Here is a 60948-nt window from a genome sequence, read left to right as displayed (position 1 = left end):
ATGACACAGAAAAGTAGAGCTCTAGATCGTGCACAACCTTATTGAGCTCAAAGAAACTTCCAAGAAAAGACCTTAATGAAAAGTGATCCATAAAATGGATTTAGAAAGAAGTTCTATGCAGAGAAGCAAGACAAAATATCATGCAACTTCGCACTACAAACATGGCATGTCAAAGACATCAAGTGATGAGAATCCAATGTCAATCACACTCAAATAAACTATGGGACTTAAGGAGAAGCATGATAATACACTGGGACTTACTTCGCTAACACTAACAGCACTAGATACTACACAAACCCCTACTAACACCTTCTTCTTAAAAACTCACATCTTATGTGTTTCTTTTTCTTCTTGTTTCTTTGAAAGGCAACAAGCACTAAGCTCCAATCCATCCACCCAATGTCTAGCCATTGCAATTGCTCATGCCATGTAATGCTAATTATAGCAGAATCCAGGGCTAGAACCAACACACTACCAAACAAAATATCCATCCTACCAACAACAGTTCCACAACAAAGGATCCATTGAAGCCGTATGAAGCAATGCAACCAAGGAAGGTTCACACAAGGGCACAAAAGGAATCATCTTCACTAACATCCCTCTAACAACCATGACTTTTTCACGATCCATGGGACTAGATTGAGAGTAGAATGGGGGCACATTAACCACATTGGTTGGCAATGTCATTTGTTGGACAATGGCAAATTTGTAGAGCTAGAATTGTGACTTGGAGCTACATGGGCCCAAGATGATTGTAAAAGAATGAGGAAAGAAAGTGGTAGAGAGGATAGGGTTGCCCTCCCTTCAAAAGGTTGCATGTATAAAAGTCCAAGTAGTTGAGTTTGGTGTTCACTTATTATGTGCTTACATTGGAATAGAAGCCTTGAAGTTTGCTCTTATTTCCTCTTCATGCCTTTCGTGAATGCCATGTTCTCTTTCCCCCTTTCCCTTCTCCTTGCATACTCCCTCTCTGTTCTTCATTCCCCTCTACTGTCCTTCTTCTCTTAAGGATTTACGATTGCAACACGCCAAGAGTCACTAGAGTGACACTAATGAACAATATTTGCATGCATTTCTCTTCATCCAGAGTTGATTGGAGGGAGTACTAAAGATGCGTCATTAGGGATTTCCAAAACATATATGTATGGTCAAAAACATTTGTTTGTGCTAAGCATGCTTCATTCTTCATTACATCTACACCATTTTTAATGGAGTTTTCCATTCTTACTTCTATTTCCTTAGCCACGAAATTATTTGAAAGTGTTATTTATCTACATCCGTCATGCAATGTCCTATCACACCATGAAATGTGTGAATTTTTTTCGGTTTAAGTACTCTGTGCATTACAAACCCTCCAACAAGCTGGTCTTTGTCCCAAATGCATGTGAAGTAGTGTACATCCTCACTCAACTGAACATTTTCCTACAATACATTATTTTTGCAAGAACTCATCCACCTTAGGTACAATGCTTAACTTGATATCACAGCTGCCTATTCCAATAGTGATGCTAACATCTTGTACTTTAACATTAGAAACTTCAATAGGCTATTTTTCATTTTTTTGGCTGCCCGCACCCTCTCTTGGGTTAAGTATCATTTTCATTAACTTGGGATAGTCTTGTTTGCTTTTCATTTAAGCCTAAAGCTATAATACAAAACCAATAGTGAAATTAGAAAGCACAAGAAGATGTTGTAATAAAATAAATTAAATTACTATGATGTTGCAACTTTGAGGGGAATTGCTCAAGAAATAAACGAGCAGCAGGATTGCAAACCTATAGGCTACTAGATGAGGGATATAGCATAGAATAAGGCAACAAGCAAAGATCCATGGGAAAGCTAGATGCGAGCCAAGATCTATGGGGTAGCTTGTGCACAGAATTGTTTTTTGGATAAGCAACACAGCAATAAATCCAATTGAGATCAACAACAAAGCATGACTAATACAACCTTGAAGCTAGGAAACTACAACGATGATGAAAGCCCACCATGGGTGATGAATCCAACTAAGATTAGCAATAGGATGTGACAAATTTGAACCTAAAGTGGGGGACCCATAGTAAGGAAGAAGGTCCATTGTCCCATCACCCACACGATGAATGGTGTACTGATGAAAATGTAGACTAATGTGTATCAATTTTGCAATTTCACTAGATCTTGCCATTGGATGATGGACTGGTGAACTCTTGAACTTGTTTGGCTTTAAAGATGGAATTCGGGTGGAAGATGAAGAGAAATGGACATGATGAGGAAATTGTAAAGTCCAAATAAAGACCCCCTTAAAATTTATTTGACATCACCCTTCCCCTCCTCCCTTTCAACTAATTATAATATACACTTTAAGAAATTTTATGTTGGTGGGACCTATGTGGAAGGATACGAGTCGAAATATTAAAAAAAAAGGAGTTGTTAGTAGTGGGAATGCTACTTTTTTAAGGATTTTGTTAAAATTTTTTGAGGCTAATGCTGCATTCTAGGATTCTAGCTTCACGAAAATAAAATAATTAATCTCTCTCTGGATCAGTCCCCTTCAATCGATTAACTTAAGCCCCGCCATACAATAAATCGATTAATCATCGCATTGCCTCCCTTCTGCGCTACCTCTCCCCTCCTCGATCCCTCTCCTTGCTCACTCTCTCCCTCTTAGCACTCCTCTCTACCCTCCACTCAGCCATCTCTCTCTCTCTCTCTCTCTCTCTCTCCCCCCCCGCCCCCCTCTTTCATATTTTTGTAGAGGGCGGTGGAGGGGAACCGACCTCTTGGAACTCTCTCTCGACGAACCGCCTCAAATCTGTTAATTTGCCATCAACCTTACCTTAATTCACTACCTAGTTTTCCTTAACTAGTACTAATGCGATTTTTTTCATCATCGTGGTGACACACTGGGTACTCGCTTGAAAGCCCTCGAAGAATGGAATCATTGTCTAAAGATATACCACTCTCTCTGAAAAAGGATGTACTTTATGCATAATATAACGGGGTACCAATGGAAAATAACTTCATTGTTTATGTTATTTTTAATGTAACTAAAGTAGTTAAATTTACTAACATAACACAAACCAAAAACTGCACAAAGTGAAACAACAATTTTGCCAAGTGGCTTCATAAAGGGGAAATTGCCAATTGATTGATCATCATATTCATTATGGTAGGTAGCCTAGAAGGAAGTTTTCATTTTCTAAGCCCTTGTTAAGCCATGTGGCGTGATTATAGGCGTTGATCTTTATGAAGATCCGAGGGTTTGAAACGTGTTTTCTAGAAAAACAAAACTTTTGTGAGCTCTCGTTAAGCCACTTATACAATTTTAGGCCCTTGATTTTAGATTGATAAAGGACTAAAACACTAAAAGCATACTTTTTTATTCATTCTTCCCATAAATCTATTATATAAGGAGGGAGATAATTGCATATTTTCATTATTGCCATCACTTGATTGTGTAATTGTTGGACAAAGCTCAAGACCTTGCTACTGAAACTCCAATTGGATTCAGGCCAATTTGGAGTTAGAGCCGTACGGAAAGGCTTCCTAGTGTTAAAAAGCAAGAAAAAGCACAAGATTGCTTTGGCCACGTGGCTTCATCATTAGAGATCAAAGGCAAAGATTAGGAGGACATGATAAAAGTACCTCGAAGGTCCAAGCCATTAGGGTAAGTCCAGCATCTTCTCTGGAGCACAAAGCTTCTGATTGTCGATCGGTAAGTGGAAGGTTGAGAGCATGGGAGACTTCGGAGATGTCTACATGCGCAAGGACATGGCTGGGCCTCCGGGACGAACCAAGGCCCAGAATCGCGCGACCGTCCAGCAGCTTAAGCTGGTGCGCAAACTCATGAAGATCATACGTCCAGTTTCCTAGAGTTTGATGAAATTTTTGCGCTGCTTCTTGTCGGGAACGAGGAAAATGCGCTTTTCCATAAGTTTTTGAGTCTTGATCTTTGGCGGAGGTGTCTTGTCCCGACACATTTGGTTGGATGTTGCGCAGATTGGTCAGAGTCATCCTACGGGTTTGACCGCAAATCTTTTGAAACTATTCGAGCCGCGGCCACCACTGGAGCACAAAACACCTCCGGAGAAGCGGAAATGCCCTTCATATACAGGCGGGTCTCGAGATGAAACCTTTATTCTGGTGTTTCGACGCATGACTTTTTAGTCTCATCCGTGTCCTGTCTTGACGTGATATTTTAAGGGGTTCATTTTTTACGTTGAATCTTATATGTTGCGCAAATTGGTTGGGTAGAGCTCAATAAGATTTAGGGTTTTTACATTTGTTATGCACTATACGTGTCTAACTGAACAAAGCATTCGTGTATTGCCTTTGACTTATCGAGCGTTTGTCTATTTTCTGAAAACGTCCAAGACCTTTGTTAAGTGAAGAAAGATTAGTAGATAAAATAGAGCCTCTCACTGTCTTACTCGTGTCTTGAATCCAGAGGCTTTTGATATGTTAAGGGGTTCTTTTTTACGTTGAAGCTTATATGTTGCGCAAATTGGTTTGGTAGAGCTCAGGGTTTTACATTGTTATTGACTGTACCTGTCTAACTGAACAAAGCATACGACCTTGCATCTGCATCCGTGTTTTGTTTGTCCTGTTGTGATGACGTCCAAGACAAGCGTGTCCCTGCTATCGTGAGATTGAAACTGCAGTATGTTGTGTTTTTAGAGGATGAGTTTGGGCATGTTTCTGGATTCAGCTAGATATCTAAAGATGGTCGAGCTGGGAGTCTTCGTTTAGTAAAGAAATGGTCCTCCTATGGGGTTTGTGTGCTCCGTACTTTTTGTGTGCGCTTTTCTCCAATGCTTGTAAAAGTTCCATTGAACATGCCCCCACAACATCTTCATAAGTGGACTATTAACTTGTGCTTGTATTGCTATCCTTTGTCATGGCGTAGTCTTCCCTTCACCTTTGGAGTGTTGATAGAAACTTGATACGAAGAACTCTGTAACTTTATGTATGTCGATGCATGGATATTTTTGCGTGAGAGCATATGTTTATATTTTGGTCTTCGGCGGTAGTAGTGAGTCCTTGCTATCTTCCATAGAGGTTATGGTTTTTTACCTTGTTTATGATTCTCATAAGTTTGAAAGAGCATTTTTTGTTTTGTTATAGAAGATGAGCTTGTGCACGTTTTTGGATTAATCTAGATACATCTCTAAGAGTTTGTGGTCTCAAATTCCAATATTTGCCTTTCTCCATCCAGTGTGATACCAAGCCTTGGAACCATCTTTTAGCTTTACGTTAGCTCATTGACAAGCAAGTCCTCTAGAGAACTTGTACATCTCAATTTCCCTCTCTATCCGAAGAAACTCTGGAGGCGAATCTAGGACAATAGAGTATAGAGTAGGGCGGCAGTTGCGTGTCAAGTGTGTCAAGCAAGTGTTTCAAAACATATGCTATACGTTTTCCAATTTGCATGTGTTCAAGAAGCATAATTTGCTATATGTTTTCCAATTTGCATGATTTAGATGCTCGTTTGGGAGAGACTAAAATGAAATCGTTTAGACTTCACAAGCAGCTGTAGCTTGAATGAAGAGATTTGGACTACTTTTTGATTAGCCTTCGCCTTTAGTGCTAGCCTTCGTCATGGCTGAGTTTGCCCTTCACCTCCGGAGTGCCGACAGAAACTCAGTAAGAAGACTTTGTATAAATGGATGCTCAAGTATGTGTGGGGGTGTGGATTTGTATGTGTGAGAGCATATTTTTATACTATGGTCTACACCCATTGTTGGGCGCTGATGACGTCAGTGGGGATGTCATAGTAGCTAGTCCTTGCTATGCATGATGGAGTTTATGGTTTTCAATCTTATGAGTGACTATCGTGAGATTGAAACTGCGCTATGTTGTGTTTTTAGAGGATGAGTTTGGGAATGTTCTTGAATTCATCTAGGTATATGTTCAAGAAGCATAATACTCATGGTACTTCGTTGTGCACTTGTCTATACATTTGTGCTATTTGTGAATGGACAAGACCACCGTCCTTAGAAGTTTGTCACTCTTTGCCTTCATTACCCTTATAGAAGAGCATTAAGGAGGGGAGTCTTTGCAATTATGAACTTTGTCTCACCTACGCATATAGAAAGTGCATTGTGGCGGCAAAAATGCTAACAAGATGAAATAGCATTGTCTTCTATGCCCTATCTTGAAAAGAAACACATCATTTGTATAGAGCAAGAGCATGATGGTCGTATGGCCAATCATGGGTTTTGAGTGTGTTCTTTGTTAATATTTGTTACCATTGGTCTATGCATGATGGTCGTATGGCCAATCATGGGTTTTGAGTGTGTTCTTTGTTAATATTTGTTTACCATTGGTCTATGCATAGACCAAACAAATTGGGAGAGGAGGTAGACTCCATGACTCCAATCTTGAAAAGACTCTACCTTTGACTAGAACATGAAGTGCATAAGATAGACATGCAAACTAAAGAGAACACTAAGAGTCTTACAATTAACACTTTTGTAATGCTTAAATGGCTTAAAATTATAGGTCTACAAAATTTTGAGGTAGAAATAACAGAGATACTTGTCCATTTTAGATAGTGGCATAATTAGTCATAAGATTGGCAATTTTGGGGAAATAGACCAAAATTTCGGAGATTCAAAGGAAGAGTGAAACCTGATGATGTAATCATATTATGCACTAGACATTTAAAGAGAGGTGAACAAAATGAAGAAATGCACAAATGACTCGTGTTTTGTTCATGATGTAGTGAAAGATAAACTCACAACTGCGATTTTTGCGGTATCCGTTTGGGGTATGGTTTTTGCCAAGTGTTGAATGATCACCTTTGGCATGGCAGCATTCAGCCAAATATCACTTGGGATGGCTAAGGGTGGGACGAGCAGAAGCGAAAAAATGGTTAAATTACCTATATCCAAGAACTAATAGGAAAAAGAAAAGAGAGTTTCTTGAATTTATGAAGGCTAGGGAGGAGGGGGCTCTAATAAGGCTCTATATAATAACAAAGCTGGTACTTTCTCTAAAAAAAACAAACTAACTTCGTGAGTTCTTCTATAAGTTTGTGCGTCTTTGAGTCACTTTGGAAAAAGAGACTTGGGGTCTTCGGGACAAGGCATCTGCCACTCTGTTCCGAATTCCTGGGGTATGGACAATCTGAAAATGATACATTGACAGCATATTTGCCCATTTCATATGCTTCTCAGAAAGTATTGTCCAGACTTTGGTGATCTGTTTTAACAGTAAATCTGCACCCAAAAGATAGTGCTTCCATGTGTTCATAGCATGAACTACAGCCCACAATTCTTTTTCATAGATTCCCAGATATCTTTCAGCATCACGCAATCTTCGGCTCTCGTATGCTACTACATGTCCATTCTGATGTAATGCAGCCCCAACACACTCTCCACAAGCATCGCAATCAACATTAAAAGGTTGATAAAGATCCGGGACTACAAGAATAGGCTTTGTAGTCAACTTCTCCTCCAGTGTATTGAATGCTTTCTTCTGTGATATTCCCAATGTAAAGGCTGCATTTTTCTTAGTAAGGTCATGTAATGGAGCTGCGATATCAGCAAAATGCCTGATGAATCTCCTGTAATAGGAGCAAAGTCCCAAAAAACTACGGACTTCATGCACAATTTTCAACTTAGGCCATTCTTGGTTGGGCTCGGATCTTTGCAGGATCCATTTGTATCCCATTCTTGGTTATTATATGCCCCAGACAATGGATCTCTTCCAAAAAGAATTCACTTTTCTTGCTATTGGCAAAAAGCTGATGATTTCAAAGTTCTTGAAATACCAAGCAAGATGTTCTTTGTGCTCTTCTTTTATCTTTGAAAAGACTAGGATATCATCAAAGAAAGTACCTGTGAAATGCCTGTACTTTCTAAAGATGCGATCCATCATTCTATTGAATGTAGCTAGAGCATTGGTCAACCCAAAAGGCATCACTAAGTATTCATACAACCCGAATGTAGTGCGAAAAGCTGTCTTATGCACATCTTGTGGTTGTATTCTGACTTGATGATAGCCACTTTTCAAGTCTATCCTGCTGAAAACTGTTGCTCCTCTGAGTTGGTCGAGCACATCGTCTATGTGTGGTATCAGAAATCTATTTTTGATGGTCATCTTATTCAATGCACGATAATCAATGCCCATTCGAAAAGAACCATCTTTCTTTTGTACTAGAAGTACTCCTGATCAAAAAGGAGATGAGCTGGGCTGAATCAACCCTTTGGACAGCAAGTCTTGTACCTGAGCCATAATCTCCTCTCTCTGAGTCGCACTGGCTCTATAAGGTGGTCTATTTGGTGGCTCACTACCAGGCATTAACTCTATCTGATGATCCTTTGGTCTCTCTGGGGGTAACTCCCTTGGCAAAGTATCGAAAAAGCAATCTTTAAAGTTTACAAGAAACTGAAATTTATCTTTGTCTGCATCATTCATTTCAGCATGCATATCATTCTCTTTTTCTTTTACAAAAACCATGTATGTACGCGGAAATTGCAGACTTTTTTGCTTTACCACATGTAACATCAGATACAATGGGGATAGTCTCCTCTTTATTCCTGGCAACTAAACGCTGGTTTTCCCCCTATGGATAAAACTCAGCACCTTCTCAGGGTATTCTATTGTTACTTCCTTTCGATGGAACCACGGTGTACCAAGTACAACATCATGCTGCTTGAGAGGAGAGATTAAGAAGTCCTCCTGATCTACATAGCTTTGCACATGGACACAAAGCTTTCCAATCAAAGGAGTAACTTGCACTGGATTCCCTTGGAACATTTGATCAGCATCAAGAGCTCTGCCTAGTTCTTCAGTTTTTATTCCTAATCTCAGGGCTAAATCTTCAGATATGAAATTGTCTGTAGACCCTGGATCAAATAGGATTGATGCTTGTTGATCTCTTATCTTTCCCCACGATAGCAAAAGCTCTTTTTCCTTTGGGTCTGAGGTACTCCCCAAAACATGTCGGACTGCTCCCACCATTGGCCTCGGTGGTACTTTTGGCTTTTTCTGCTCCTTAGAACCCGAAGGCTTCTCAAGGCACTGGGCAGCTATATGCCCCTCTTTCCCACATCTAAAGCATTTCCCATCTCTGCGGAATTCAGCTATCTATTCAGGAGTGAATGGGGATTTGCCTTTATATGATTTTGAAAATTGAGTACCCCTCGGCTTCTGAGGTTGAAACCCTTTCTTTTCAACCTTGGGATACTCTTTCTTTTCTGATTTTGAAAAATCAGTTTTCTTTCTTTTAGCACGTCCTGCATGCAAGGATAGTACTGTGGATGGATCTTGTAACGGCACAAGACTAGCTTCTGAAGCTGAATGCATAAGGTCTTGAATGTTCTTTGCCCCCAAAGCATTCACTACTGCCTGAATTCTTGGACTGAGACCTGCTCTATACTTTCTCATTTGGGTTCCTTTGGAGATCTTTTTGAAAGGTGCAACGTGCAAATAAGCATCCCAAAACTTTTGGTTGGACACGTCCACTGTATCTCTTGCATCCATATGCAAATTGTCCCAATCTTGAAGAACATGGTCTCTAAACTGTTTAGGCATAAACTGCTGGTAGAAGGCTTTCTTGAAGTCCTTCCACCTCTTTGGGGCTGACCCATCTGTGGTCTGTGCACTCCACCATGCACTAGTTGTCGCTGTCAAGTGCAAACTGACCATTCTTAACTTGGAGGATTCTGAAAACTTTTCTGTACCGAATGCAGCATCAAACTGCTTGATGAACTGCAATGCTTTGTCTGTATGACCATATTGTCCATTATAGGTCATAAACTTGACAGATTTATCTCCCTCTTTGAATTCCTTGGTCTTTCTGGAAGACTTACTCTTCCTAGACTTTTTGTGTTTCCTTCTTTTCTTGGATGGTTTATCTGATAAAGAAGAAGATACAGAAGTCGAGTTCGAGGAAGACGGTGAAGGAATGGGAGATCGGTGATGATGCCTCGATCTCTTCCTGTTATGAGACCGTCCCCTATGAGATCTCTCTCTCTCTCTCTCTTTGGCTGTACACGAGAGTGTGCCTTTGGCATTGGCACATCATACACTGCATTAGGCATAGTTTTTGCTTGAAACAAATGCTGAGCTCTTGGATCCCTTCTGAAAATTTCCATCTCCTACATACGAGTGCGTACCATCTGCTCAAATTCTTGCTGATTTTGCTGCACACTTCTCTGTCTTGGATGTGCATCCCTATCTTATGAATCCCACTGGATAGGTGATTGAGCCATTTTCTTACTACTCGTCTGAGATCTGCAAGTTTCTCACAAACACTGTGTATGCAACTGATGCACGCAACCTTTGCTTTTCAAATTACCTCAAGAAGAGGTGTCTTGCATTCACAACTTGTGCCAGTAATGGGCTGTCAACTCAAGGCATATACCCACAAGGATGCCAAGGCATCAATGAATGTGTTGCCCCTTTTCTGGCTGCTGCAAAAAGCACTGGGCATGCATCTGATTCGTGTTTTTCTGAGCACAAAGGCATACATTTTCTCTTTTCTGCAAATCTCTGATTTCTCTATTTCTCTGCTGCTTTTTTGACAGTAAAAGTATGACAGATAAGTGAAAATTGATGGCTAGAACTGGCTCTGCAACTTGTTTTTGTTTTTTTTTGACAGTAACTAGATGAAGTAATTGGTTGGTTACTCTAACCAGACTAATTGGCTCTGGTCTGGTTGGCTCTTAACTGGACCTCAACCATCTGTAGTTTGGTTAACTAAAACTAAGGTTAGTTGGTCAGACCTGGTTTGACTAACCAGTCTAGTTTGGTTAGACCAACTAATTGAACCTCTAACCAGGGTTAACTAACCAGAGTTAGTCTAGTCACGAGTTTGCCACCTCAGCAGTCCAGCTGGTTGCCACGAGTCAATACCATGTCAGCTGTCTGTCAGGCCTGCCACATCAGCACTTGCCACGTGTCCTGCCTACGTGGACTGCCACGTGTCTCGCAAGCACGTCATTCATCTGTCAGGTCAGCATCTGCAATGTATGCCACCTGGCTGCCACATCAGCTCTGGCTGCTTGCCTGTGTGCCACGTGTCAACTGTGAGACTCCTGCATGGAAATGGAACGATGGCGCGACTTGCACTTTCTCCAGGCCTAGCCAGCAATAGCGCCTTAGCGCCAATTGATCATCTACACTCGTGGCTAGCGCACAACATCAAAAACTCCTTACGACACACATGAATTCCCATTAGAAAGTCTTCTGTCAGACGTCACACGCCCATGTCTCTATCTTTCGCCTTTGCAGACAACAAGTAAGAATCTACAGAGCTTTGGCATCGGGATCAGGTAGGAGCTGTGACTGCGTGTGCCCTTGCCTAGCGTTCCGTCTAGATTCTCTGATGCCTTGTATAATGCCTATGCACGATACGCCCAAGTCCCAATAATCACTGACGGAAGTGTAATCGCAGACCCGTCACTGCTCTACCGCCATGATTAAACACCATGGAACGTTTTTTTCCAATTAAGATTTGCAAGGCCGTTTCTCCTCGATACCCGTCGAATTGTTCATTCCAACAAGGTCAGGTCGCCCAACAACCCCTCAGCACTTGTCGACACCTTACTACTCGATCGTCACAGCCTAAGAAGGCCATGAGCCTTGCTCTGATACCAATGTAATCCTCCTCTTAAAAGACAGCAGAGACGCACTCATTCTCTCTCTCTCTCTCTCTCTCTCCCTCTCTCAACAGAGACACGGGCCCAGGACAACAGTCAGGTTGGACCTTCCCGCATGATTTTATTACTTGAGAGAAGAAAGGATACATAGTTCAGCGTGAAAGCTGTTCATACATAAATCCAAATGTGAATGAATCATTACATGAGCTCTAAGGCTCCCCTTCTTGGCAACAAGCCACTTGTCAATTTCTACCTTACTTTCCTACTTACATGCCACTAAGGGCAACTCTGGAGTCTTCGAAGCACTCGGTCACACGAACCGCCTCCTAGACTCTTGTTAGGCTCTTGTAGCGCTTAGGAAAATAACTCTTTCTAGTACTTGCAACAATTAATTAAAGCGCACCACCATGGTATCCATTAATTGTTAGCGCTTTGCATGCAAATAACACACTGTGGACTAATTCTAGTCACGGTGGGCGTCCCCATTGAACACATGTGCACACATAACAAATATAAAAAATATATATTTATTCTTTGGTTGACCGAAGTCAACGCTCTTGATCATAATTAAGGGGCTTTGACCAAGGGTTGAGGCGCCTTAATTATAGTCAAGTCTCTCCAACCGAAGTTGGCACATCTCTCCAACGGAAGTTAGCACATCTTGGTTAACCGTAGTTAACCCTCTTGGCGCATGCCAAGTCTTGTTGACTGAAGTCAACACTCTCTGACCATAGTCAGCTCTGTGGTTCTCTGGTTAACCGCAGTTAACCCTCTTGGTAATAAACCAAGTCTCCCTAGCCGAAGTCATGTTTACTTGACCAGAGTCAAGTATCTTTGACCGTAGTCTATTCTTTGACCATTAAAAGAACTTTTTGATCATAATTAACACAAATGGAAACTCTTTAATTATGATCAGATAAATGGCCAACTGTACTTTGACTTAGGATATTTACATTGTGGTGACATGATGAATCTCCTGTAATAGGAGTAGAGTCCCAAAAAACTACGGACTTCATGCACAGTTTTCAGCTCAGGCCATTCTTGGATGGCTCGGATCTTTGTAGGATCCATCTGTATCCCATTCTTGGATATTATATGCCCCAGATAATGGATCTCTTCCAAAAAGAATTCACTTTTCTTGCTATTGGCAAAAAGCTGATGATTTCGAAGTTCTTGAAATACCAAAGCAAGATGTTTCCTGTGCTCTTCTTCTGTCTTTGAAAAGACTAGGATATCATCAAAGAACGTACCCATGAAGTGCCTGTACTTTCGGAAGATGGGATCCATCATTCTATTGAATGTAGCTGGAGCATTTGTCAACCCAAAAGGCATCACTAAGTATTCATACAACCCGAATGTAGTGCGAATAGCTGTCTTATGCACATCTTGTGGTTGTATTCTAACTTGATGATAGCCACTCTTGAAGTCTATCCTGCTGAAAACTGTTGCTCCTCTGAGCTGGTCAAGCACATCATCTATGCGTGGTATCGAAAATCTATTTTTGATGGTCATCTTATTCAATGCACGATAATCAATGCACACTCGAAAAGAACCATCTTTCTTCTGTACTAAAAGTACTGGTGAGCACAAAGGAGATGAACTGGGCTGAATCAACCTTTGAACAGCAAGTCCTGCACCTGAGCCATAATCTTCTCTCTCCGAGTCGCACTGACTCTATAAGGTGGTCTATTTGGTGGCTCACTACTAGGCATTAACTCTTATTTGATGATCTTCTGGTCTCTCTCGGGGTAACTCCCTTGGCAAAGCATCGGAAAAGCAATCTTTAAAGTTTACAAGAAACTGAAATTTATCTTTGTTTGCATCATTCATTTCAGCATGCATATCATTCTCTTTTTTTTTCACAAAAACCATGTACGCGGAAATTGCAGACTTTATTGCTTTACCACATGTAACATCAGATACAATGGGGATAGTTTCCCCTTTATTATTGGCAACTAAACGCTGGTTTTTTCCCCTATGGATAAAACTCAGCACCCTCTCAGGGTACTCTATCGTTACTTACTTTCGATGGAACCACGGTGTACCAAGTACAACATCATACTGCTTGAGAGGAGAAATTAAGTCCTCCTGATCTACATAGCTCTGCACATGGACACGAAGCTTTCCAATCAAAGGAGTAACTTGCACTGGATTTCCTTGGAACATTTGATCAGCATCAAGAGCTCTGCCTAGCTCTTCAGTTTTTATCCCTAATCTCAGGGCTAAATCTTCAGATATGAAATTGTCTGCAGACCGTGGATCAAATAGGATTAATGCTTGCTGATCTCTTATCTTTCCCCATGATAACAAAAGTTCTTTCTCCTTTGGGTCTGAGGTACAACCCGAAACATATGGGACAGCTCCCACCATTGGCCTTGGTGGTACTTATGGCTTTTTCTGCTCCTTAGAACCCGAAGGCTTCTCAGGGCATTGGACAGCCATATGCCCCTCTTCCCCACATCTAAAGCATTTCCCATCTCTACGAAATTCAGCTATCTGTTTAGGAGTGAATGGGGATTTGCCTTTATATGACTTTGTCAGCTGAGTACCCCTTGGCTTCTGAGGCTGAAACCTTTTCTTTTCAACCTTGAGATACTCTTTCTTTTCTGATTTTGAAAAATCAGCTTTCTTCCTTTCAACACCTCTTGCATGCAAGGATAGCACTGTGGATGGATCTTGTAACGGCACGAGACTAGCTGCTGAAGCTGAATGCATAATGTCCTAGATGTTCTTTGCCCCCCAAGCATTCACCACTGCCTGAATTTTTGGACTGAGACCTGCGCTGTACTTTCTCATTTGGGTTCTTTTGGAGATCTTTTTGAAAGGTGCAACGTGCAAATAAGCATCCCAAAACTTTTGGTTGTACACATCCACTAGTTAGAAATCAAGAGGGAATGAATCACTCAAACCTCCACCCAAGATCTCTCCAACTCTTACACACACTCAACTCACATAGATGATCACAGATGCAACAAACACTCTCTCAGAAATAAATATGGACGGAGAGAGAAAGAGAGTATATTCATCCACCAGATGGTGGGCAGAAAAATAGCTCCAAGGGAGGAGTACAAAACACAAAAAGTGCTGGAGAATATTGATGGACTCTCTCTCTCACCAACTGCTCCAGATCTGAGTGCTGAACACAGCCTTGAAGAGGGGCTTTCAGTGTTGCACTAGACGCTGGAATGAATGGAGGAGTAGGCCTTTTATAGGCACTGCCCAGGCCCCTTGAGTTGACCGACCAGCAGGGTCGGTACCCTGTCTGGTGGCCGACCACATGGGCCCTAGAAAACCGACCAGGGTTGGCCCTGGTCGGTGGCCCTGGTTGGGCCGACTTGGCCAGCCATAGGCCCTTATTTAAGGGCGCCCTGGGCAGCCAGTCAATGCTGCTCCTGGTGCCTTTGTGTGAGGCCTAGAGCCCCTTTATTCCTGCTGTTGCAGACTGCAACCAGCCCGTGTGCTGGTTGCCTATGATGCCGGCTTGAGTCTCTTTCTCTCCCCAGCCCTCCTACCTCTCACTGCCCCTTGTCCCCTCAAATCGGGGGCTCACAGGTGGGCACAGTGAGTTTCTAACACCCCCCCCCTCAATGTCACAACTGTGGGCCAATCCCCATTCGTTTGATGAGGTGCTCCATCTGTTCTCGAGGAAGTGTCTTCGTGAAGAGGTCGGATAAGTTGTCGGCGGTCGGGCAGGACATAAGCTCGATCACGTCGTCGATGATGAGCTCTTGAACAAAGTGGTAATGAACTTCGTTGTGCTTGGTCCGCGCATGGTACACTGGATTCTTGGCAATGGCTATGCAACTTTGATTGTTGCACATCAGCACTGTTGCATCCTCCCGACACACGTCCATGTCCTCCAGAATCCACCTCAACCATAGTGTCTCACAAGTTGCTGTACACGCGGCTCTGTACTCTGCCTTTGTAGATGAAAGGGCCACTGTGGGTTGCTTCTTACTCAGCCAAGAGATGGCACCAGATGCAAGTAAAAAACAATACCCTGTTGTTGATCTCTTGGTGTCAGCATCACCCGCCCAATCACTGTCACAGAACCCGCCTAGTTCGATGCCTTTGGTATAGGTGATCCCGTAGGTGCAAGTACCCTTTAGATACCTTAGCACCCATAAACCTGCATCCCAATGACTCTTCCTGGGAGAAGCAGAGAACTTGCATAATAGCCTTACTGCATAACAAATATAAGGTCGAGTATTGGTATGGTAAAGCAAACTTCCTACCAATCGTTGGTACAAAGGAGTATCGATTGGCTGAGATGTGTCATGAACACTTAGCTTGAGCCCGACCTCCATGGGAGTTACTATTGTCCTGCAATCCTTTATCTGAAATCTCTTCAGAAGTTCTCTGTAATATTTCTCCTGTGAAATGAAGATCCTGTCTTTGGCCTGCTTTACTTCTATCCCAAGGAAGTAGTGTAATAACCCAAGGTCAGTCATCTCAAACTTAGACATGAGTAGCTCCTTGACCTGAGAAATCTTCTTGACATGGTCACCTATCAAGATAAGATATTAACATAGAGGATGAGTACCAATTGCAACCCCTTCTCAATGAACAAGTAGAGGTTTGTCTCAGAAGGGCTCCGACTTAGCCCTATCTTCTGAAAGAATACATCAATGCTTTGGTACCAAGCTTTGGGGACCTGTTTCAGCCCGTATAGCGCCTTCTTCAACCTGTAGACCTTTAATGGGGACCTTGGATCTTGAAAGCCCGGTGGCTGCTCTACGTATACCTCCTCCTCCATGGTTCCATTAAGGAATGCGGACTTCACGTCCATTTGAAAAATAGGCACTGGAATTGGGCAGCAAGGGCAATCATTGTCCGGATAGTAACCATGCAAGCTGTGGGAGCAAAAGTTTCATCAAAATCCATGCCTTCAGTTTGAGCAAAACCTTTGACCACTAGCCTTGCTTTATACTTGTCCAAGCTGCCGTCTGATTTGTATTTAAGTTTGTATACCCACTTAGTGCCGATGACTTTCCGTCGCGGGGGCGTGGCCACTAAGTCCCAGGTATTGTTCTTCAGGATAGCATCCATCTCTGCTTGCATGGCAGCCTGCCATTCTGGATGGTCCTTCGCCTCCTACCAACGCAAAATTCACGGATGGGGTCTTCTGAAGACGTTGGGACCGTCGCAATCTGGAATTGCTACTCTCAGGTATTTGGTGACCCGAGAGTCTTCCAATGTCCGTAGGTACCATTGGGGTAACCTCTTCTGCTTCTCAGTGGGAGGAGGAACTGGAATTGCTTTTGGAACATCCTGCTCTTCCTCAGTACCTTGTGGAACATTAGCTTCCGATTTCGCCACCTCTTGGATGGTCAACCTGGGGCGGGGTGGGTTCGGGGGTTGAACAATCTCCTCCTCCTCAATCTGAGGCTCCTCCTAGGGTTTAGGTTCCTTTTCCTCGAAGACAACATCCCGACTGATAAGGATCTGCTTCTTTACTGGATCGAAGAGTCGATAGGCCTTGGATTCTTCGCTATACCCAACAAAGATACATTTTCTGCTCCGGGAATCAAGCTTGGTCCTGTCTTCCTTGTGCACATGCACCTATGCGTTAGAACCAAAAATGCGAAGATGAGTGATAGAGGGCTTCTTACCATAAAATGCCTCATATGGAGTCTTGTCCTTGACGGCCTTCAACTTGGTCCTGTTGAGAATGTGTATGGCTGTATTGATAGCTTCACTCCAATAGGCTTTAGAAAGGTTCCTACCTCGGAGCATAGCAAGCCCTGTCTCTGTGGTGGTTCTATGCTTCCTCTCGGCTATCCCGTTTTGTTGAGAAGTATGTGCTGTGGTGAGTTGTCGCTTGATCCCATGCTTGCAACAAAATGTGTTGAACTCATTTGAGGTGAATTCTCCCCCCCTGTCTGTACGGAACGTCTTGACATCCTCCCTTGTCTCCTTTTCAACTGTGGCCTTCCAGTCCTTGAACTTCTCGAAAGCTTGTGACTTTTTGGCCAAGCAATACATCCAGGTTCTACTGAAATCATCCACAAAGAGAAGTGAGTACCTGGATCCTGTCCACGATGCTGTAGACATTGCGCCACAAATGTTGGCATGAACCAACTCAAGTGGTTTGCTGGCCCGAAACGAGGCCTCTTGTGGGAACTTGTCCCTGTGCTGCTTGCCTTCTAGACAAGCCCTACAGACACCATCCTTGCTTGTAATTGGTGGAAGTTCATCCACCATCTTCGACTTTGACATTTCAGCCAAGGTTCCATAGCTGACGTGACCGAAGCGCTCATGCCAAAGTTTGGACTTTCCGTTGTGTTCATGAACCAACATTGCACTGAGGCAGTACAGTCCGTTCTCTTCAACTCCTTGACTCCAGAGATATCCTTCTCCTCACCCGCGGTTGTAATGAAAGAAATGCTACCGATGCCCTTCACAGGACACGTTCGGCTATCCCGGACAGAAACTTTGGAATCCGGGTGTGTACTTTCCATGGTTTTGAACCAAGTCTTTTTGTTATACATGTGCTTTGAAGCACCACTGTCAACATACCAACCCTCTTTTCCTTCACTGATTGCATACGTTGAACAATGTTCACTGATTAAAAAAAACTGTCCAGGCGTCACATTGGCAGAATCATTCTTAGGCTCTTCTTTGTTCCTGGCTTCTCTCTTTCGCTTTTGATCTGCCTTCTTCTTTCGGCATTCTTTGGCGGAGTGCCCAAGCTTTTCACAGTAAAAGCACTTCATTTTCTTCTTTCGGTCAGCGTCCTCTGACTTCTTGAACTCCTTTGGCTTGCCTTTTCCAGGCTTGTCTTTGGCCACTAATGCCTTCTCGTCGGTTTGCGTAAAGAGTTTCTCTCAAGGCTCCTCTTGAAGCAGGAGTGGGCCAAGCTCCTCAAAGGTGATTGGCTTAGTCCGTTGACACCCGCAGTGACCGTAGTCACAAAACTTTTGAAACTCCGTGGCAACTTGTGGAGTGTGAGCAACACCAATTGACTCGAGTTCACCTTCTGACCAACTGTTGCGAGCTGGTCCCGCACGACTTTCACCTTTGTCAGATGGTCATGCACACTATCACCCTCATTCATATCAAGGTTATAAAGCTGATGCAGAAGAGTAATGATACGGGCTGTATTATCGGTTTCATACAGCTTCAGTATGGCCCACGCCTCTGAAGACGTCTTTGCCAATTGGATATGAGGAATCACAGCATCTGCTGTCGTGTCAATTAGCATTGCTAAGGCTTGAGCATCCCTCTCCTCCCATGCACTGAGTTCATCCGCATCTGCTTCAAATAGAACTTCACCTCTTTTGTCCACAATGTCCTCCGGCTTCTCCTCGGTCCCAATCACTATCTTCCACAGCTTCGATGCCAACAGATGGCTTCGGATCTTGACTTTCCAGCTTGGATAGTTCGTCCCATCGAGCTTTCCAGCTTCACGAAAATTGGGAATAAATGAAGAAGGAAGATGACTAGAGGAGGATGAAGGACGAGCAGTGGGTGTAGAGGCTTCTGAACGCTGATCCATTTCGGTGAAAAAACTGAAGCAAAAAAGATGTACTGACCTCCCGTGCTAGCCTGAGCTGAACACAGAATCACCTTTCTGCCAAGGGACTCCTTCGTTCAAAGAGTGCTTTGATGAAGAAGAGTTGAGAGCCTATGGCTCTGATACCATGTTAGAAATCAAGAGGGAATGAATCACTCAAACCTCCACCTAAGATCTCTCCAACTCTTACACACACTCAACTCAGATAGATGATCACAGATGCAACAAACACTCTCTCAGAAATAAATATGGACGGAGAGAGAAAGAGAGTATATTCATCCACCAAATGGTGGGCAGAAAAATAGCTCCAAGGGAGCAGTACAAAACACAGCAAAGTGCTGGAGAATATTGATGGACTCTCTCTCTCACCCACTGCTCCAGATCTGAGTGCTGAACACAGCCTTGGAGAGGGGCTTTCAGTCTTGCACTGGATGCTGGAATGAATGGAGGAGTAGGCCTTTTATAGGCACTGCCCAGGCCCCTTGAGTTGATGGACCAGCAGGGTTGGTACCCTGTTTGGTGGCCGACCACATGGGCCCTAGAAAACCGACTAGGGTTGGCCCTGGTTGGGCCGACTTGGCCAGCCACATGCCCTTATTTAAGGGCGCCTTGGGCGGCCGGTCAATGGTGCTCCTGGTGCCTCTGTGTGAGGCCTAGAGCCCCTTTATTCCTGCTGTTGCAGACTGCAACCAGCCCGTGTGCTGGTTACCTATGATGCCGGCCTGAGTCTCTCTCTGTCCCCAGCCCTCCTACCTCTCACTGCCCCTTGTCCCCTTAAATTGGGGGCTCACAGGTGGGCACAGTGAGTTTCTAACACCACTATATCTCTTGCATCCATATGCAAACTGTCCCAATCTTGAAGAACATGATCTCTAAACTGTTTAGGCATGAACTGCTGATAGAAGGCTTTCTTGAAGCCCTTCCACCTCTTTGGGGCTGACCCATCTGTGGTCTGTGCACTCCACCATGCACTAGCTGTCGTTGTCAAGTGCAAACTGACCATTCTCAACTTGGAGGATCTAAAAACTTTTTCGTACCGAATGCAGCATCAAACTGCCTGATGAACTGCAATGCTTTGTCTGTATGACCATATTGTCCATTATAGGTCATAAACTTGACAGATTTACCTCCATCTTTGAATTCCTTGGTCTCTCCGGAAGACTTGCTCTTCCTAGACTAAACAAATACCAAAACGTGAATCAATGTTACAAGAGCTTCAAGCTCATTTCAAATCGGCAACATGCCACTCGTCTAATATCTAGACCAAGTTCTATTATATGCCACTAAGGGCAACTTTGGAGTCTTTGAAGCACTTGGTCACGCGAACGGCCTCTTAGGTGCTTGTTAGGCTCCTGTAGCGCTTAGGAAAATAACTCTTCCTAGTACCTGCAACAATTAATTAAAGCGCACCACCAAGGCATCCATTAATTGTTACCGCTTTGCATGCAAATAACACACTGTGGACTAATTCTAGTCACAATGGGCGTCCCCACTGAATACGTGCACATATTTGGCTAAATTTGTCGCGACATGTCAGAGCTTGCAGATTCTATGATTTGTAGACAGTAGAGACAGAGGCACATATAGCCCTACACTGCCCTCGATATGCACACATTAGAGACGACTATTAGCAGATATTGGCAGACACCACTCAGATCTCGTCAGTTCTCTCCACGGCCTCTCCGACAGCGTTGGGATCTTTTGTCACTCGTCTTTTTTTGTACCGTCGAGAACTTGAAAATTCTTGACCCCTCCACAGCGGAGGAGATTTTTGTACTGAGGATTAGGTCCCATGGGTCATTTTTTGGCCCCCCGAGGACGATAATCAACTTCAACCTCAACCTCAACCTCAACCTCTACCTTGAAGGGGGAAAGAGAAGAGGGAGAAGAACAACCGGGAGAGAGTGAGAGAGAGGAGTGACACTAAAGATGTGGGTGTGAAGTGATGAGCCACACCACAAACTCATAGGTTTTATTAGGATTAGGTTTTTCCCCCTATGACTGTCTTAAGACAGTCATAGGTGTCATATCTTTAATAAAGGGGTGGCAATGTGCCTTTACCCCAACAACCTCCCACCTAAAGGCCAATATGCCTAAAGGGGAGAAAAGAATAAAAATTGCAGCAATATACAGTTACTGTATACAAGACCATAAAATAAGAGTGGTCTCATCCTAATCCCATGATGTGGCGGCAATGTGCAAACCGCTCTGTAGGCAAGCTCTTAGTGAGCAAATCTGTAGGATTATCATCAGTATGCACTTTCACAAGCTCAAGTCGCTTGTCTTCCAGTACCTCCCTGATGAAATGATATTTCACATCTATGTGCTTGGTCTTTTGATGAAAGACCGGATTCTTTGCTAACATGATAGCACTCTGACTATCACAATGCAAGACTGGCATATCTCCTGTAATGCCCAAATCTCCCACCAGTCGAGTAAGCCATATTGCTTCCTTGCAAGCCTCAGTGGCTGCAACATATTCAGCTTCAGTAGTTGACAGTGCAACGCATTTCTGCAACCGAGACACCCATGATATAGCACCTCCTGCAAATGTGAAAATATAACCGGTAGTAGATTTCCGGTTATCTGCATTCCCTGCATAGTCTGAAAACCATGCACCAATGCATCCTGCCTACCATAGCATATGCACAAGTCTTTGGTACCCTTGAGATACCTCAAGACACCTTTCACTGCTTCCCAGTGCCGCTTGCCTGGATTTGCCATATACCTGCTGATGACTCCCACCGCAAAAGCAATATTCGGACGAGTGGCAACCATGGCATACATCAAAGAACCAACTGCAGATGCATACGGAACCTTGGCCATTTCAGCCTTATCATCATCTGATCTGGGGCTGTCCTTACTGCTGAGTTTTAAATGTGGAGGCAACGGGGTACTAATAGACTTCCCCCCCTCCATTTTAAACCTCTGTAGTACTTTGTCAATGTACTCCTTCTGTGACAGAAACAAAAGTCCCTTGGACCTGTCACGAGTAATCCGCATGCCAAGAATATGGTTTGCATCACCCAAGTCTTTCATGTCAAAAGACTTATGCAGTTGTTTCTTCAAAGCACTAATCTCCTGCTGAGATTTACTGGCAATCAGCATGTCATCCACATATAGAATGAGTAGCATCAAACTGCCATCCTTTGCCCGTTTGGTGTACAAGCAATGATCGGTCTCACACCTATGATACCCTTGGGACTGCATGAAGGCATCAAACTTCTTGTACCATTCTCTTGGCGCCTGCTTGAGTCCATACAAGCTCCTCTTGAGCTTACACACAAGCTGCTCTTTCCCTTTAACAGCATATCCCTCTGGCTGACTCATATAGATCTCATCATGGAGATCTCCGTGAAGAAAAGCAGTCTTCACATCCATCTGACATAAATCCATGTCCTCATGAGCAACAAGAGCTAACACGGCTCTCAAAGTAGTCATCTTGACTACAGGGGAAAAAATCTCATCAAAGTCAATGCCCTTCTCCTGCTTAAATCCCTTGGCAACCAATCTGGCCTTATACCTCGATAAAGCATTTGAATCCACTTTGACTTTGTAAACCCACTTGCATGGCAAAACTTTTCTGCCTGCAGGTAGCTGCACCAAGTCCCATGTATCATTTTGAAGTAAGGAGTCCATTTCTGACTGCATGGCTTTCTCCCACTTCCTTTTCTCTGTTCTTCCCATAGCTTCCTTGAAGCTGGAAGGCTCACCACAATCTGTCAGCATGATAAAATCAGCCACATTATTGGCTCTTGGAACAAACCTGTCAAGGGGCCGTTGTACACGGGTGCGCCTCCTAACAAAATGTTCCGGATTAGGCTGCTGTCTAGCCTGTTCGTCATGCATGACGGGTGGCTGTACCACCATATCTGGCTGTTCTACAGCCCCATTTGCTGGCATATCCAGTGGTGCATCATTGGCAAAATTATCTGGCTGATTTTCAGCCTGTATACCCTCTTGAACAGGGTTATCTGCAGCAGCCTGCTGCTGCATATAAATGGGCATTCTTTGCTGTCCGACATCATCATAAACAACCCTCCTGTATTCCACAGGTTGCACGGGTTCTTTGTGTACACTATCCTCTTTAAAGATGACATCATTGCTGCGTACAATCTTCCGTTTGACGGGATCCCATAACCTGTACCCCATTTCACCTTCGTCATCATAACCCATAAAGATGCATCTGAAAGACTTTGGCTCCAGTTTGGTGCGCAGTTCTTTGCGTACATGAGCAAAGCACTCGCAGCCAAACACACGTAAGTGTTTATATGAGGGTGGCTTGCCAGACCACACCTCCTCTGGCACTTTCAACTCCAAAGCCTTGTTTGGCGACCTGTTAATAATGTGAACTGCTGTTTGCACGGCTTCTGCCCAAAAGCCATGGGGCAATGCAGCATAAGACAACATACATCGAACTTTCTCCTGAATAGTTCGATTCATCCGCTCACTTACACCATTTTGAGATGCATTATGAGGGGCTGTGAGTTCCTGTTTAATGCCCTTAGCTTCGCAAAACTGCACAAAAGCATGTGACACATACTCACCCCCATTATCGGATCTGAGGCATTTCAGCCTACGACCTGTCCGATTTTCAACCTGAGCGACAAACTTCTTGAAAGCATCTAAGGCATCGCTTTTATGCTTCAAGAAATAGACCCACACTTTGCGTGTGGCATCATCAATAAAAGTAATGAAATACTTTGCACCCCCTAGTGATAACTGTGGCATTTCACACAAATCAGTGTGCACTAGATCAAGCGGTGCTCTATTTTGGGGAGTTCTCCTCTTATGAGGAGTCATAGAATGCTTACCAAATATGCAATGATCACAAGTAGGCAAATCTGAAAATGAAAGAGACGGCAGATAACCCAAACGTGACAGTTCTTGCATTCCTTTAACGGACATATGTCCCAACCGGCTATGCCACAATGAAATCTTTGGCAGCTTGGTTATGGCAACAACATGATTACCTACACTGGAAACATAAAGAGGGTACAAGGTATCACTCTTAAAACCCTCAGCCACTACAACCTGGCCATCAGTAATCACCCATTTGGAATCCCCAAATGTGGTGTGGTAACCACTGTCATCCAACAAGCCAGTGCTAATCAGATTTTTCTTGATTTGCGGCACATGGCGAACACCATCAAGCATAAATAAGCGTCCATCAGGGAATACTATCTGTATACTGCCAATCCCTGCAATCTGACATGCATAGTTGTTCCCAAGGTGAACAACTCCATGAGTACCTGTGTAGGAAGTAAACCACTCCCTATGAGGAGTAACATGAAAAGAAGCACTTGAATCCAAGAGCCAAGTGTGCATGTCATGGCCATCAATAACCAAAGTATGTGCAATTACAGCAGAAGAGCATAAAACATCATGTCTGTCAATGTCACTGTCCTCTGCTGCAACATTCATTGCATTCAAGTCATCTACCTTGGCCTTGCCTTTGCCTTTGCTTCCACTGCTTGCATCCTTTGCCTCAGCCTTCTTGGCTTTCTGATCCCGTATAAACTTGAAGCACTTAGACTTCACATGTCCCTTCTTGCCACAATAAAAGCATTCAATATCCTTTTTGCCACGGGACTGACTGCGGGATTTGGACTTACTAGCAGATCTCCCCTTCTGCTGAGTCCTGCCTCTTTCCTGTACCTGCAAAGCATTTGAAGACTTGCTGCCCGCATTATTCTTCCTGCTCATCTCCTCCATGAGGAGAGAGCTCTTTACATCAGCATATATAAGAGTGACATTTGAATTAGACAAGGTGGTCTTGAAAGTGTCCCAACTCTCAGGAAGGGTACACAACAAGAAAGTAGCCTTGAACTCCTCATCAAGGTTCAACCCCTGTGCAATCAGCTGTGTAAAGATGGCATTGAACTCACTCAAGTGTGAGGTCATAGCTGTACCTTCCTTCATGCGAAGATCAACCAGCTTCTTCAACCAATACACCTTACTGGCTGAACTCTTTTGGGCATACAACTCTGCTAGCCTCTGCCATACACCATAAGAGGTCTTTTCAGCCTGAACATTGTACACAAGAGAATCACTGAGGTAAGCATGATAGCAGCCCTCGCGGACAAATCTAGCTCCTCCCATTCATCATCTGACATCCCAGATGGCTTGACACCCTTCACCCTTATGGGCTTAGAAATCTTCTTAAGCAGAAGTACATTCAAACACTGTTCTGCCCATAATGCATAATTGTGTGCCCCTTCCAATTTCTTTATGTTCAGAATTGATGATTCACTTCCCCCTGATGCCATATCAGATAAGGAAAGTACCTGACTCCCTGTAAGTTAAAAAAAAGGGACTGAATAAAATTCTGATTTCTCAGAAAAAAAAAAACTTGCTCTATCAAGAGCCAGGGGCACTCACAATAGTGCTTTTTTTTTTAAAAAACTGTCAGAAAATCTGCAGCAAAACAGAAAATTCCCTCCAGTTACTGTACCTTCTGACACACTGTACCGTGCTCAAATAGGCATAAAAACAGTAATTTCAGAATGCTGCAGCTGCTCCACAAGTGCTTTAACAGTGCATCATCAGCTGACAAAGCACAAAACACTGCTGTCCTGATCACTTCTTCCACCTCAAATGAGGTATTGCACTGATTTAATATGCATAAACCACTTGGCATACACTGTTTTGTTCACTGAAAAAGAGGCTCTAGACACTTCAGCCTGTCACAAACCTGCAACAGAAAATGGGATAAATGTCACAAACCTGCAACAGAAAATGGGATAAATCCCAAGCAATCACCCTTCTGCCAAGGGGATAAAAGACATCTGAAGATCTCTGACAGTAACCCAAGTGCTCTCAAGCAAAATCTGGGCAAAAGCCCCTTGATTTAACACCTGTACCAAGTGAAAAACACCTCAACACTGAGGTAGCAAAGAAAATACAGCACTCTCCTGGCACTTTCACCTGACAATGCAATGCATAAACAGCCCTGTGTACACAATAACAACACAGATCCCAACGTACAAACACTGAAGAGAAAATCTTTTGAGCACTGTCAACGATGGACAGTTAGGGACCGAGTAAACTCGATGCGCCCTGGCCAAACGTGGCTCAACTGAGATTTTCCAAGGTGTCGTACACAAAATGTGACCTGTAGAAATGTCACTGAATACACTGCGGAAACAAGACTAATGTGGGCTCCCTGGCTCCACACTACCTCAAGGCATACACTGCATAAGCTTCCAGGCAAAAGCCCTTTGAAAATGTCACCCAAAAACTGAGATTTGCACTCAGCAAAAGCATAAAAATCCTCTGCAAAATCAAGGCATTACCTTCCCGAAACAAGATAACTGTGCAACTACCACACACTGTGGTCCTAGTCACCTCAAGCACGAGGGACAAGAGTGTACTTGCTGTACCTAAAAAAAAACACAGTTTGAAGGATTGAACAGTTGGGAATGCTCTCTCTTTGCCTTCTTTCCCCAAAGAAAAATGCTGTACTTGCTGTACCTGTGTACTGGCAGCACTGTACCTGTTGTACCTGTGTACTTGTGCAGGGTACGAAATCCTAGAAGAGAGAGAGAGAGAAATTTTTTTTCGAAATGCTCTTCCCTGATGCAGCTCCCTGTCGAAGAAGTTCCTGATGCTGCTCCCTGTACGCACGGCGGCGTCCGTACAGTACGGACGCCTGTACGGAGTCCGTACGGCGGTACGGACGGTCGTACGGCTGTACACGCGCACGCCTGCGCGCTGCCCTGTATGAAGCCCAGAGGCTGTAGCAGCTAGCAGCAGCTAGCTGCTGCTGTGCAGCTGCTGGCGCTGCTCGGCGCCGCCCTGCTGCAGCCCGCGATGCGCCCTGTGCTCCTGCCCGCACTGTCCCGCGCTGCGCTGCCGCTGCAGCTGCCCGCGCTACGCCCTGGCTGTTGCCCTTGCTGTCCCGCTGGCCCGCGCTGCCTGCGCAATGCTGAGGGCACGAAGCCCGAGGGAAGGGGGAAGGGTAGAGAGAGGGGTAGGCAGGGGTAGGGAGGGAGTGAACCCGGCTCTGATACCAGTTGAAGGGGGAAAGAGAAGAGGGAGAAGAACAACCGGGAGAGAGTGAGAGAGAGGAGTGACACTAAAGATGCGGGTGTGAAGTGATGAGCCACACCACAAACTCATAGGTTTTATTAGGATTAGGTTTTTCCCCCTATGACTGTCTTAAGACAGTCATAGGTGTCATATCTTTAATAAAGGGGTGGCAATGTGCCTTTACCCCAACATACCTCTACCTCTACCTCTACGTCTACGTCTACCTCTACCTCTACCTCTACGTCTCTACCTCTAGCTCTACCTCTCTACCCTACCTCTCTACCCCTACCTCTCCCTCTCCCTTTGCCTTTGCCTCTGCCTCTCTACCTCTACCTCTACCTCTCTACCTCTACCTCTACCTCTACCTCTCCCTCTCCCTCTATGTTTGCCTCTGTGTCTGCCCCTGTGTCTGCCTCTACCTCTACCCCTCTACCGCTCTACCTCTACCGCTCTACCTCTACCTCTACCTCTCTCTCTCTCTCTCTCTCTCTCTCTCTCTCTCACCCTTGTGTAACCATCTCGTAGCCCCTGCGCAACATCCCGTAGCCCTCTGTAGCCCCTACATAGCCCACTGTAGCCCCTTGTCTAGTGTACCGCCTCAGTCCGTAGCCCACCCCCTGGTGCTTCGCCTCCACTTCAGCCTATAGCCACCCCATCGTCCCAGCCTGTCCGCCAGCAACGTTACCCCAACACAAGGTCGAGGGGAGCCTTTCTCCCTCCACCCAACCCCGAGCTAGGCTGAAACCCCTAGCCTAGTTTGGGGGTTAGATCAGTAAGGGGGTAGCAGCAGCAGAAATGGCCAGCAAGGATTGGCCCAGCCTCTCCTCGAAGTCTTCAAAGTCTCCCTCCACCCCAACAGCTTCAACCAACAGGATCCGATATGCCACAATTGCAGCCATGACACCCTCTCTATATGCACACACATACCTACGAGGATGTCTGAACCAGCCCATCATTTGGCAGATGCAATTAGCGGATGCAGTGGCTAGAATTCAGGTTCTTGAAGGACCGAGCAAATAAGCAGTAATTGATGAGGTGGTAAAGTCCTGCAATGCTTCCTCCCTTGCCCTCAACCAGTTGCTACGGTTAAAGATTTAGTTCATACTGAAGTACTAACTTTTTAGAATTGCACTAACTATGGAGTTTAATGCAAAGGCGAATATTTAGGAAGAGTGTCACCACAATGTAAATATCCTAAGTCAAAGTACAATTGACCATTTATTTGATCATACTTAAAGAGTTTTTCTATCTGGGTTAATTATGGTCAAAAGAGTTTTTCTATTGGTCAAAGAATTGACTACAGTCATAGATACTTGACTTCGGTTAAGTAAGCCTGATCTTGGTCAAGAAGACTTGGTTTATACCAAGAAGGTTAACGGTGGTTAACCAAGATGTGCCAACTTCGGTTGGAGAGTTGTGCCAACTTCTGTTGGAGAGACTTGATTACAATTAAGGCGCCTCGACCCTTCGTCAAAGCCCCTTAATTATAATCAAGAGTGTTTACTCCGATCAACTAGAGAATAAATATATTTATATATATTTGTAAGGGACATTGCAAAGACCTTGGACATTGTATGTAATGCAAGTAATTGAAGCAGACATAGAAGATATGTACAGTCAAACCGAGAAACATAGTAAAGGTGTGAGAACACATGCGCAACTGCTCCTGCGAGCTTCCCCTCCCTCCCGCCGTTAGCTCTACCTCCCCCTAGCTCCTCCCCTCGCCGCGACCACCCCCGCTCCCTCCCCCTTCGCCCTCGCCTCCCGCCCCCCCTCCCCCTCACCCGCCGCCCACCTCGCTGCGCCCTCCCCTCGCCTCGCCTCGCTCTCGCCCCCCCCTCGCTGCTCTCTTGCCTTCCGCTCCGCTCCAACCCGCCCCCCTCACTGCTCTCTCGCCCCGCCCCTCCGCTCCATCTCGCCTCACCACCGCCGCCCCCCCCTTCGCCTCCACTCCCCCCCTTCCCCTCGTCTCAGCCGCCCTCACCCCCCCTCCGCTCTCATCCACCCCGCCCCCTCCGCCTCACCTCGCTTCACCCAACCCCCCCCTCGCTTTGCCTCACCCCCTCCCTCCCCTGCTCCGCCTCACCCGCCGACCCCCCTCGCTTCACCCGCCCCCCGCCTCCATTCCGCTCTCCCCGCTCCCCGCTTCACCTCTCCGCCCCCGCCACTCCTACCCCGCCCCCCCGCCCTTCCGCGCCCCCCCGTTTTCCCCGCACCCCGCACCCTTCACCCCGCCCTCCGTTCCGACCCCCCCGCCCCCTCACTTCGCCTCGCCCGCCTCACACCCAGGCTCCACCTCCCGCTTCGTCCCCCCTTTTTGGGTGGCAGCCTGTTTATATTCCTCATCGGAAGCTTGCAGTTAGTCTTGGCGGTATGGCGGCCCCCTGCTCGGATCCGGAGGCCCAGTCGGACCCTCCCTCTCCAGATGCCTACCGCGTTATCCTGACAGAGCAATAATCATCTCGTGTTCAGGAGGTTGCCATTGACTTTGCTCGTACCTCTGTTTACGGTAGAGTCATTGAACACTCCCCCTCCAGGTCAGCCATCAGGGACTGGCTCCAGTCCACTCTCCTGCTAGAGGATGGCCATATTGAGGAGGTGGCCCTTATGGGAAGGGGCATCTTCTGGCTCAAACTCTCCAATGAGAAAGCTGCGAGCAACCTGATTGCCGGTTCCCCCACCTCGGTGGATGGGAAGATTATCATGATAGTCCCGTGGTACCGTGGATTCAGCGCAGCGGATTTCGATGTTCGGTTCCGTATACCTCGCCACCCAGTGACACTAGTTTTTCCAGGGCTTGCTGCTGAGTTGCGCCCGATTGTCAGGGACTTGGGCTCCCATTTTGGCTGGGTTATACACGACACCTTTGCCGACGCGGTGACCACGGCAGGAGCCCCCCGAGTCCGAGTGGCTGTGGCGGATCCTGCGACTCTCCCTGCTGTGATCGAGATTGTGACAGGTGCCGGCAGCATCACCCAGAGCATGATAGTCACCGGACAGCCAGGTCAGTGCCTGCGGTGCCACGGCTTTGGGCACTTGGCAGTTGCTTGTCCACGCTTCGTCAGCTCGTCTCGACCCCCCCCGCCCCCGACCCCTCCGCCCCCACCCCCCCTGGACAGCCACGTCAGGAGGAGCTGAGACAGCAGGAGTCTGGTCCAGAGGTAGTGGGCGGTTGGACCGAGGTTAGAAGGAAAAGAGGAAAGAACAAGAAGATTTCGGATAAAGGCAAGGAGGCAGAGGTTACCCTTCCTGCAGCAGCACCCCAGAGACTTGACAGGCAGCCGCCCCAGGGGCTTGGGAGAGCTTCTTCTTCGACGGCAGCCCGCCCTCCACAGCCTCAGATCCCCCTCTCTCCCGTTCCCCCGCCCCTTTCCTCTCCGTCCCAGCTCCCTCCCCAGTTCCCCCCCCCCCTCGCCCGACCCGCAGCTTCAGCCCCCGCCTCCTCTTCCTCAGTCTCCTCCTCCTCCCTCTCAGCCCCAGTTCCAGTTGCATCCCCATCCCCCCCCCGTCCCCCTCGCCTCTCCTACAGAGTTAGCTGCACCGCCGGCTTCCCAGCCGAGTGCAGCCCCCGCTCCACCTCCTCCACCTTCTCCGCCAGTCGCCTCCGTGGAGTCCGAGTTGCCTATCCCTCAGCCTCCTCCCCCTCCCCCCCGCTGGCAGGACACCCGGAGTCTACACCACCAGTGGAGCAGGCTTCCCTTCCCGCTAGCCCCTCAGTGGCAGACTCAGATGGGTCTCAGCTCCAGGAGAGAGAGCTTCCTCGAGACTTTTACAGATCTGGCCCCTGGGACTACCTGGATGTGGCCGACCTTGGGACCTTCCCGGCTTGTCTCGACATCAGTATCTTCTTGCTCCGCAAAGGGGCGGATGGGAGGATTGCTGCCTTGGCTCCCAGGGATGGCCCTAGCTTCGCTTTCACGTTCCTCAGCGATGGCACCGAGACCTGGACAGACGACTCGGTTTGGGAGGCTCTCAGAGAGCAGACACACGTCCAGGTGTGCTCTTGGATAGGCCCGTCCGGTGGGCAGCTTCTCGAGACTCAGTGGTCCGAGGGCGATGTGCGCCTGCGGTGGCGTTGCGCCGCCAAACGCTTCCGACTGATTGTGATCCTCAGACCTCCCCTGTCATGGCCTCTCCCCCAGGATGTCAGAGCTTGGTCCCATCAGAAACTCCGATCCTTCTACGGGATGACCACTTCAGAGATCTCGAGCTGGCTCGAGAAAGCATTTGCTCATGGCACCAAAGGCCTCTCGCCATTGCTGAAGGTGTTGAAGAACGGGCAGGACGATCCCGTCTCCCCCTCCAAACCTTCTTATAAGCGGCAGCGCCTCCATTCCGATATGTCTGATTCTTCTTCGACTTCGAGCGCGAGCAGACAGTTGTTCGCAGCCCCCCATCCCTCTCCATGAGCCTACACCTCATATCCTGGAATGTGAACGGGTTTCATTCTTCTGGCACCCGTGGTCCCAGGAAGCTCATTTTGCGACAGGAACTTCAGCCTGCAGTGATTGGTCGTTTGGATGTACTTCTGCTCCAGGAGCACAAGCTTTCTGCGGCTCATTCCCGTAGCTGCGGGAAGGTTCTCCCTGGACGTTTCTACACTTATTGGGAGCCCTCGATCGGCGCACAGGGGAGGAGTGGGGGTGTCTGTATCTCCGTGTGCGAGCAGTTAGCCCAGGGAGTTTTCGGTCACGGCACGTTGATCCCAGGCCGAGTCCTTTGGGTAGGCCTGGATTTGGAGGGATCCAAAATAGGAATCCTCAACATTTATGCTCCCACAGAGCTCCGATGCAGAGCCATCTTCTGGAGGACACTTACAGGGATTCTTCCAGACATGGATTCCTGGATTGTTGGAGGAGACTTCAACAACCTGGAGACCTTGGAGGACCAGCAGGGCAGAGGTCCGGAGTTCACAGGTATGGCTCAGGCAGAGCAGTCAGCTTGGGACTCTTTCATCTTCGCGACAGGAGGGAGGGACAGTTGGAGAGACCCGTCCTTCCGGCGTTGGCACGGGAGCCTGGACTTCTCTTGGGGCTTCCGCAGGGAAGGAGGCAGACTCCTGGAGAGGCTTGATAGATTTTATGTCAGTGATTGGGCCATCAGCAGAGGCGGCCAGGCGGGTATAGTTCCAGGGACGACACTCTCCGACCATGCGCCTGTGCTCCTATCATTAGATTCGGCAGCCCAGACCCTCCCCCCCCGATCATGCAGGATTCCCGACTCCATCTTCTCGAGGGTGGACGTGCGCAGCAGCATTTGCAGTCTTTGGGACAGAGACTGGGGGGAGGGCGTGGATCTGGTAGACTCAGTCGCGCAGGCTCTGCAGGAGTCCAGCCAGATCTGCCAGCTCGCAGCCTTACAGGTTCGACAGGATTGGTGGGGCAGAGAGAGCTCTTCGGAGGGACCTCGCCTTCATTCAGCGACTCCAGCAGGCTTCCCCGGGCTCGGAGGAGCTTCGGATCCAGGCCCTTCGAGCCAGAGCCCTCCTGGAGGAGACACTCCAGCGTCGCTCCGAGTTTTCCTATCACGCCTCTCGCTCCTTCTGGGCCCGGAAGGGTGACCGGATGTGCAGGGAGTTCTTCAGGACGCATGGCCAGAGAGCTGCAGGTGATCAGCTTCGGAGTCTCAGGACAGCGGATGGTCACATCGTTACGGATCCGGGGGAGGTCCTGGGGTTGGCCACTGACTTCTACAGGACCCTCTTCTAGCAGGAGCCGCTTGCCCCTCGTGCTAGTCGTGCCCGTGAGGAGGTGTGGAGGCACATTCCATCCCTGGTCCAGCCTAGCATGCAGGCGACGTTGGCGCCGTTCACCTCGGATGAGATGTTGGAGGCCTTGATGGCTATCGACGGACAGATAGCCGCCTAGGATCCCTCTCCTCTGCTCCTCCCTCCTACAGAATCTCTCCCCTCCTCCTCCCTCTTGTAGTATCTCTCCCCTCCTCCTTCCTTCTACAGCAGCTCCTTCCCTCCCTTCTACACCTGTCGCCCTACTCTTCTCCTCCTCTTCCTCTTGCCCTCATCTGCTTCTCCTCCTCTCTCTTCCTTGCTACTCTCTCCCTCTCACTGCTCCATCTTTGCCAGCTCTCCCCTACATTTTAGCCTACATCACTAATACCTCTCTTTAAGTACTCATGGCACCATTCAAGGACATATCCAACAAGTACCATGTGAACCTACAACTGGAGGCAGAATATGCAAGCACACGTTCTTTGGGATATAGTGGAACTCCTCAAAGTGTGCTCCACAGTCTTCGATTGCAAGGGAAGAAGCATCTTGACCTTTGGGTGGATAGAAACTTGTATCCTTTAGACCCTTTGCCCAGGTGAGGATGGGCTATCCAGAGCTTTCTTCACCTCCTTCTGGGACCAGATCCATCAGCCCCTCATTGCAGCTCTGTAGGGGATTTTCAGCAGCGGTCAGATGCCAGAGAGCCTCTCCTCGGGACTGATTTGCCTCATCCCGAAGGGAGGAGATAGACAGGAGATTCGCCAGTGGCGTCCGATCACTCTCCTTACCTCTGCCTACAAAATCCTCGCCAAGATGATCAGTGCCAGAGTTCGGCCTCTACTCCCAGACCTCGTCCATGACACTCAGACAGGCTTTGTCCAGGATCGCAGTATCCTGGATAATGTCTTCACCTTTTCAGAGGCGGCGGAGTGGGCCATTCTACTTCTCGACTTCGAGAAGGCCTACGATCGCGTGGACTGGTCCTTTTTGGAGGGGACTTTGGAGCGGCTAGGTTTCCCGGCAGGTTGGATTCAGGGTATCTCAGCTTTGTACAGGACAGCGTCTAGCAGAGTCATCATTGGAGGCAGGATGGGTGAGCGCTTTAGCTTGGAGAGATCAGTACGTCAGGGCTGTCCCCTGGCTCCTTACCTGTTTCTCTTCTTCGCCGAGGCCATGACTTACTACCTTCGGGCGAGGTCCACAGGGCTCAGGGGTGTTCGCCTTCCACTCCGGGAGGACACGGAGCTTTTGGACTCGGAGTACGCAGATGATACAGCCCTTTATGTCCAGGACGATGAGAGGATGCTAGAGAGGGTGCGGATGGCCCTGGAGGTTTTCTGCTCGGCCGCTGGGGCGAAAATCAACTGGAACAAATCCGTTGGTTTTCTCACAGACCCTGGGGCGTGTTCTCAGTGGGGGCGATTTCTGGGTTTCAGATGGATTCCACGTGGATAGACAGCTAGATACCTTGGCTTCCAGGTTGGCCTAGACATCACGCCAGCTCAGCAGTTTCTCCCGGTGCTAGACTCCATCCGACGGAAGCTGGCTTTCTGGAGCACTGCTAAGCTCTCTCTTGCAGGTCGTGCCTTGGTAGTTAACCAGGTCCTCCTAGCCACGGCTTGGTATGTGGCTTCCTGCTGGTGCTTCTCGAGATCCAGCGCGGCACAGCTCAGGAGGTTGGTTCGGAACTTCCTTTGGTCTGGGGAGGATGGTCATAGAGATACCAGAGCCAGGGTTGCGTGGCAGACAGTCATTCTTTCGCAGGCTGAGGGTGGCCTGGGGGTCATTGATCCAGAGCTTCAGAGTCAGGCCTTGTTAGGCAAGCTTGTCATTCGCGGTTTGACCCCAGGGGGGCAGACGTGGAAGATGTTACTTCAGCAGGGAGTCGGCTCTTGTGTCCCGCGCCGAGGTGGAGAGTGGCTACCGTCCCTCAGGTGGATCTTCACCTTCGCCCCGCTCACTCAGCCCCGCTCCCCACTCGTTCGTAGCCTCCTCATGGTTTGGAGGCGGCTCCGTCTCAGTCTCATTCAGTCCCCTCCCAGCTGTCAGGAGGAGATCGATCGCCAGCCGCTTATCTGGAACGGTCAGGTCAGAGATGCCGAGGGCCTTCAGTTGGGGGAGAGATCACACATCAGGTGGGACGGTTAGATGAGGGGGCCAGCTCGATCCCTTCGTGTTTGGAGGGATACGTACAGACATTTGGAGATGACTGATTTTGCAGACGCAGCTGGAGGTGCACGTGGAGCCCAGGCGAGACGCACGGAGATCGACGGTGCGATCCCAGTTGCTTGGTTGGTTCCACTTGAGTCCCAGATCCTCATGCCTGGTGACATCCGTTGGCTGGGACAGTTCACCCCCCGTGGCATTCCACTGGTGATCGCAGGACGTATGGATGACTCTTCTATCTCCTTCTTCGTGGTTTCTGGGGATGGACGACTCAGGAGAGAGGGTGCGCTCATCGACCCCCTACTCCCGTGGCAGAGGGTTCGGGTCGTAGGCCTCTTGGGGAAGGTCTGGCGTACCGACCCTAGCATCGAGCAGGACCAGGTGCAGCTTTGGCGTCTTTGGCTCTGGGAGGGGCGGGCCTTGTCAGAGCTTGATTGGGATTCAGGAGAGTGGTGGTGGCCAGAGATTGTGACAGGTCAGGGGCCGACCTCCTTCTTCGCCTACAGTACGACTCTGGGCAGGCGAGTTCTCAGGAGGATGCAGAGCCGCCCCCCCACCCAGCGACCCAGCTGGTACGCACAGGGTATTTTCAGGTTCTTTTTACAGGCATTCTGGAAGGCCTTGTGGGAGAGCTGGCGGCCGCGGAAGATCTCATACTTCCTGTGGCTTCTTGCCCACAAAGGTCTTCCAGTGGGGAGCTGGTTGAGGCAGATAGGCCAGGACGGATGTTGCCATATTTGCCATGCGGATGAGGAGACACCAAAACACTGCCTGTGGAGCTGCACTCGCGCCCAAGATGTGTGGAGGTGGACTTTTGGGATTCTTACTCGCGCAGCACCAGAGCTAGGATTGATCACTTGGGGCGCGTTCTGTTGGTGCAGCACCGCACCTGGTCTTCATCACTTATTCGAGGCATGTCAGCAGGACCCCACTTTCCTTATCACACAGGGGACGTGGGGACCGCTCGAGGGTATCCCACAGCACCTAGCAGAGGCTGATACAGGAGTTCGGGAGAGGCAGCCAGTCTGGGAGATTATTAGCAGCATTACAGGGTGGCACATCTGGACCTCGCGCTGCGCGCAGATCCTCGGTTGCACCTCCTTATCGACTGCCCAGATCATGGCGGAGATTTGGAGTGAGATTATTTATACCCTCAGAGGCCAGTGGGACCAGATTCAGGGGGACTCCCGGGCCGGTCAGGAGAAGCGGAGACGCTTCCTCCGGGCTTGGGACACACAGGGCCTCTTCTTCGAGCAGACTACGCAGGGCCTTCGATGGCACTACTCACCACCCCGATGGCTGTTCATTCATACTCGTTTTATCCCTCCGTGAGAGGATGGTTTATTTTGCTACCTTTTAGGGCTGTGTCCGATTTGTGAACGCAGCCCGTCAGCTATAAGCTGACCCCTTGTATCTTGTTCTCGAAGTAATATAATTAGCACTGTTTTTTCGAAAAAAAAAAATATATTTGTAAGGTATGTGACCATGTGTGGAACCTGGCAATATTCCTGTGATAGAGAAGAGGTATGGGAGTACTGATGTATGGTTGAGCAGGGGCATCTGGTGTCATGAAAGATGACCAACATAAAGGATTTATTTAATCTTGATAGTATTCTAGCTTGGTCCTCTTTTCTGCTGTCAACCATTGGGTTTGTTGTCACCACAATGTAAATATCCTAAGTCAAAGTACAGTTGACCATTTATTTGATCATAATTAAAGAGTTTTATATGTGTTAATTATGGTTAAAGAGTTCTTTTAATGTTCAAAGGGTTGACTACGGTCAAAGATACTTGACTCTAGTCAAGGAAACTTGACTTCGGTCAGGGAGACTTGGTTTATTACCAAGAGGGTTAACTACGGTTAACCAGAGAACTACAGAGCTGACTACGGTTAGAGAGTGTTGACTTCGGTCAACGAGACTTGGCATACGCCTAGAGGGTTAACCACACGGTTAACCAAGATGTGCCAACTTTGGTTGGAGAGTTGTGCCAACTTCGGTTGGAGAGACTTGACTATAATTAAGGCGCCTCGACCCTTGGTCAAAGCTCCTTAATTATGATCAAGAGTGTTGACTCGGGTCAACCAGAGAATAAATATATAATTTTATATTTGTTTAGGTGTGCACATGTATTCAGTGGGGACGCCCACGGTGACTAGAATTAGTCCACAGTGTGTTATTTGCATGCAAAGCGCTAACAATTAATGGGTGCCATGGTGGTGCGCTTTAATTAATTGTTGCAGGTACTAGGAAGAGTTATTTTTCCTAAGCGCTACGGGAGCCTAACAAGCATCTAGGAGGCGGTTCGTGTGACCAAGTGCTTTGAAGACTCCAGAATGGCCCTTAGTGGCATGTAATAGGACTTAGTCTAGATTTTAGACAAGTGGCATGTTGCCAATTTGAAATGAGCTTGAAGCTCTTGTAATCATTCATTCACGTTGGATTTTGTATCAGACAGCTCTATGCTGAACTCTTGTAACAGATCCTCTCTTCAAGAAATAAAATACCTTCGGGGGGGTCCAGCCCGACATGTCCTCCTGGGCCCCAGTGTCTCTGTTGAGAGAGGGAGAGCAAATGAGAGTGTCTCTGCTGTCTTTGAAGAGCGAGAGGTTTTACATTGGTATCAGAGCCTGCTTTCGAGGCTTCTTCAAGCTTTGACGATCCAAGCAGTAGCTTAGGCAAGCATGTGCAAGAAGAAGGATTCATGCCATCGCTGGAAATTCATTGTTATATGAAAGCAAGTGCTGGACGGACGCGTGATGGAAAGCAAGGTGTGACAAGGCACCGGAAGACGTGAGAATTTTGTCGAGTGCAAAACTTCCGATCGGTGCTCAGTGCTAGAGGTTGTACATAAGATTGGCGACAGGAGGGTAACGAGGGTGATACTAGAGTTGAGCGCTGATGGAGTGTTTCGTTGATAGACAGTTGACGTGGTCTTAGGGAGAAAGCCGTGTGGTAACCCAACTTCCAAGGCTTGGTCGTGGTGAAAAATTTCTAATGGATCCCTTCCGTCTGAGCGCAGTGCCCGCCAATCCCATAGCCTAAGCAGCCCGCTGAACTGCATTCATGCAGAAGGCCTGGCGACGACGGATGGTCTCCAGAAGGCACGACGCGCGACGTCGACCAGCCAAGCTAAGGTTTGAAACCTTAGGCTTACGTGGCAGCCGGGAGGATCTTTGCTGATGTGGCCAGGGTGTTCAGCCAAGGTGTACACGTGGCACACAGGCAAGCAGGCATGATGATGTGGCGCTGACATGTGTGAGCTGACATGGCAGTGTACAATTCAGGTGCTGACATGGCAGTACACGTAGCAGCCAGACCAGATGCTGACGTGGCATTGACATGTGGCAGACAGGTAGCTGATGTAACCTAACCTTGGTTAGTAGACTGGTTAGAGGTCCAGTTAGTTGACCCAACCAGACCAGTCTGGGCACTGTAACTAGACTGTGACCAGTCTAGTTAGTCTAGTTGCAGACTAACCAGACCAGAACCAGTCAGTCTGGTTAGAGTAACCAGCCAGGTACTCCATCTGGTTACTGTTCACCAAAAAAAAAAAAGGGACAGTTGCAGAGACTGTTTCTGCTAGCAGATTTCACCTATCTGTCAGACTTTTACTGTCAGAAAAGCAGCAGAAAAGCAGAGAAATCAGAGATTTGCAGAAAAAGAGTATGCATGCCTTTGAGCAGTGAAAAGAGGGAAAAACAGATGCTTTTTGAAGCCATCTGCAGCAGCCAGAAAAGGGGCAATATAGTTGTTGATGCTTTGGCAACTGTGTGGGTATATACCTTGAATTGATAGCCAGTACTGGCATAGATTGTGAATGCAAGACACCTCTTGTTGAGGTAAATTTTCTCTTTGAAAAGCGAAGGCAGCGTGCATCAGTTGCATACACAGTGTGTGTGAGAGAAATTTGCAGATCTCAGACGAGTTGTAAGAAGATGGCTCAATCACCTATCCAGTGGGATTCACAAGATAGGGATGTGCACCCAAATCAGAGAAGTGTGCAACAAACTCAGCAAGAATTTGAGCAGATGGTACGCACTCGTATACAAGAGATGGAAAATCTCAGAAAGGATCCAAGGGCTCAGCATTTGTTTCAAGCATAAGCTATGCCTAATGCAGTATATGACGTGCCAATGCCAGAGGCACACTCTCGTGTACAGCCAGAGAAAGAGAGATCTCATAGGGGACGGTCTCATAGCAAGAAGAGATCGAGGCATCATCACTGATCTCCTAGTCCATCACCGTCTACCTCGAGTTCGACTTCTGTATCTTCATCAGATAAGCCATCAAGGAAAAGAAGGAAACACAAGAAGTCTAGGAAGAGAAAGTCTTCCAGAGAGACCAAGGAATTCAAAGAGGGAGGTAAATCTGTCAAGTTTATGACCTACAATGGACAGTATGGTCATATAGACAAAGCATTGCAGTTCATCAGGTAGTTTGATGCTGCATTCGGTACAGAAAAGTTTTCAGAATCCTCCAAGTTAAGAATGGTCAGTTTGCACTTGACAGCAATAGCTAGTGCATGGTGGAGTGCATAGATCACAGATGGGTCAGCCCCAAAGAACTGGAAGGACTTCAAGAAAGCCTTCTACCAGCAGTTTATGTCTAAACAATTACCATGTTCTTTAAGATTGGGACAGTTTGCATATGGATGCAAGAGATACAGTGGATGTGTACAACCAAAAGTTTTGGGATGCTTATTTGCAGGTTGCACCTTTCAAAAAGATCTCCAAAGAAACCCAAATGAGAAAGTATAGAGCAGGTCTCAGTCCAAGAATCCAGGCAGTAGTGAATGCTTTGGGGGCAAAGAAAATTCAAGACCTCATGCATTCAGCTTCAGTAGCTAGTCTTGTGCCGTTACAAGATCCATCCACGGTACTATCCTTGCATGCAGGACGTGCCGAAAGAAAGAAATTGATTTTTCAAAATCAGAAAAGAAAGAGTACCCCAAGGTTGAAAAGAAAGGGTTTCAGCCTTAGAAGCCGAGGGGTACTCAGTTTTCAAAGGCTTATAAAGGCAAATCTCCATTCACCCCTGAACAGATAGCTGAATTCCGTAGAGATGGGAAATGCTTCAAGTGTGGCAAAGAGGGGCATGTGGCTGCCTAGTGCCCGGAAAAGCCTTCAACTTCGAAGGGAAAAGAGGCAGAGAAGCCACGAGGACCGCAAAAGCCAATGGCAGGAGGAATTCTTGACATACTGGGTCATGTTTCAAACCTAGAAGAACGAGAATTGCTGCTATCATGGGGCAAAGTCAGAGACCAGCAAGCGCTAATTTTATTTGATCCAGGGGCTACTGATAATTTAATATCAAAGGACCTAGCCTTGAGGCTGGGAATAAAGATGGAGGAGTTGGGCAGGGCTTTGGATGCCGATCAGATGTTCTGTGGGAATCCTGTGCCAGTCACTCCCTTGATAGGGAAGCTCCGTCTTCATGTACAGAGTTATGTGGATCAGGAAGACTTCTTCATTTCTCCACTGAAACATCACGATGTAGTCTTGGGAATGCCTTGGTTTCATCGCAAGGCAGTGAAGTTGACTCTTCCTGAAAGAGTGCTAGAGTTTGTGCATAGGGGGAAAAACCAGCATTTAGTTGCCAGGAATAAAGGGGAGACTATCCCCATTGTATCTGATGTTACATGTGGTAAAGCAATAAAGTCTGCAATTTCCGCGAACATGGTTTTTGTAAAAGAAAAAGAGAATGATATGCATGCTGAAATGAATGATGCAGACAAAGATAAGTTTCAGTTTCTTGTAAACTTTAAAGATTGCTTTTCCGATGCTTTGCCAGGGGAGTTACCCCTAGAGAGACCAGAAGATCATCAAATAGAGTTAATGCCTGGTAGTGAACCACCAAACAGACCACCTTATAGAGTCAGTGCGACTCAGAGAGAGGAGATTATGGCTCAGGTATAGGACTTGCTGTCCAAAGGGTTGATTCAGCCCAGCTCGTCTCCTTTTTGTTCCCTTGTACTGCTAGTACAGAAGAAAGATGGTTCATTCCGTATGTGCGTCAATTACCGCGCACTGAACAAAATGACCATTAAGAATAGATTCCCTATTCCGCGCATTGATGATGTGCTGGATCAGTTAAATGGAGCTTCAGTTTTCAGCAGGATAGACTTAAAGAGTGGCTATCACCAAGTGAGGATACAGCCTCAAGATGTGCACAAGACAGCGTTCCGCACTACGTTCGGGTTGTATGAATACTTACTGATGCCTTTTGGGTTGACAAATGCTCCAGCCACATTCAATAGAATGATGGATCGCATCTTCCGAAAGTACAGGCATTTCACGGGTACTTTCTTTGATGATATCCTAGTCTTTTCAAAGACAGAAGAAGAGCACAAGGAACATCTTGCTATAGTGTTTCAAGAGTTGAGAAATCATCAGCTCTATGCAAACAGCAAGAAAAGTGAATTCTTCTTGGAAGAAATCCATTATCTGGGGCATATAATATCCAAGAATGGGATACAGATTGATCCAGCAAAGATTCGTGCCATTCAGGAATGGCCAAAGCTGAAAACTGTGCATGAAGTTCGAAGTTTCCTAGGCCTGTGTTCTTACTACAGAAGGTTTATCAGGCATTTTGCTGATATCGCAGCAGCATTACATGACCTTACTAAGAAAAATGCAGCCTTCACATGGGGAATATCACATAAGAAAGCATTCAATACACTCAAGGAGAAGTTGACTACAAAACCTATTCTTCTAGTCCCGGATCTTTATCAACCTTTTGATGTTGATTGCGATGCTTGTGGAGAGTGTGTTGGGGCTGCATTACATCAGAATGGACATGTAGTAGCCTACGAGAGCCGAAGATTGCGTGATGCAGAAAGATATCTGGGAATCTATGAGAAAGAGTTATTGGCTGTAATTCATGCCATCCATACATGGAAGCACTATCTTTTGGGTGCAGATTTTACTGTTAAAACAGATCATCAATGTCTGAGATACTTTTTGACTCAGACAAAGCTTTCCGAGAAGCATATGAAATGGGCAAACATGTTGTTAATGTATCATTTTCAGATTGTCCATGCCCCAGGAATTCGGAACAGAGTGGCAGATGCCTTGTCCCGAAGACCCCAGGTCAATAATGTGACTATTGCTTATCATCAGGACCTAGAAAGCATGAGGGAGCAATATGCTAGTGATGCAGATTTTGGTGAGATTTTACAACAAATGCAAGAGGGGCAATCCACCAGTCACTATTCCCTGAAAGATGGGTATCTAATGAAAGATGATTGCCTATGCATCACCCAGGAGATGAGGAAAAAGATTTTGGAGGAATGCCATGCACCTCCCTATGCTGGACACAGAGGAATTACAGCGACAACTCTAGCACTAGAGAGGTATTTCTTTTGGCCAGGGATGCGAAAAGATATACATCAGTTTGTTACTGAATGCCTTACGTGTCAAAAAGTGAAGTATGATAGACGAAAGACACCTGGCCTACTTATGCCTCTTCCCGTGCCTCAGGCACCATGGGAAAGTATTACAATGGACTTTGCCAAGATCTAAGTCAGGGAATGATGGGATTTGGACTATCATTGATAGATTCAGCAAGCAAGCTCATTTCATTCCGGTTCGCAAAACCATAAAGGCAGATCATATGGCTAAGCTTTTCATGGCACAGATCTTTAAGCATGATGGTATGCCGAAGTCCATTGTCAGTGATCGAGATCCCAGAATGACCAATCTATTATGGAGAGCTTTATTTGATAACATGGGGACGAATTTGAATTTTTCTTCTTCTTTCCATCCCCAGACAAATGGTCAAAGTCAAGTAGCAAATTCTACAGCATTAGATATGCTGAAATGCTACGTGGGTGACCGAGGTTCAGACTGGGAAAAGTACCTACCATTAGTAGAGTTTGCTTACAATAATACAGTGCACAGCTCTACAGGGAAAGCCCCTTTGAGGTCATTTATGGGAAGGTGATTTTGCCACCCATCCGGAGGACCAAGGATGAAATATTTGCAGCTGATCGGATTGTGAGAGACCTCCAGACAGCTTTCAGCCAAGTCCGGATAGCAATCGAAAGGTCTCAAGAGAAACATAAAAGAGCTGCAGATAAGCATAGGAGACAGTTAGATCTCTAGGAAGGGGATTGGGTACTTTTGAAGTTTGAAAAAGCTAGGCTCCGCAAATTTAAAGGCAAACAGAAAGTGTATGCAAAGTTATCTCCCTGATACTATGGCCCTTTCAGGGATACATAAAGAATAAATGAGGTTGCATACAGGTTAGCATTGCCAGAGCATTGAAGGATTCACAATGCATTCCATGTGAGTCTTCTAAAGAAATTCCAGGGGCCAGAGCCTACAGAACCAGTATCAGAGGATCCACCAGAAGTGGATGAGCTGGAGGAAGTCCTTCAGCCAGAGTAAATAAGGTCCTTAGGATAAGGAGTTTTACAGGTATCTTGTAAAATTCAAGAATTATACGGCATTAGATGCCAAGTGGATGGACGAAGACATGTTATCCGATCGTCCACAGCTTTTGGATGTTTACAAGGAAGCTTTTCAGTTGAGGTCAATTGAATAGAAGCCGAGGGGATGTCACCACAATGTAAATATCCTAAGTCAAAGTACAGTTGATCATTTATTTGATCATCATTAAAGAGTTTTATATGTGTTAATTATGGTCAAAGAGTTCTTTTAATGGTCAAAGGGTTGACTACGGTCAAAGATGCTTGACTCTAGTCAAGTAAACCTGACTTTGGTCAAGGAGACTTGGTTTATTACCAAGAGGGTTAACTACGGTTAACTAGAGAACTACAGAGCTGACTACGGTCAGAGAGTGTTGACTTCGGTCAACGAGACTTGGCATACGCCAAGATGGTTAACCACGGTTAACCAAGATTTGCCAACTTCGGTTGGAGAGGCTTGGCTATAATTAAGGCGCCTCAACCCTTGGTCAAAGCTCCTTTATTATGATCAAGAGTGTTGACTTTGGTCAACCAGAGAATAAATATATATTTTTATATTTGTTTAGGTGTGCACATGTATTCAGTGGGGACGCCCACCGTGACTAGAATTAGTCCACAGTGTGTTATTTGCATGCAAAGCGCTAATTAATGGGTGCCATGGTGGTGCGCTTTAATTAATTGCTGCAGGTACTAGGAAGAGTTATTTTTCCTAAGCGCTACGGGAGCCTAACAAGCATCTAGGAGGCGGTTCGCGTGACCAAGTGCTTTGAAGACTCCAGAATGGCCCTTAGTGGCATGTAATAGGACTTAGTCTAGATTTTAGACAAGTGGCATGTTGCCAATTTGAAATGAGCTTGAAGCTCTTGTAATTATTCATTCACGTTGGATTTTGTATCAGACAGCGCTACGCTGAACTCTTGTAACAGATTCTCTCTTCAAGAAATAAAATACTGTCGGGGGGGTCCAGCCCGACATGTTGTCCTGGGCCCTAGTGTCTCTGTTGAGAGAGGGAGAGAGGGAGAGCAAATGAGAGTGTCTTTGCTGTCTTTGAAGAGCGAGAGGTCTCATCCATGAGCACTCTTAATGTGACCAGGCGATCTGCAGTTCCATGTTCTTTATGGAAGACTGCTTGGCCAATGGCCCTCTTCTTGGCCTCTTCAGCCCAATTGCTGATTTTTGCCTCAAGCACTGTGCTAAAAAGTTTAGCTAGTGTGGAATTGACCATTATAGTCCTGTAATTGGTGACTGGATTTTTGTCTCCTCCTTTGAATAGAGGCTGAACCCAATTCTCTTGCCAATCTGGAGGGAAGCCATGATGTAAAGCGTTTGTCAGTCTGTGGGATAGCCATTGTCGTGCCCTGTCTTCTGTCCATTTGAAGAGTTCAGCACACATGTGCATGTGGTCAGAGGCCTTGCCATTTGCCATCTTTTTCAACCCTGCTTCAACATCCTCAAAAGTGAAAGGGCTGGCTGAAGCATATGACATTGTTTCATTTCCCATTTCTGTGGCATTGGCATGATTATAGAGCTTGGTGACATACTCCAGCATTTCCTCATCAGAGATATTGCCCATGACCTTTTTCTTCTGGCCCTTAAGCTGTTTCCACCCCTTTCTGGGATTCTTGATGAATGTAAGCAAATCCCTTTCTAAAATGTAATTTCTTTTCTTCTTCCTCGTGAGGGCATTGTATTGCTTTTCCTTTTGTTTGTAGAGGTTAATATCAGAAATATGTTTCAGCTCACTGCGTAGTTGCTTGCATTCATCATCATACCATTTCTTGTGGGGCAGCCCTTTATGTCTTTTCTTTTTGTCCTAGGAAATTTCTCCAAAAACCTGCGTTGCAGTGTCAAGGACAGCTTTTCTGAGGGCTTCCCATGTGGGTGTTATTGCCATTGCATTCAATTTTGTATCTAGCGTGATGGCATAGTCTTTCTGCTTGTCTTGATCAATATGGAAGCCTCTTGAAGTGGCTGCAAATTTCTGCACTTCTCTTTCAGTTGGAATACCAAGAGTCAACCATAGTGGGAGATGGTCTGACTCAGGGTACTTCTCTCCTATCTTGAAAGTTTCTATATCATGTAGAGCATTGATATGGGCCAAGACATAATCAAGGACACTATGTCCCCCGCTGGCAGAGAAGCATGCCATCTTGTTGGTCCTTGGAAAGCGTTGCATCCCATTCATCATACACCTGAGTGCTCTTCCTTGTGCATTTACAGTATCATCTTCTGATGTCCTGTGCCACAAGGCATCTATTTCAATTGCAGCTTCTTTATCCAATTCATCGTGCATAATAGGTTGGAATTGCGACTGTCCAATTCTAGCATTGAGGTCTCCCATGACTATTACCTTGCCAATGTCTTTCAGTTCTGCAATGTCTAGGGATAGTGATTCAAATGCATCACTTGAATCTATTCCATTCCGAGCATAGAAAGGGGACTCATGGTGAGGTATATAACATCCTGCCAAGAAGAGAGAGTAGTCACCAAATTCCAGTTTCAGTCATATAAACCTCTTGTGCTAATCAGCTCTATACATGCTGATTTTGTTTGCTAAGTGTTCCTGGATCATGCATGCCACTCCTCCTTGGCCTCTCTTTCCAATTGTTTTTGGTAGACTGTATGTACCATATATCTCGGTATTTTTGGGATTCTGCAAAGCTCGCTTTCCCAAGCTTCCCCCAGGAAAACTATATTTGCTCCCTGTATGAATGCATTAATACTGACTCCCTTATTCCAAGGGAAACCTCTACAATTCCAAAACATCAATTGTAACGACGTTTATGTCCCATGGGTCTCGTATCCCTATTTGGCATCCTGGTTGCTTTCTTGAGTAGGGGACATCTTGCCTTGTCTCATTTGTCTTTCTGCATATTGCTTCCTTCTGGCTTCTTGTTGTTTCGGGGTGCGATCTTCACTGACATAATAGGGGGAACCTTTGAGATAAATCCTACTACTGTCAAGAATGATAGCCCTCTTCCTGGCATCCATCACAGTGCATACAATGGCTCTCTTGTTGGGCATGCCCTCTTGCATCCTCCCAACCCGATGGGCTCCATAGACTGCCACATCTGGGATTGTGAAGTGTTGAGCAAAGAAACTTGCCACCTCCTTTGCCAAGGTGAGGGGGCTTTCCTTTTCCACTTCTGGGAGTCCACGAATCACTAGATTTTGGGCACGCTTTTCTCTTTCCTTTTGCTTTGCTCCTGCATGTCCTCCTTTGATGGGGTGTTATTGCGTGTTTGAGGTTGGGCTTTAGGCTCACTTGCAGGTTCCGTAGGGGGAAACTTGGAGGCAATCTGTACCCATTGCTTGGGCTCTTCCACTTTGGCTTTCTCCTTAGTCTTTCCCTTGTTTTGCATGAGATTTTGCAACTGTTCTAGTTGCTGGGCACCCTCTTGTAATTGCTTGCATCCTGCTTCCATAGCACTTTCTAGAGAGAGAGAGAGAGAGAGTCAGTCACGAGGGCGTGATTTTTGGCGCATGCATGTTGGCTTGCATGTGGGCAGGAACTTGGGAAAACAAAGAGCGGTTGCTTGATGTGCTAGAACCCATAGCAATTGTGCCTTGGGAGTGAGTTTTGTGGTTTGGAACAAGAAGGAGACAAAATACCCTTAGTTTTCAAGTTAGGCCATTGGTGGGCTTCCAAAAAGGCCCCCACTAGAGGGGGCTAGGGGCAAATGAAGGGGGAATGCCACGTGGCATTTGCCCATGCCTACATGCTTTTGGTAAGGTTGCCCATGGAAGCTCTTAGGAGGAACTAGGAAGAAAAGGAGACGACTGGCAACGGGTTGTGTAAAAGGGGGCGCACGCAAAAGTACATCACGGACTGGTTGGTCATTATGTGGGTTGGCAGACCTAAAGGCTGTTTGGCCAACGAGCAGTAATGGGCTGATAACGCATGCAAGAGCCCATGGGCTGGGCGTTTGGATCGGGGTGCTAGCTAGAAGATCACGGCTAATGGCGAGCTGTTGCGTGGAGAGGCACATGGCATGAAGCTCAAGGGCTGGAGAGAAGACACAAGGGCCTAGTTGACGATACGATTTTTTCAGTCGTGGAGGCTAGGCAGCGCCACTTTGTGCCTCTGTACGATTCGCTGTCGCCAGCTCTATACTGGACATCGGTTGACCACTAGGGCATGGATAGTGGTCACGACTTAGGCAAGGAGACCAGGATCTATGCTTAGTTCTATATGTTACTTGCGAATGGTTTCGGGAGGGGTTGGCTGGGCGTAAAGGCCAGCTCCATGGTCATAGGCTGGGTGAGCAAGGCTACTCACCTGTGGCTATCGTCAGTTGTCATTCACACATGGCCAGCCATCAGTTGATGCCTTCATCTCTTGTCTTGGAAGAGAGACCCTTGGGCTGGTCTCGATGAGCTGTTCGAGTAACTGCGAGTCTTTTTGGAGAACAAGCAGGGCAGGCAGTGTCACGGGGACGTGGTGATGGGGAAGTGTCTAAACTAATGGTCATTGAATTTGGCCTAGGATACCAGGCTAGGGGCCTTAGTTAATGCCCAAAAGGTACCTATGATTTTATGTGCAACAAGTGCAACTCTTGGTGCTATTAGAGTGGTTTCATTTTCTAAGGTCATTGGTTTGGTTCAGTGGGGTCATCCTTTAAAGACTGACCCCCTAGAGATCCTTCAAAATAGGGTCATTGGTTCCTTTGTGCTAGGGTCATGGTGTGCCATCTGAACCCCTAGGGGCATTAAAAATCCCATGCCTTTATTTTGCTTAGGTGTCTGCTGGTGGCCTATCTGCTTGCCTTGTGTCACCTCTGGAAGTCCTTGGAATGCCCTGGAGCCCTTTCTTGGCTTTCCTTGCTGATTTGAGACTTCACCTCTACTAGGGGCAGCTTCATTTCATTCATGGCGGATTTTTGCAGCTCCCCCTTTGCTTGCTGAAGTAGAATTTCATGCTTTCTTCACGACAGTTCTCCTCCCCTTGGTGCTCGCTGTTGCTGGCATGCTTTCGAGACCTGGACGCCTTCATTTTGGGCCACTTTTGAAGCTGTTTTCGACTTTCTTCGTGACAGAAGTTCTTCTTTTCTGCATCTGAAGCCATATTCATGGGTGCCTCTCTTCCTACTCCTAGTGCAAGGCGCATTGAAAACGGAGCTGTTTGTGGGCTGTAAACTCTGTTTTGGTGGACGCATTCTTGGCTGATCTGCTACAGCTTGCTGGATGCACTTCTCTCTGATCTTTTCTAGTGCTGGAAGACACTCCTAGGCAGCTCTCTCCTGCCAGAGTTTGCTGTCCGCTTCTCATCCTACTTCTGTAGCTGTTTCGGGCTGAAACAGGCTCTTTCTGTTGGCTGAATTCTCATCTTCCTTCTACACTCTTTGCTACAACCATTCCTACTGAGTTCCTGCTAGGTTGGATGCCCTGCCGTTGGCCCGGGAGAGGATTGGGGCACTGGTTGTGATACTCTCTTCCTGGGGGTGCAGTGGTTGGCCTTGGGCTCAGTAATGTCTTGGAAATGGGTAATGCATTGCTTGGCATGCTGTTGGACTGGTCTACTTGTGATTAGGCATGTCTGTTGAAAGGAACCAAGGTAGTAGCACTGGGAGTTGGTCACTAGCATAGCCACGGGTTGGCGTTGTACTAGGTTGCACCTGCGGGTGAGCTCTTGAAGGGAGTCCCTTTGTATCTTTGAGCTAACCAGTTTAAATAAATACCGCAAGGGGTGCCAAGTGTTGGGGCCAACAGGTGTCACTCTCTATGTTTCTGAGTAGGGGCATTCTAGCCTCCCTTGTCTTGAATGGTTACATGATGCTGTGCAGTGAAGTTCTATGCTTTGGTTTGTGGACAAAGGCAATCCTTTAAGTTGGCTGTATTTTCATCTTTGTGAGTTAGTAGAGACAGATACACTGCCCTTAGTGATCTAAGGCCGGTTACAGGCAGGGTATCTCAGTCTATTGTAGGCTGGAGTTTGAAGAGCTGGTTAAACTTTTTAATGCATTTGCTGAGCAGCAGAACTCGCAGTGTGAAGTCTTTCTCCTGGCTCATGATTGCACGGATGCTAGCTGGGTATTTATGCTTTTCTAACTGAGCTCTAGGCAGGTAAGAGGTCAAGAGGGCACTTGAGGCAGCTAAGGGAGACTGTGACCCAGCAGTGGTTGCTAGGAAGTGTCCTTAGCTGAGAAATAGTGTTGTGGAACTGAAATGGATGCCTTTTTGCCATGCTTGGTGAGAGTAATTTTGCAGCAAAGATTGGACTTTGGCCATGGTTTCCTAATGGGCTGTGTAATGTCATCGATGCTAGAGGGATGGTACAGGTTTGTCTGCCATAGTGTTTACTATGTTGTGATGCCCGTTCTCTTGTGGGAAACAAGTTGTTATATCAGGATATGTGCGACCTATAGGGTGAGAGACTATTAGAGGAGAAAGCTTGTGTATGCTTTCTTTTTCAGCTTTGAGCAGATAGTTATCTGTTTTCCCAGCATATCTGGGATTCCTCCATATAAGTGCCCACTTTCTGGATGCTTTTTGCCTTTGGTAGGACCTGCTTTTTGCACTTTTCCCCTAATTGTAGGGCGCCTTTGCACTTTCCTTGGTCCTACACATTGCCACAAACAACATTCAGCACTTAAACCCGTTAAAGGTTAGTCTAATGCATACATTCTTGTTCTTGGACTATTTCTAGTCCCTTGTGGGCGTCCCCACAGTTCTCTATTTACTGATGCAAAGCAAAAGTAAAACAATAAAACTTATTCTTGGTTAATTAACTTAACGGTTCTTTGACCAAAGTCAATTGTAATAAAGATTATTCTTTATTTTCTTGGGAGAAGCCCCAACTGGTGACATCCCCTCGGCTTCTAAACAGTTGTCCTCAACTGAAAAGCTTCTTGATACAACTGTAAAACTCGAGGATACTCTGAGAAGTAGTCCTCATGTACCCTCTTGGCATCAAGTGCCGAATAGTTCTTAAACTTGACAAGGTATCTATGGATCACCTTGCCTCTGGGTCCTTTCTTTTTTGTATGATATACAATTTATTTTGGTTGGAGAATCTCCTCCATCTCTCAGCTACTCTACTTGTCGGCAATCACGTTTCAACAAGCTCTTCAAAGTTCCCACGCTTTGTTCAAGTTCTGGTTACAGATTCTAGTGCAAGAGCAAATTGCGATTTCTTCTACAAATCCTGTCTTGGATGGTGTGCCCGGGAGCCCAGGAGGAATTTGCGATTGGTTTGAGGGTTGTTCTTTGGTTTAGTTATGGTTTCAGATACCCAGAGAGCAGAGGATCTAATGCCATGTACGCTAGGGGCGTTGTCACTAGTGACCATACTTAGCCACACAGTTCCTCATAGCTGTCACTAGTGCCTTAGAAAACAGAGAGCTTTGCCTCACATGGGGTAAAGTAAGAGATCATCATGCCTTGATTCTTTTTGATCCATAGACAGCCCCCAACTCAAGTAAATGTCGTCCGTACGCGCTCACATGTGAGGCATTTGCAGGATCCTGAGCTGTGCTGCATCTAGCTCTGGAATCATATGGGGATCTCTCTCGTATGTGAAGTCTAGTAGGCCCACTTGAAGGCTGGACAGCTCCCTAGCTTCCAACTCAAGTAATTGTCGTCCGTATGCGCTCACATGTGAGGCATTTGCAAAATGTCTCAGGATCATGAGCTCTGTTGCATCTAACTCTGGAATCATGTGGGGATCTCTCTCATATGTGAAGTCTAGTAGGCCCACTTGTCTATCTCTTGTCCTTGCATTGAAGTCTGTGGGAGGCCTCGTGAGCCTATGGGACAAAGTACAAAGTACACCAAAAAGGAAAAACTCATACAAGCCTCAATGGGCTGGGGCAAAGGGCACGCTAGGGCAGTGCTAAACTGATCTAAAGACCTCAATAGCTCGAGCAAATTAAAGTATAAATGACATACTAACTGAAGTAGGCTGAGAGCTGGGACTTACGAACCAAAGCTTGGCACCGTGGTGGCTCGTCTGTGAGCGACGAAAATATCTTGGATCTGCGTTTGTCGGCTGTCTCACGCTGTGGTGGTGGGGGAGGGCGTGGTCTTCTCGTTTTGAGTGACCCCTCGTTTCGGGTGGTCTCCCTTAGGCTGCCCGCATATCAACTAGCTCCTCCTCCTCCACCCCGCTATGCCTTGGAGCTGACTCAAATGCATAAAAGTCTGTGACGTGTCGTCGTGCCCTGTCAGCCTCTATATCCTGTGGTCTGGTTGCCTCCTGCTGCTCTCCACTCTCTGATTAACACTTAAAGATGGTACACAAGGCTAAACATTAGAAAGGAAGTGGGCTTTTTGAAGCTCCCCACTTTACTTGTTGAATGTACCTCAACATATTGAAAGCTGGAATCCCACTCTCCGACTACTATGAAGAACAAAGCAGACTTTCCTCAATCTTGTTCTAGACTTGAATCCGTTCGTAGCAGCATGGTTATTGAGAAATAAAAGTACCCTTAGTTATACAATGATGAGAGAATTGCTAAAATTGGATCCACTTTTTACCCATTTTAGAGAGTGTTTGAATTGATCTGAGGCATTCTTAGATAGTTGTTCATTATGCAGGTATATCACAGTTTGTTAACAACTTTGCGGAGCCAGGTGATGCTGAATATGCACCACCAGTGACCAAGGGCGAGACACCGGTAAGTTCTGTTGTCTGAAGTTTGAACCAGGTGGAAAGGCTCCAGGTTTAGTAGGGATGACTTGATGAATTATAATCAATGCTGGAATGCTTTCAAATATGTGATGTAAAAATATGCATTCTAACACCACTTTTTACTATCCAGTACAAATGTGCTTCTCGGTTAAAAGGAATTTTGCAGATGTTCATTGGTTAAAATTGTATTGGTCACTTGGGATGTGTTTTATGTCAAATCTTGTGTTTTTATGGCACACATTTTCTCTTATAGGGCTGCTACTAGCTTATTGAGTTCTGAAAGCTTGGAAATCTGTGCTTGTAATTTTGTACTTTAAAGTTTGGTTTATTTAGCATCGATTTTTGGTGGTGGTTCTCAATAGGCACAGCGAAGAGCCCGCATCCATGTACTTCGTCTGGAGAAGGGGGCAGAAAAGGCAGCTGAAGATTTAGAGAAATGTAAGAAGAGAGATCTCTCCTGCTCTATATTTTGTGTGTTCAGGTGAAGTCATTGCCAAATTGGCTTCTAAATGATGCTGATTGAGCTTATCTTTATGTTCCAGATGATCCTCAACACGATCCTGCTGTGGAAGGTGATCCGTACAAGACTTTGTTTGTGGCAAGAATTGTAAGTATTCTGGAATGGCCTTTTAACAGTAAATCAGAAATTGTCTCTGCTTTGACATTCATTTTCAGGCAGAGTTGTATCTTGGAATGGTATTTTAGGTTTTGATTTATTTCCGATTTTTAAAAGGACACTTCCTCTCTTATCAAATTAGATCTACACTTGGCACTCAGAATGCAGGAATTGCAGGAAATGAAGTCTATAGAATTAACCAAGGTCTTTTAATACCAACATTTATCAAACCCAAGGCTTTTTTAAAGAAATGGTTCCAGGCCCAAAGAAAAACTTGCAATTACTGGAGCTTTGTACAGCACATAATTGGTCAGCTTCTATTGGGGTAAGCACTAATGCTTCATTATTGTGGTATCTCTGAGCTTATTTTCTTCCACTGCAGAGTTATGAAACGACGGAGCACAAAATCAAAAGAGAGTTTGAGGCATATGGTCCGATCAAGCGGGTAAGTATCTAAAGCTGGTTGCCCAAGGGGCACACAAACTTAAGTTTTGATGGTAAGGAAGGTTTGTCTCTTTATTCCTAGTAGATATTGACATGGGTTGTGTGCACAAATGCAATAGCTTGATCAGCCCTCTCTGCTTTCCCTCCCACCACTTTCCCTCCCTCGCCTCCCTCACACTCTGTTTTTTACCCCTCTTGTAAAATAACCTTCTTTTTGCACTTTTAGCATCTCAATGGTTCTGCTTGCATCAATATGATTGGGTTCAATAGACATGCTAATCAAGAATGCATTATACATGCTTAGTCTGTGAAGCTCATGGTTCGTGGTCAGAGTTGGCAACTAATAAATTGGGCAGGCCTACTTCATTTCAGTTTATTCAGTGATTCTGCTTTTATTTTATTAAAAAATCTTGTTTGCTTGTATACCTTGCTTTTCCTCTGCTTTACAAGAAGAATGAGGCTTTTAATTTAAAAGTCCATCCTTGGTAAGGGGTTAAAATTGGCATAATTGAGGTTCAGTCAGCCCAATACTTTGGGGTTGTCCTGCCATCACCATCACCTCCAACATGCTGCGTCCACTGCTGAACATGCGTGGCGAATTCGTACACCTTAACAGGTGAGCACGGCTGGCGAGGCATAGGGTGCCTTTGTTGCCGTGCTATGTAGCTTGAATAGTAAAGTTTTAGCTTAGGCTTAGCAGGATGAATGTAAAGTGTACTGAGTATTTGCTCATCAGCACACACTATAATTAAGTACATCTCCGGGGAGCTTTCACAAAGAGTCTAAAATCTGGATCTTATGAAAGTTGATTTGTTTTCATCTCAGGTTCGGCTTGTTCATGACAAAAACACTGGTAAGCCAAGGGGGTACGCATTTATCGAGTACCAGCACACCCGAGACATGAAGAGTATGTTAGAGGATCATGTTTTCTGTTGGCAAATGCGTTTGTTTACAGCCTGTAGACATTGTTTAACAATGGACCTTTTGTGCAGCTGCATACAAACAAGCAGATGGGCAAAAAATCGACAATAGGAGGGTTCTGGTGGATGTAGAGAGGGGGCGTACTGTGCCAAATTGGCGCCCAAAAAGACTTGGTGGTGGTTTGGGATCAACTCGGGTTGGAGGTGATGAGGTGAATCAGAAGTTTTCTGGAAGGTCTGTGAGAAGGAACTCTAGCCTAGTGTTTTGTGCTTTGGAAGAAAGTCTGAGACTTAGCAAGAACAATATTGTGCTTTGGCAGAAAGCGTGAGACTCTGGTGATTGACTTGTGTTACTTGTGCATTCTTTGCAGGGAACCACAACTTGGTCCCTCTGCTGCGGTTTCTAGAAGCGAGGAAATGAAACCACGGGAACCAGATCGTGGCCATGATGAAAGGTAAAGTGGTAACAAATATTGTGTGAGGCTGTACAAGTTTTAAACGCAAGAAGTTGGCTGGAGTGCTCTGCCAGAAGAGCAGCTTTAAAAGGAATGGGTGGTAAGTTGCTTGTGGTAACTGTAATGTGTCAATGGTTGCAGGGAACCAGAAAGGCGGGAGAGGGATCGGGGGGATCGTGAGCGTGGTGAACGTGACAGGGATCGAGATCGTGATCGGGATAGAGAACGAGATAGAGACTATGACAGACACCGAGAGCGAGATCGTGAGCGGGACCGCAATAGAGACCGTGATCGTGGCCGCGATCGTGATAGACACCATGATCGGGAGCGTGATCGTGGACGTGACAGAGATAGGGACAGAGACAGAGAGCGTATTGTGCGTTCTCACTCACGGGATCATGAACGTGAGAGGTAAGGCATGCTTTGGCCTTTTCATAGGCATATGCTGGTAAGGTATTATTCCAAATTTTAGGTTTGCTTATGATATTCAGCCTAATGGTTAAAATTGAGAGTCCATGCTTCTGTGATTGTTCATAATGATGGGGATTTGTGTTGTGTAACAGAGACAGACGAGGTCATGATATGATAGGTGAGATGAGGCAGTAAGTGCTGCTTACAGATGTTGGTTTTTAATTTGATGACCATGATTGCTGAACTCGCTCGTTTCCTACTATTGGGTTCTCCGTATATTATTGATGGTTATATCTTCATAACTGCATTTGGCTACAAGATTCTCCTGGTAAAATCTTCACTGGTAAGATTTACAGAACACTCATGTGCCTTTGCATCTTGGGCTCTGTTTAGTTGGTGCAAAAGCTGTGAGGTAAGAAAGGTACTTCCTCCTGCAGATTTGGGATGTTGATTGTGTTTTTGTTTGAATCCTAGGCCAGCAAAGTCTGATATACATTTAGCAAAACACGACATTATTGAGATCAATTGAACTGTAGGAATCCAATTTTAATGCCTGTGAAACTATTGATTCCATCCAATTGTCAAGAAAACACTGAGCCGTGTTGAGGCAATTATTTATGAGATCGAATACTGCTCGCTTTACTTCATGATATGATAGGTGGCATGACGTAGTGTGTGTCACTTCACAATTGTTGGTTTCCAACCTAATTTGCTCAGCTCGCTTATTTCCTGAGATCGCTTTCATAGCACTCATTTGCCTGTCTAGAATAGCAAGATTCTCCTGATGGGATTCAAAAGCGCTCACGTGCCTTTCAGGAGTCTTGCTTTCTCAGTTTGATTGGTGCAGAAACTGCTAGGTAAGAAAGGTATTTGTTGTGTGGATGTGGTGTGTTGATTATTGTTCTGTTTGAATCATATTTAGCAAAAATATGACAATGTTCCAACCACCGAGTTCATTTAAAAATGGAGAAAAGATGAGATCTATTGAATTGTTATTGGTCTAGGCATCGGATCTGTATGCCTGTTAAACTTTGGATTCCATCGAATGCTTAATGAAAATAGTGAGCCGTTTGATGTTGTATGTACTTCTATATTCAGCATTAGGGTGTAAATGTTTTCGTTAATGTATTTGTCACGTGGACTTGTGACTTCACAAAAAAAGCACGAATGGTGTTATACCCTTTTTGCTTGAATTTACCTCTTGTTGGGGCTTTGTTAAGAGAGCGGGAGTGTGGAATTCGCATCTCTTTGTACCTTGCATTCCACTATACCTTATCATTTTGAAGTCGGTCCTAATCAAAGCACATGTGCGCATAGTTAATATGATGAATGGCACATGATCTATGCCCATGTTGACGGAGTTGATGCCAACTTGTTGGGCTTGACCCATGGGTGCTATGGGTCTTGGTAAGGTTCTAATTACTATCAAGTAACAGGAACACACAATAATATGAGGCATCCCGCTAGTTGAACTGAAGCCCCTAAGCTTTAGGACTCTTTTTGCCTTGGAGGTAAAGGAGATTTTGCCAAGCTCTAGGACACTTATTGCCTTGGAGGTAGAGGAGTTTTTGACGACGATTGTGCTACCATAGGGAACTTTGTTGGCTACCAGCTATCCCAGCTTAGTTAGTTCAATGACTTGTTGGTTGTATGTTATCGTTTCTTATAAATCTCCTCTTTCAAGCTTCGGACGACGAATTTTGTCTCTTACGTCCTCGTAATTCAATGCAATAGTAATTGCATCGTATTGGCATACTTTAACGTTCATTTTCATCTGATTTTCAATGGCTTGGACAGATTTTAATAATAGATCATGTATTTCACTTACGTATTTTGCTAATTGTCTCGGATAACTCGTTTGTCTTCATTTACCATTTAGATAATTTTCCAAAGAGTTTCTTGGCTTCTTTGGGCTGTTACAAATTGCAATGTTGTCGTTGCTTTTCCACATTTGTGTATGCATCTTTCTTATACGATCCCTCGGTTAGCATGCGGGAGGTGGTGATCAAATGAGAGTTTGAATCTCTCTTAGTGCGGGGGCCCAGTGTAATGTGACAAGCCTCTTTGCTAGTTGTTTCTCAGTTGTAGTGGCATCACGCTATGTTAGGCACAACTAAGGCTCACAACCCCAGTTGCATCGGGCTTCGAGTCTTAGCTTGCTCCCAACCTAGCACTTAGGCTTGCTTCCTAGCTTGGGCTTGCCCTCAAGTTCGTATCTCCTTCACGGTTGGTCTCATGTTCCTTGCTTCATGGTTTCTATTGCCTCGGACTAGCCCCCTAGCTCTCACCTCAAGACATCTCTACTCACGCTGTTGTTTGCCTTTGCACTAGACAACCATTCTTCCTATATTTCTCGAGTGCGTCTCGTGTTAGATTGGTGGCTCTTGGTTGCTTTGAAGCGTTGTTGGGAAAAGCCGCTCAAGATTCTCACGATCTCAAATTTGGCATTGTTATGTTGTCTACGAGTCCTTGGATGTCGTACTTTAGGGGTTTTCTCTAGGGATCCCACTCGACACACCCTTTCAGTGATGCCCCAACGTTAAAGGGACGCCATTCATCGGTCTCGATCCAACTTGGTCTTAGAGGTTAGCGCCTTTGCCACAAGGTCAGCACGGTTCACTTTCAAGTCTCGGTGCACAAGGTTTGCACCAATGTGTAGCTTGAGGGCCTTCCCAATCTTCCCCCACAAAGGTCTCATTTTCAATATCGCCCAATGCAATCACTACTTACACAACCCTCAATGCACGCACTTGAGATAAGACGTGTAAGTTATAAGAAAATTTGATACCTACATCTATATTTAGATCTCACGAATGGGAAGGTCTCTATAAGATATTTAAGTGTGAGTCCATCTTTGATTGCAATAACTTCAACTACCAAAAGAAATCGAAACAACTTGGTCTTCATGTTGGGATGTAGAGGTGTGCTACTTTGGCGTGGGCTTTTGATTACGTCATGAATGTATCGTTATGGAAAAAGCTATTTTGAAAGATTGATGTAATAAATTCACATGCATTTTTTTTGGGGAGGGGAGGGGAGACTTTTGAATAATGGTGCTACATTAGAAGAGAGAATATATAGTCTTTTTTTATAAGCCTTTTTTATTTAAGGGAATTTTGTGAGATTGGATGATTATGTCCTAAAGTATCCTTTGGTAGACAAAGCCCTTTGCATGTGATTAGCATTTTGGTGTTTTCCACAAAGTAGAGAGATACCAGAGAGATGCGCATTTGAGATAAGGTCAGTCTCCAAGTGGGAGATTATTGTACGTGGAGTCTCTTCTCTGTGTTTCATTTACCTCATCACATCATAGGCTTTTCTATTTGTGTAGTATCAAGTTGAACATCATTAGTAGGTCTCTATGAGAGTGTATACCTCAAGATATTATGTTGGGGTTGGCTAGTCTCCTTGGGGCAAGCACTATATAAAAAAACCATGTAACACATGCGAGTAAGCACACTATCTTCTTAAAACTTACGTTAATCAAAGTACCAGCACTCCCCGCTCACACAAACTAATGCTAATTGTATTTTTCCAACATCGTGGTGTCCTATTTGGTTTCCCCTCTTTTGTACATACAGATGTTGCCAAATTTGATTTTAAAGCTCCCCTTTTTACATATACATACGATAATTATATTAGATAGGTATATTAAAAAACCCGTCCTATTCATAAATGGGCAATAAGAAACCTCAAAGTAAAGGTTCCACTTCCATTAACGAGCATATAATGTCCCATGTGGTACAAAGTGACCCCCCTAAGGCTGCTCCCTTGCCCTTTGTTGCTCTACTATTGTGGATCCTTTGACCATGCCCTCTGACGGAGATTTGTATCTTGCTAAGATATCAAGGTTGAGCGTGTTATTCACATCCATTGATTTTTTACTAATTTTGATGGTTGGGTGAATGGAAGTAATGGTAGGAGCAATAGAAGTTCTGACTACAAGGGGTTTGGTTTATTTTGATAAATGAGTGGCATAAAGCATTGACATTTATTTCACTTGGCTTTTACTAAAAGAATTATGTACGATAGTCTTTATGCTTTTTTTTGTATTTTACTTTTGCAAGCTATAAGCCACCAAAGAAGGTTAAGTGTAAGTTGCTTACATTTTGGATGGGCTCTAGACATAAGAACATGGTTTAATAATATATGGAATGCACAATGAATTTTGAATTTAGCTTCAAAAGACATGAAGAAGCAAAATATTGAAGTGAATTTGGTGGTTGTGCCACAAAAAAGAGGTAGAAATTCAATCCAACTTTGAGTATTACTATATATAAATCTGCCCTAGATAATGGGAGAGCTACTCTATGGCTTCTAAACAAGCATAAGCACTTTCAACCATGAGTGCAACTAGAGTAGCTCAGTAATGCTAAAAAACACCAACCACAAAAGGTCATAGAATGTAGGACTTAGGCAAAGACATGTGTGCTTCTAATGGCAATGCTAGCCACGTGGCAAAGACACATCCATTTTTATTTTTTCCCATTAATTTATTGTATTTATTTATGTGTCACATCCTTTAGGGCTAGGTGATGTCACTTAGCATTTGTTGTGTGGCCAAGTCATAAGAGTGTAATTGATCAGTAAGTTTTAAAAAATAGTCCCTCATGCATTGCGACATGTCTATCCTTTTGCGTCGATGTTGCTTAACTACAATAGTGTTGCTTTATCATGGGCTAGGCATGAGCATTGCAAAGCTTTATCTTGTAGCTTAGCTTGACATCATGAACACTGCTAGGTGATAAAATTTGCAATAGTTAAAATGTTTTGTGGATCACATCACTTCATTTAAGGCACGTGTTGCATAATTTCATCACTATGGGGCCTTTATCTTTGGGTAACTAAGGTCATCCTTTCGCAATTCTTTATTTTTCCTTTTTGTTGTCCCTACCTTCTTGATCACTATTACTGGGCTTTTTAGTTTCATACCACCCGCTGACCATTTTCCAGAAGTATCACAATTGAAGTAAGATCGAAGTGTTTATTGTTTTACCTCAAGGTTAAAACCTTCTATAGGAGGTAGAAGATTATTAGCACCATCTCTATTTGTTGCATAGGGCCAGTAGCAGTGTTAGGAGTAGTGAAAGGGGAGGAATGGTGATTCTTTGCCATCTTTGGTAAACTCTTCTATCTCATCCTGATGCTATAGACGAGCTTCAGGATGAGATAGAAGAGTTTACCAAAGGTGGCAAAGAATCACCATTCCTCCCCTTTCACTACTCCTAAGAGTGCTACTGTCACGAAGATACAAAAGCCAATTCTGGATTAGAATGCACTTGATAGAACTGCATATTATTTCTATCTATCCAAATAAACCACAATGAGCTTCCTATTTGATTTTACATGCATCTCCCACAAGAATTGCCTTCCAATTAATTGAGAGGATCTCCTACATTATTTGAATAACCGCTCTTGAGTGAGGCATGCCACAAACAGATGGTACAGGATGAAATTAGGGTACATAATTTCTCAAGGATAAAAAGGGTACATACCCTAATTTCTTGAGAAATTAGGGTACATAATTTCTCAAGGATAAAAAGGATTTTTAAATTTCAAATTCTTTTAAAGCTACTTTTCCATTTCTCTCTGCTATCCTAAAGTTTCCACATGTTATTCAAGACTCTATAAATCTCCTGTAAGGCTTTGCATATAATTAGCATTTTGGTGTTTTCTACAAAGTAGAGAGAGATACCAGAGACATGCGCATTTGAGATAAGGTGAATTCTTACAATTATACGCTTTGTTTGTCCTCAAAATCTTGTAATAGATCCATAGCCTTAAATAATGAATCGATAAGTTTTAAAGAGATGGCGTAGATTTCGTTTAATTGATGGTATAAAGATGCAAAAACAATACATGCATGTAAGGTGGTAATAAAACTATGAACATTTGTAAACCAATCAACATATGGCATTGGAACTTAATGCAAGTCTGTTTTTCAATCTTGTTATATGAGCTTTTGGGAAAACAACTTTTGAGACGATTGTGGATATCATTTCATTTGATCTATT

At 45.6% G+C, this 60948-nt stretch overlaps 1 protein-coding gene across 1 annotated transcript; it reads left to right on the top strand.

Moving 5' to 3' along the window:
* The first annotated feature begins 3554 nt into the window (after positions 1 to 3554).
* LOC147905232 (U1 small nuclear ribonucleoprotein 70 kDa-like) lies at positions 3555 to 55616 on the top strand. Its single transcript, XM_087394589.1, has 11 exons — positions 3555 to 3813; positions 3979 to 4093; positions 51995 to 52074; positions 52451 to 52526; positions 52631 to 52695; positions 53087 to 53149; positions 53974 to 54055; positions 54141 to 54303; positions 54440 to 54523; positions 54665 to 54934; positions 55087 to 55616. The coding sequence occupies exons 1-11, from the start codon at positions 3715 to 3717 to the stop codon at positions 55127 to 55129; spliced, it is 1140 nt and encodes a 379-aa protein (XP_087250715.1). The 5' UTR covers positions 3555 to 3714; the 3' UTR covers positions 55130 to 55616.
* Positions 55617 to 60948: the final 5332 nt, after the last annotated feature.

Source organism: Dipteris shenzhenensis, chromosome 1, assembly GCF_047967505.1.
Source record: "Dipteris shenzhenensis isolate YYH24624 ecotype China chromosome 1, Dip_SZ_1.0, whole genome shotgun sequence".
Taxonomy (NCBI): domain Eukaryota; kingdom Viridiplantae; phylum Streptophyta; class Polypodiopsida; order Gleicheniales; family Dipteridaceae; genus Dipteris; species Dipteris shenzhenensis.
This window is presented reverse-complemented; position numbering and strand designations above follow the sequence as displayed.

What these genes read in the sequence shown, in the direction of transcription:
- LOC147905232 (XM_087394589.1), top strand. Translation starts at nt 3,715, where the DNA reads ATGGGAGACTTCGGAGATGTCTACATGCGCAAGGACATGGCTGGGCCT. An exon ending in CCGTCCAGCAGCTTAAGCTG is followed by an intron (nt 3,814 to 3,978) that starts GTGCGCAAACTC and finishes GATGTTGCGCAG; the next exon opens with ATTGGTCAGAGTCATCCTAC. An exon ending in AGCTGAAGATTTAGAGAAAT is followed by an intron (nt 52,527 to 52,630) that starts GTAAGAAGAGAG and finishes TTTATGTTCCAG; the next exon opens with ATGATCCTCAACACGATCCT.